This window comes from Camarhynchus parvulus, chromosome 7 (genome assembly GCF_901933205.1).
Source record: "Camarhynchus parvulus chromosome 7, STF_HiC, whole genome shotgun sequence".
In the NCBI taxonomy this organism is placed as follows: Eukaryota; Metazoa; Chordata; class Aves; order Passeriformes; family Thraupidae; genus Camarhynchus; species Camarhynchus parvulus.
The window spans coordinates 15,710,519-15,782,607 of record NC_044577.1 but is presented as its reverse complement, the minus strand read 5'-3'; the positions used below and the strand labels follow the sequence as shown (position 1 = coordinate 15,782,607).

The 72,089-nt window shown below is 39.5% G+C and overlaps 2 protein-coding genes across 9 annotated transcripts; one reads left to right on the top strand and one right to left on the bottom strand.

Moving 5' to 3' along the window:
• The first annotated feature begins 24,392 nt into the window (after positions 1-24,392).
• HNRNPA3 (heterogeneous nuclear ribonucleoprotein A3) lies at positions 24,393-37,758 on the top strand. Of its 7 annotated transcripts, none has more exons than XM_030952786.1 (13): positions 24,393-24,525; positions 28,272-28,383; positions 28,867-28,887; positions 32,595-32,717; positions 32,810-32,956; positions 33,038-33,248; positions 33,479-33,568; positions 33,629-33,736; positions 33,871-33,951; positions 34,537-34,683; positions 35,514-35,639; positions 35,725-35,796; positions 35,883-37,758. In XM_030952786.1, exons 2-12 carry the CDS (start codon positions 28,318-28,320, stop codon positions 35,775-35,777), a joined length of 1,173 nt encoding a protein of 390 aa, XP_030808646.1. In that variant the 5' UTR covers positions 24,393-24,525; positions 28,272-28,317; the 3' UTR covers positions 35,778-35,796; positions 35,883-37,758. The 7 variants fall into 7 exon arrangements, with proteins under 7 accessions (XP_030808646.1, XP_030808648.1, XP_030808645.1 ...); XM_030952788.1 differs by having other exon boundaries at positions 28,864-28,887; positions 33,644-33,736; XM_030952785.1 differs by having other exon boundaries at positions 28,864-28,887.
• Positions 37,759-42,418: 4,660 nt separating this feature from the next.
• On the bottom strand, positions 42,419-65,914 carry NFE2L2 (nuclear factor, erythroid 2 like 2). Of its 2 annotated transcripts, none has more exons than XM_030952783.1 (5): positions 65,820-65,914; positions 47,488-47,757; positions 47,234-47,329; positions 46,704-46,883; positions 42,419-44,823 (listed from the first exon to the last, which is right to left on the bottom strand). In XM_030952783.1, exons 1-5 carry the CDS (start codon positions 65,847-65,849, stop codon positions 43,615-43,617), a joined length of 1,785 nt encoding a protein of 594 aa, XP_030808643.1. In that variant the 5' UTR covers positions 65,850-65,914; the 3' UTR covers positions 42,419-43,614. The 2 variants fall into 2 exon arrangements, with proteins under 2 accessions (XP_030808643.1, XP_030808644.1); XM_030952784.1 differs by lacking the exon at positions 65,820-65,914 and adding an exon at positions 65,477-65,630.
• Between the last annotated feature and the right edge of the window lie 6,175 nt (positions 65,915-72,089).

The window sequence follows — 72,089 nt, the reverse complement described above, 5'->3', positions numbered from 1 at the left end:
ACACTAGGACATTCATTAAAATATGTGAGCAGGATAAATCTCCTATTCAGGCATCAAATCTGGCTGGTTGTTTTGTGGAACTTTCTAATTGGCCATGCCTGTGATTTTATTAACAATTTGTTTAGAAGTGAATGTAAGCTGACACATCCAATCTGTACATAGATGAAAGCTGATCTGGATACAGATCTACTGCAAAAGTACTGCAAAATACAGTACCTCATTTGTTTTCAGCTATGCTTCTGATTCTATTTTTACTCACTGTGATTTACCACCAGTATCCTCTGGGCGATAGTTAAGGAAACAGATGCTGGGAATCTCTGTCCCTTCAGTTCCTGAGAGGAGAGGTCTGACTCACACTTGTTCCTAGTCTCTCCTTTGTACTCACACATGCAAAGGGTGGTTGTGTGAAACTTAAATTACTGCTTGATTTCCAGTTTCTCATTGCCAGTTTCCTCAAAGTTTCCACTTACGTATTTTACAGCTTCACCAATTTCATTTGAACAGCATTTTATTACACATTTCCCTTTCCAAAACCTAAACTGCATGTTCCCAGGATAAAGTTAAATTCTTTTATTTTGAAGTGTTCTATTTATTAGGGATTTTCCAATGAAACTGGATAGAAAGAAAATGTACAAATCCGAGACAAAGTTGAAATTAATTTTTAACAGATGTTTTTGTCTGAATTTTTCCTCCACCAGTTTTAACAAATGCATATATAGAACATATATAGACCTACTGAACAGAAATAAATGCAGTCCATTCCTGTTTATGAGGCAATCATGGAACTTTCCATTGTCTGTGTGCAGATATGAAAAGGCTTGCTGCTTTCACTGATAGACTGCAGTGTTCAGCAGGGTGTAGGAAGAACTAGATTGAAGGTATGGGCAAGACAGCAGCAGTGTCCCCCCTGGCTGAGAAAGGGACATTTCATGACATAAAATGCAATTTTATTATTTTGGATTTTATTTTTATTATTTTGAAAATGTTCTAAACACATCTTATAGCAATGAAAGAGTTAATTGACACACTTGGTTTCATTCATAGAGAAATTTTATTTGACTAGAATTAAAATTATAGTTCAGAGAAGAGGTCCAGTGTCATTTAGCAATAAGTTACCCTGGCTGAGTTTCTAGGAGAAATAGTCACAATATAATTAATCTGGTGGAACAGCTGAATACACAGACTGCAATTAATTTTGCTCTGAATATTAAAGTTCTACAGTATTTGAAAAGAAATTGTATCGGTCAATAGATTTTTGAATTATGTAGATTGTGGGCAATAAAGCAAATCATTGTTGCTATTGTAAAACTTGTTTAAATCAACTGAATTATTACAGTCAATCCGCATACTTAATAAAAATCTGCACTAGTATTTATTTATATGAAAAAAAAAACAGATTCACATTTCAACTTCTAACTAAAGAGGCAAGAAAAGTTTTAAATAAACCATCAGACTACTCTCAGTAAACTGAACAAATGTGGAGCGTTTACTGTTTCCTTGTTCAGCATGTTAAAAGCATATGAGAACAGTGCATAACTAATATCCATATATCAGAAACTCTCTTCGTGATTATGCAGAGATATAGTCAGTATCTCTTTAACGGTTTCTTTCAGGAAATATTTCTCCAATAAGAGCTGGACATTTAAGCAGATGGTCATTGCACAAGAAACAGTTGAACAGTGGCACCCAGAGGTGAAAAGTGTACTGCTCCTGAAGAGATTCCATTTATTGTAACCTGTTTCTCATCTTTTCCTTCTGTCATTCCCATATTTTCTTTACCAAGTAACAAATGCCAAAAAAGAAATGCTGCAATTTGGATGAACATCCTCCAGAGTTTAAAAAGGAAAAAAAAAAGCCTCTGCTTTGTAGCAACTATCATAGTTGGGAACACATTTTAGAAACACATTTTTCCTACATATTTTCTCTAACAAAGAATGGGATAAAAATAACCATGGAAAAAACCATATTGTTAGATGCATCTCCTTAGATGGAATTCTGAAGCCATAGTCTTGTACTCTCCCTAAATTGACTAGCTGAAATTATTGTGCAGGATTATAACAAGAACCCAAGCATAAAGGTTGCTGGATTTTAGGAAAAAAACTTGGGATCATAGTAAAAATACAGCAATAGCTGACACAAACTGTCCAAACTATCTCAGATGCCTTGACTTCGAATGTTTAGTAAAACCTACTGTATCATTTTCATAAAAGCACCAGGCTGAGAGCAACACCCCTCAGTGAAAACCTCTCCGCACTCCTTTGCCAATATCTAGTTCTAGATAAATTAATACATGCATTATAAGCATGCCAGTTATTTATTTAACAAAAAACTTTAAATAAATATAAAGCTGCCCAGCATCAGTCCTAGGAAGGCCCAATAAAAGGAGCCCATTGATTTTTAATTAGAAAGGCCATACTTCAGCAATTTGCAGTGTGTGCCTGCACCTTTCAGTTAGAGCAGGACTCTGTACCTGGGCTGAGCTGCAGCGAACCACACCCACATTCTCTAAGGGTCCTCAAAACAGCAACTGAACAGACCATAATAGGCAAGTATCTGCTCAAATGAGACGACAGGAAGTGCACAAAATGTTTCTGATTATATTCCCTAGTAGCAAGACCTTTTGTCTGCTTTGCTCTTCATGCCAGTTGTTAAAAGTATTGTTATTGTTATCATCAGCGTTATAACAATCATCATTTATTATCATGTAAGGAGCAGCTGTAACGTGGTGGGCAAAACGTGAACTTAACCTTTCTGTCTGTGCATTTCCAGTCCAGACATAAGGAAGGAGTTTTCACAAACTGCAGACAGAGGCAAATGTTCCTAAAATTATATCTATAACCACTGAGTTTGGGATTGCAGTTAGATTCCAATCCATACAAAACCCAACTAAATTCAATTTATAACAGTTTATAGATGTGGACATTTCTCTGCATCTGTGTTTCAAGCAGGATTTTAAACAATTATTTGAAAGCAAATATGGAGGGGAATTATGGCCATGTTGCAAATTGATATTCTTCCTCTCCCCACCACTCCTTCATTTTCCTATCTCTTTATTAGCATATCAACTATTGGTAGGAAATGGTAGCTGCAAAGGCTGCAAGGCAGGCTCGCTGCCATGGAGCTACGTGCGGGATTGAAGAAGAGGCAGCAGCACGGCTCTCCGTACAGCGAACCCGTAATGATGGCCGGTAAACGATCATATAATAGGAATAGTAGGGAGTGACGCTAAGTTTATGGCACGCTTTATCCCAGATGAGCGCCTCTCGTCAATCCCGGCGCAGCCTCAGCTCCCGCCCTGCAGCCCGGGCGGGGCGGCGCCCCCTGGCGGCCGCGGCGCGCAGGGAAGGGCCGCGCCCCGGCGCGGTGCGCGGAGGGAGCGGGATCCCACCGGGAACCGCTCCGGGGCGGGCATCCACGGCACCGACCCGGGGCACCGACCCGGGGCACCGACCCGGGGCACCGACCCGGGGCACCGACCCGGGGCACCGACCCGGGGCACCGACCCGCACCGATCGCTAGGCACTCCGGGGGCTGTGTACAGTGTGCTGCTTGCGAGAAGGCCTAAATAAAGGCACCGTTCGAATTCCTCATGAGCATCAGCACTAGATCAGCTCAATGCTAACGCTTCATAGAGAATGGATTGTAGTTATTTTTCTGTGTTACATTCGTTTTTGTCTCAGACGTCCAGGAAATATTTCAGTGATCCTAATTACAATCATGTTTGGCTATTTCTTCTGATCAATTTATGGTTTTCTCATAGATACAGGGAAGGATTTGGCTACATCGGTTTTAGATTTTTAGTTCTAGTTCCCAGAAAACGTCATCTGAGACGAAATCTATTCCCTCTGAAACAAATGTCACTTAAACGCATGGCTAGAAATGTAAAACTTAATAACAATTTTTAGAGCACAGTTTCTCTTCCAAGATTATGCTGTAAAGAAGGTGTAAAAATAAATAACACTTACCAGCAGCCAATAAATAAAGGCAGCATTTTAATTCCATAAAAATACATTGAAAGAGGAGAAACTTTCTGGAAGCAGCAGAATAGAAAATCATTATGTACTTCCTTCAAAAAGTACAGAATTTTCTGTGTTCTATAGAAATTCAGGTGTGATATATGGGTAGGGGGGGAAAAGCAACACACAACAAAATAAAACAAGAAGAGCAAAATAAATCAAAACATCAGTTTACTCCTACTGATAACAGACAGAAACATTGAAACAGAAGTGAATATTCTTGTTTCAACATCTGCATGAAGGTAAGTACAGTGCAAGAGATGGAGAGGAGCATTCACCGTTCTTTTTAGACACCCCTTTATAATAGACTGCTTTTTTTAAAACTGTCAAAGAAAACAACATTGCTTTAACCATTCCTGCCATACCTGCAGCACCCAGGCTGACATTCTCACTCATCCCGTTCCCCAGATCCCACAATGGTAACACTGAAGAGACCTGCTCATATTTAACTGCATGTGTTATGCTTTCAGCCCAAACACACATTTTTTTCTGTTTTGTAAACACTGCAGCTTATTCTGCTTGGCTGAGGTGATCCAAGAACAAAACAGATCTATAGTTTTGCATTAGGGGGTTAAACACGAAAAATTACTCTTGCGAATTTTCCTTTCATAATTTTATCTGCTGCTTATGTGTGCAGCAGGAAGAAAATGTTCTCACTCTCTTTCACATAGACCCCAAAGGCCTTACCCATAGAGCAAATGAGCAGCTCAAACTTCTGCTCTTGTCAGTGAAAGACAGAAAGCATTCATGGGCTGCACAGGTAAACCTGGTACAGATTTTCATCATTTCTGGCAAACTAAACTGCCAAAAAATCTAATCAATGGTCTATTTATCTAATCTAATTTTCCACCATACTGGGGGCATATACAGGAGCTTCCATGAAGTACAGTTCTAGAGTAAGCTATCCAGCTTGGCACAGCAGTTGGCAAATCTCCCCCTAAGCATTACAGATTATACTCCCCTTAAAACACTGAATCAAATACACCTGTGAATGTCATTACTCCTATTGTTGGCCAATACCTTGTTTAAAAGTTAAAGGATGACATTTAGTTTTCCACTAAAAACTAAATATTTTTTCTGAGAAAACAGTTGATAAAATGGAACTTCACAAGAAGTTCACCCAGACAAAACATCTCACATTGTGTATGCAGGGCACAGAACAGACCTGGCCATGCCCAGCACATGTGAAGACAACATTTCAATTTCTAACTTCAGTGTCTCTGTGATTACAAGGTTTATAGTGCACTTTAAAAAAATTTATTTGACATAGTTAAACATCTATATACATGCATCTATAAACATGCAACATAGCAGCATCATATGCCCTAATTAAATGCTATGTTTGGATATATGTGAGTTTTACAGTAAGTAAGACAATTTCACACGTTTTGTTTCTATTTACAAAAACATATTAAGCAAAGATCATTACATAAACCCTACAATTGTAATTTGAATCTACATTGGTAAATTCTTAGACTATGCATTATGTAAATTCATATTATTTAGTAAAATTTAATTCATATTATTTAGTAAAATTAAATGATAGCAGTCAGTGTGCTGCCCATCTGATTTTAACTAACCAATACACTTATCAAAATGACAGTATTATTTTCATTGCTGCCTGAATGTAAAACTAAGTTCTGTTTGATATATTATAATGTTTATATTAATCCTTTTAGACATTTGCTGCCTTTTACCTCATGGGTGATCTCTGCAAAGTGAGTTGAGTGATTTATTAAGGTCTGAACCAGCAAAGTGCAGAGAAGGCTCACATCCCAATGACTTCAGGAATGAGCTTCTCCATGAACCTTCTAGGATCGAGCTCTGAGGATTAGGCAATTCTTTTGGGCTGTGGTTTTGTTCAGATTCTTCTGTGCTAACTTGCTTAATCATGCTTTCATTTTGTACTGAGGTCAAATAACAGCTCTATCCAAACCCCTGTTTCTGAGCAAAATTTTCAGTTAAGTCAATGTGAGTTCAAGTAGTAAAGGAATGCAGGCACAAGTAACAAATTTGTCACAACTAAATGCTACATGGCAAAGTTTACTTAAGGATTTTATGCTACACAGATTTCACAATCTAGACCTGAAAAAATACAGCCATCATAGTTAATAGTTAATAAAGAAAATATAGCCAAAATATTTCCACTGTAATGAGTAGTTTGTGCACTAAAACTAATATTCACCAATCCTATCTGCATTTCTTTCTTGAAAATTTTCCTCTACTACAAAGCAACATGTAAATAAATCAATGGAAAATTTAAATCAATAGTACTTATTTTACTAATAAAAAGAAAACCCATTGTTCTAATTTCTCTAGTACTGTTTGTCCTTATAGTCCAGAATTTTCTCTTCTTTCCTCGATATTTTGAAACCTGTCTGTTAAGTAACAGTGGTCAAGAAAATCCAAAAGGCATTTGAAAGGATCCAGAGGATTTATCTGCTTATGACTGAACTGATTGATTCAATAAAATGCTAATTTTTTTTTTAAATATACACTGCATTTTAGAACACAGTGTAAGAGCACTCAGTATTATAACAGGTAGCCTAATTTGAACACTAGTAAAAAGACAGCACAGCATTCTTAAATTCTGGAAAAAAAATGTGTTGTTCTTTCAGTTGTGTCTTTGCTAACAATTTGGAAGCATCCATTGTAGTACTACCGCAGTGTTATTGAGCTAGTTTTATTAAGGCAAATTTATAGCAATGTTAGAAATTAATACCACTCTTATTTCCTCCACTGCCTGGCTTTATTGAATGCCATGGGGCATATTAATCAGTAAAGCCAAGTAGTGCATGAAATAAAAGTATAAATTAACCTGTAACATGAATGTAAAAGGAGGCTTAATAAAATAGAAATAAATAACACTTAATGATAATCAACCCCGCCTGGCTTAACCAAGCACAGAGTGCAATAATGCTATCACCAAAAAAAGTATTTAAACAAAGTTTAAATCATGATGCAAACAACATCATTTACAAAGTAATACTTCACTGTATTCTTTAAACACACATAAGATTGTGTAAAGACCCCCACCTTTCTACCCTGACACCTCTTCATGTAAAATTCTTGCCAACTTTGGGAGTGGGCCTAAGGTACAATGACCACGAATGGGAGAAGATTTCCACACATTTTTGCATTTAGATGTAACTGAAAAAGAAGACTGTTTGAATACACTCAAAATGTATCTCCAAATATCAGCTGTAACCAGAACAGTCTTTTCAAGCCTATTTCACACAGGTGAACTGCACACAATGTGTATAGTGATTTATTAAGGGCTTGACCTTGCAAGTGTGTGAAGTCATTTTAACCTGTACTTAAATTTATGCTGTGGTTTTTCTAAAGGCAGCATCCTCTGAAGTATAACTGAAGGAGGTTTTTAAGGTAAAGTATCTTCTTTACAGGGTACAAAAACCCTCAGCATAAATAATTACTCACAGTACACAAAATGATCTATGCAAATCTTTGCAAAATCAAAGATAATTTTGTAATCATAAAACGGTTGACAGCTTAGCTTTTCCCCACAGTTACTGAACTTCCAGCACACAGACATCTGCCCACATTCTCATCTATAATGACCACATATATGAAAATATAGGCATTTGCAGAAACAATAGGGAAAAATGGCCAAAATCTGTCAGTACCATAAAACACCAGTGTGTCTGCTCCCTCTGCTGGCTCTGCCGCTAAGCGAACTGTGGAACACCTGCTGTGACTGCTCTGCTACAACGCACACAAAGGTGAAACAAGTCTGCTGGAAATACCCAGCAACACGGAGACAGGTAAGCTGAGAAATTGTGCATGAGTGACAGCACACATCACAATATCTACATGATACTAAAGAAAGGTTGTTGCAAATATAAGTGTGCTTGTATACTACACTGGCGTTCATCACATCCCAACTGTGACATCATTATGAAAAGGTACTTATATCAGATATAGCCAATATTTAACAGATACAGTGAGCTACACTTGAGACACTGTTTGGGTGGTGGAACCAGTCTTAATTTAATTATTTTACATATTCAAATTGAACAAAACAGAGCTGCAGACTGGTTACATCCAGGAGTATCCAGTCTCTAACAGAAATGGTTAAGGATCATATTTTGCAGAAAATGTAATGACACTGAACAGGAGGCAAGCTTAACATTTAGTCCAAGTGAGGTCCCCATACTCTCAGATGATGTTTGCTAGGAGTTCTGGCAGCTAATGAGTTGAACCATCTGTAGCAGTTTCCTGACAGATGTGGCCAACTCCCATACCAGGCACTCCATCTTCCCACACAGAGCTCTGTGGAGAGCTCCACTGCCAGCATTCCAAGGCAAGGCAGAAACGGCGCCCCAGGTACTCAAATGGGGGAGCTCTTTGGAAATAATAAAGCACCTGGAAGGTTGGTGCTTTTGTAGGGCTTTTGTTTGTTTCTTTGGGGTTTGAGTGGTTTTGTCTGTTTGTGGTTTTTATTGCCAAAGGGCTTTTGAAACACATTCCTCTTGATTTCAAAATTATTGTGATGCTTTTTTCCCACTTCATCAGCCATGGTATCATATTCTGCTCCAACAACTCCAACACAACATCAGTGGATTTAAAGGAATTATTTGACAGCTCAATTTAGACGGGTTTTATTTTTAAGTTTGGGGTTTTTTTTTTTATTAGGCTCCATGCTTAAACTCTGCTCTGGATTTTTCTAAGTCCACTGAACTTAATGTATCATACAGATTTTTGAATACAAAAGTTTCAGAGACTTTTATGAGATGCACAAGGGTATCTAGTGTAGAATCCACTAAATGTATATTGTTTCAGTGCTGTATTAACAAGACATGTTCTAGACCAATAAAGAATGCAAACTGCTAAATTTATATCTTATATCCAGTAAAAGTGTGAGAAATAAACTTTAAAATAACCTTAAAATTGTGTTTAAAATAATCTTTTTGTATAATTTTTGTCTTCCATATAAATTATTAGTTTAGGACAAGAAATAGATTTGGTGTCTAATACCATGATAGCTAGACTGTCAATCCAAAAGAATATATCAACATAATAAATACTGGTCCTTATGTTTATGTCACAGAACTCCACATTATTCTGTTTGGAAGTCAAATGCCTTGGTAATTTAATTTCAGTGCTGACATTACTTTAGGCATTATTTTCAATAAGCAGCTTTTTAAATTACAGTGGAGTTACAATAAAATAAAACAAAAATGGTGGTTTCGTTATGCACTGATACGATGTTTATAGGCACTTGTTTAACGTAAAGCACAACAAGAGAAAAATTAGCCTGTAGAATGCCATTTGTTGATCTTAAATTCAAAGCGTGTACCTAATCTGTGACTGTTGCAACTGAGCAACACACAACATTTTCTTTAAAAAACTAAAACCTTATTTATTGAATCCGAAGTTATGTAAATGTTAAAAGACTATAAATTTGCAGAATAAATTGAACAATAAAGTAATTAGTTAGGCAACAGCATTAAACACATATTATAAAACCCACAGTTAAGAAATCAATGAAAATTCATATTTACATTTTAATATTTTAAGGGATATAGGTTTTTTCCCACTGAAATAATCCCTGTAGTATTAAATTAATGCAACTGTGTTGCAACAGCACAGGAGAAAAAGGAGGAAGTACAGACATGTCACAAACACACTGGAAAGGAAAGAGAACCAGAAGGAAATGTATGATGAAACCATGACAGTATATTTCAAGTTAATATTCTAGGCACCGCTTTTAGATCAATTGCTTCTGTGCCTGAGTTGATTCCATCTCTTACAAAAATAATTCAGTTTTCTTCATTCCCTTGGATTAGAAACATCCCTGTATTTTTCCACCAATGTAGTCACATGTATTAGAGTGGAAGGAAGACTGTGGCAGCTCTGCTTGCTGCTGGCAGCTGTCACTAACACGAGATCTATCTTCACAAATATTATTACAAGTGTGTTCATCCTTATTCACAAGAGCTGACCTTCATGGCTATGTCTGACATTTAAAAAGAAAAGTTCTGCTTTACAACCTTCAGTGTGCCTTCAGGTATAAATTACTTGAAGAGTATTAGTAATAATAATTGATTTTAACAGTAAGTAATAGAGTTATAAACAGCTCCTACTATTTAATGAAAGAAATGCTTCATCTTCTGCTTTTATTTATTAGTATTCAGGAGCCTTCCACAACCTCACCAAGATTGGTTATTGCTTAATTAAACTGGAAAAGATGACCTGTCAATGACTCCTTGTTAGAAAGAAAAATAAGTTATTATTTACATTTCTTTACAAATGTTAAGGGTTGCTTATTTTTCTTTTCTGTTGTGAGCTTAGATGAACAGACAGCACATAATGAATAATGAGTTGTTTGAAATTTCCTATCATGTTATTATTTCATCTTAATAAGGTGTATCAGCTAAATAAATAGAATCAATTAAGAGTTTTGTCCTGCATTGGCCACACTAAAGCTTTCCTTAATTTGCACAAGTGAATCAATTGCAGAAACCTTCTAAGCATCTTTCTGCTGCTCGCAACTAAAGTCTACTGCATTTTTAAAGAAATTTCAGATTTCCAGCAAAGTAAAAGAGCACCTACAGGTTCATAATACATAAAAATGATGTTCACATGTGAAAAACTAAGGATTAAAAGGCTTCACTGGCAAATACACTGATGAATGATATAATTACTCCATCAATAATGGCAGGAAGGTTTCAAATAAACAGTACCCAACTAAACCCAACTGTACAATTATAGCAGTGGCTCATTTTATTTTACATTTTTTGGTCACAAGGTACTGATAACTGACAAATAAAACTTAATGTCACGATATCATGATGCAAATAAAAATATACTGTATCCTTAGATAAATGTCACACTTGAGACACTGTCTATCATCTCTCACCACTAGCTGGCACCATAGCTTTAAAAATGTAGTGATGTATCTGGTTTATATCTTACTAATTAACAAGCCAGCTACCCAATTTTTAACAGAAAACAATTACTCAAAGCAAACAAGAAATATTTGGGGCTATAAACTAAAATGAGTCTGAAAGCAATATTCTCAATGATGACTGGTACGATACATCCTGCAAAGGGAAATGGATAATAGTTAACAGACTCAGGGGGTGTTTTTATTACATGAAAATAAACGGTACTGTGCACAAATGGGAGAGTCTGATATTTTTGCTGCTGGCTGGGAGACCGTAGGGGTCAATATCTTGGGTTATGAAGAGGATGAACCCCAATAAACTGCCTCCCTTACTGGGCTTTTCATCCCAAATTAACTCAGAGGCCACTTCAGGTTCACTCCCAAAGAAGCAGCTTTATTGCACCAGCTAATAAATTTCACAGAGTCTGTCTCCTTCACTGGCTTCCCTTTTCTCATTAGAGCCTGCTGCTTTCATTGTCTGCTGGCTGGATACAGATGCCCTAAGAGGCAGGGCCCTGGTTTCCATTCTCTGACTGCAGTGGTTCTGACATTGCAATCAACTTCACTGCCACGTTCTGCTCCAATTCTTTCAGACCAGCTGCTGCAGGCTGACCTGACACATCCACTGCAACATGAACTCACACATCCAGGCCCTCACAAAGGTCAAAGCAGGGACTACAAGCCAAAAGCCAAAATAATTTCAGGCAACTGTTCCAAACTGTCTATGAAATTTACATTTATTTACAGGTTGGACAAAGAAACTGATAAATGGTCTCCTAATACCAATGACAGAGCATTGATAAATTACAAATATATCATTTTTATGGCAAATCTCTTAGCTTTGGTCCAAATAGAAGAAAAACTTCCATAATGTAAGAAAATCTTTCTTAAAAAGACAATGAAGCTTTCTCTACTATGGGACAGGTTCTGTGCAGCTGTTAATCAAATCAAAAGTCACTGTGAAAGTTAGGATATACTGGCAAGTGCATCAGTATCAGTAATGGCAGTCACCTGAAGAGAACCCTGCTATTCGGGCCTTGGCACCATTAAACAGGATAGGTCATAAAGTTACATGTATTCATTTTACAATCCTCCATAGGACCAGAGAGAAGAGAATGTACATTTTGAAGAAGAGTGCAATAATACATGTTACAAATCCTGCAGTCAGTTCAGTAAAACAGCTAGATGATAGCTCTTTCCCATCAACAACCACAAAAAAAACTATCACACATTAACTTATACTGTTAGCTAAGTAGGAAAAGAAGCATTCTAATTCCTACTCTAAAAAACTCTCCTCCTGTGTAATTCTATAATGACATTTTTGTCCTACCTAACAGAGAAATGCAGAACTTTGTCTATACCTTCATTATGACCTACAGTGGTCAGACTATGCCCTGAGCATACTGCAGCAGCACTGCCAGACCAGTCTGCAGCCTACTGTAAGCACTGCAGCTCCAGGCAGCTGAGAGAGGCAAGAGGCAGCTCCCACCCCAGAGCCGAGCAGAGCGCGATACAGATTGCACTCCTGTTTCCAGGGTAATCACTGACGTCAGGGCACTGCTGCTGTCTGAAGTGACACAATCAGTTCTAGCAGATTCACTTGGAAGAATATGCATGGATAGATTTGGGTTAATAAACACAATTACAACATACATTCGAACTGGTATGGCACAAATACTTATCTACCAAATGAAAAACAATCAAACAAAAGACTGAAAAGAAATAGAAGGAATCCACCTATAACAAATTCTTTCTAAATGGCATTTTAAATCTCTTCAAGTAGTTTCATATTTGCTAGTGAATTTCATTCTTCACTGATAGAGTTTTGTTTTTTTTTTGCAAAGACTTACTTCAAAACTGATTTTATCTTGGAAGAAAAAAAGAATATCATCTCATATTTCTGCCTTGGCAAGTAACACTTGCAAAGTTCCCTCTGTAGCCAAACATTTTGAGTCTTTGTATTGTGTAACAAAAACTGTCAATAAACAACAAATTAGTTCCTCCTATTTTTTTACAAAGTCATTGAAGTTGACACCTTTTCGCCGTTATGCTCCACAGGATAAATACTGCCAATATCAACTAATCATGATGTTAAGAATGTAAGGGGTTTGCCATTTTCCAAAGTTATTTTTAGTTCATTTTGGTAGCCTCGCAAATAGTCCACAGGGCAGCCCCTTGCAACTGAGTCAATTCCACAGAATTCAGGCCAGGAGGCACGGAGGATCATAAATTGGAGAAAAGCTCATCGTAGTGAATGCAGCAGCAGAGAAGCCTGTAACGGCTGCAGTATAATAAAGAAGTGTTAAGAGTTAATCCACTGCTATCTGTCTTTATTTTGCTAACCCAGCCGAGTGGACACCACAGCATTGAGACTACATTAATCAAAATTTGAAATGACCTGCTTTTCATTGCAAACTGCAGTTATCTTTCTTTTCTGATTGGCCTTGACCTGTCAGCTGCATTTGGTACTGCTGACCCTGGGGGTTCTCTCCAAGAGCCTGGAGTACTACGAAAGGTTGTCTGACTCTGTTCTTGCTCAGTTTAATTCATATTCTACTCAACATGCCCATTTTATTTCCAGTAGAAATTGTTCATTTAATTGCATTGTAAGTTTTATGGGGTATGCCCCAGGCTGCATTCTTTATGCCAAGCTGCTGAGTATTTATATGTGGAATGGTGGGGGGAGGGGGGAATGACTCACTCACAAAGCTAGACCAGGCTTCATATTAGCAGTAATTTTTGCTGCTTTAAATTCTCTACAAAGCTGTTTGGGGAAGAAAACAAAATGTATATGTCATCACCTGAGGTTGCTTTGACAAATGCATTGTTTTTAACTGAATACTTTCAAGACAGGGTCATCCTCCTTTTAGGAATTTAGCAACCTTTCTTAAATGGTAGTTTATATTATTCTGGTAAGAGAGCTATCTTACAACTTTGTACCTAACCAATCCCAAAGGTCATTGCATGACACCCTTAGTACTACAAATCCAAAGAGTTCTTACTCAAGAATGCAGAATTTTTTCAAATGACACTATTTTTGCAATGTCAAAAGTATTTACTGCCTTCTCTTCAAAAGGGGTTAAGGTTTGATATCCCCAATCCTGATTCTTCCCATAGAAATAAAGAAGTGGTATAGTATTGCATATATCTACCTTCCTTGGGGTGTCTGCCAAAACACAAGACTTTAAATCTGATACTGCTTAATCTATTCAATTACTTAATCTATGTATTAGGAAATGGTTTCAAATATTATGCCATACAAAATCCACCACTGTTATTAGTAAAAGGCAAATTGCACTCTTACAAGTAACATTAAAAGTGCCACTCCTCTTGGACACTGTCAAATTTAAGAGAAATATTATATGACTTAGCAATGTAATATCAAACTAACGACATACGGTAAATTAATTTTTTGTTCATCTTTAATAAAATGATTACTTCAACAAATAGGATTGAATTTATGCTTCAAAATGTTTTAATTTGCTATAGAAAAGATATACTAATCAGTAGCATCATTATTATGAAAATGAAAAATTTAGATCCATAATTCAGGAATAATCTGGACACTGGTAATCTAATCATTTTTTTAAAGAATTATTCTTCTCTCCAAAGGACCAACTACAGGGAAATGTGCAATTATAATCCTTACTTATTAATATTTAATTAAATTTACTTTGTATTATGTCAGCCATCTTATTTTAAAACAAAAATAGAGACTGAAGAAAAATACTAATTATAAACATAAAAATAAAATTATCATTAATTTAAATTTTACAACATATTTTTTCAGAACATGATTGCAATAAAAATGGAAGAGAATCAAAAATAGAAAAACAAAAGAAAGATAAAAAAAGAGCAAGGGTGCAGTTCATCCATGAGTAAAAGCAAGTAAAAGACAATGTCTATCAAGAGATCAGAAAACAAACCTGGAAACAAAACACCTCCAGATGGCGAAAAAATGCAGCTTGGAATTCAAATTTTGTGAACCTGGACATATCACTAGAAAAGTAAATGAAACCCTTGGTGGACATCTTTTAGCCTATAAATATAAATAGATCTGAGTAAACTCTAGATGGACTCTGCTGTTTATTCTGCTATTCTTTGATCGAATTTTTTACTAATTCTAACTGAATTAATATCAATGACTTTAGCTGTAAATCACAAAGAAGTCCGTAGTCTGAAATTCACCAAGCACTTATAGAGAAAGACAAAGGGGTTTATGTGTTTCCATAACTTGCCCCAATTAAGTTCATCAAGACCCTTCCTTCTGGTATCATTTTCCTCTGCTATATATTGTTTTTTAAGAACAGCAGAAGAATAAAGAAACAAAGTAACATATTCTTTGTGATTAACTAGGAGCCAATGACTTTCTTCCTTGCCATGCCTTACGTTGACTTTCTTTCCCTGAACAAATACTGTTGAGCAGTAATTGCCAGGGCAGTATTGCCAAACTAATAAAACAAACTGCATCAATAATATTGAGCTTAACTACAATTATAGCAAATATATTACAAGAAAAGGAAAAAAGTACACACTTTCCATTTTTGGTGAATGTCACAAACTACTCATAACAACACATGGCACCAGAATAGAAATGAGCTAACAGCTGCAGAGATTTAAGTCATTTGCACAATGCCTGTTGTCTGGTACCTCCCCTGCTGGAAGTTACCATCTTCAGAAAACAGTGGGGAGAGGGGAGTGTGGGCCTACACTTCAGCTGCTCCCATTCACAATCAAACATGTTAAATCATGGAGTGAAGGATTGAATTACAATAGAAGTCATAACCAATCTGCCAGTAGTAAAAACAAACTAACAAAACTTAAAAAACAAAACAAAACAAACAAAAACACCTCCCACAGCCAGAAAGTATTCAAATTCAGCACTATGAAAGCAGCATTTTGCCAGATTTTATTAGAAACACACAGATTCCAGCCACCAGAAGCAGCAATAAGTCATTATATATTAGTTGAATTTTTCAAAATACTCATAATCCTGTGTGTATACTGTGTGTGTTTATAACCCAATTCCTCACAGAATGGTTAAAACACAGGTAGTTCTCTTCCTAAGTCATCCCACCTAGACTGTGAACTTAGAAGGCTGCAGTCCTACAGCATTATGTAGCGAATTTCCTGTGCAGTCCTCAGTGGGAGCAGGAACATTCACAGAGCTGTCAGAAGAGAAGCTGTGACTAGGAGACTCTCAGGAAGGTTTGAGACAGTTTTGGCAAGTCTGAGGAGACCTTCAGCTCTGGTGGGTGCCATTCAGTAGTAAATAACTGGGTTCTGGCTAATACAATTTCTGTAAGGCAGGAACAAAGCAGCATGGCCCCTGCTACGAGGAACCAAAGCTTTGTCGGAGGTTATCAAGCTGAGATAATATTTAGCAGCAAATAGTGGGGACAAGTGTGTTCCAAAGAGACTCTATACCAAAATATTTCTTTCTCCTCAATACCTTCCACAGAGAAGTAATTCAACAACTGTTTTGGTCCAGTAATCATCTTTCATTAGAGAAAATAAGCTTGCTACTGCATGTATGTGTAGAAGTCTTTCTAGAACAGACTAAAGTTTATAATTTATTTTTACTGAAATACCACTAAAATAAAACCCTAATAATGGCATGAAACTTGCAAAGGCATTTTTCAGCTTACATACAGCCAATTCTCTCAGCATCCTAAGAATAAAATGCATGTAAACCACTTAGAAACATAAAACTTGGGACCTCAGATACTGACTTCAAAGGGGAAAAGAACAAACAAACAAAAAAAAGGAGTTAGGTTAAAAAACTGGACTGTAGGCAGATTTTAAAATCAATATTGACAAATTTAATCCAAAGGTCAAACAAGGAAAGTCTGCCTCTTGCCATTAAAGAGAACTAAACAGAAAAAGGAAGAGCTTTAGGCTGGTAGCTGATGTTTCAATAGCGCTGCAGTCATGTATAATTTAATACTCTATGACTGGCTAATAATACTCTTTGTGTTCCTATCACAAGTTTTGCAAGAATGGTCAAGATTTGTGGTTTCCAGCAGTCAGCCTGGAATATTGCGTTCCTGCTCGAGGCCTAACAGAGTAGTGTCACAGACATCCTTTTCACAAAAATCCTTTCTTTAGGATTTTTTCCTTCTGGGAAGCTGAGGCCCCAGAAACAAAAGGTAAACAATAGGTTATCTGCTTCTGTGGAATGCAACAGGTCAGTTCTGGATTGGCCCAGATTGAGTGTTTGGAAATAATGGCCAATCCAGAACTGAGCTCTCTCGGACACAGTCCGAGAGAGCAAGGTTTGTTGATCATTCTTTCTATTCTATTCTTAGGTAGTTAGCAGCTTCTGGAAACTCTCCTTTTCTTTTCTTTTTAGTATAGTATAATAGATGTATATATCATAACATAATAAATCAAGCCTTCTGATCATGGAGCCCATCTCGTCTCTTCCTTCACCCTGAAAATCTTGTGACCAACCGACGACAGAGTAGTCCTAATTTTCCACTGGGATGTGCTATATAATTGCATCAATCTGCTTTCTGAAACTTGCAAAGGTGTGAAGCTAAAAAAATAGGCAAGACAGAGGCTTTGTTTGGGATCAGAATGCAGAACAGAAATAAAAATAACTAATTAATTTAATCCCATAGCTAACTTCACAAGATGGAAGAAAAAGCAACAGGTACTGGAGGGTAAGCACATGTCTGTATGAGGGAATAAAAAAGCAATTAATTCTTGTTCAGATATAATGACAATTTTAACTTCCAGAAATAGCAAGCTGTGTGTTTTCTATATTTACATGTTATAAGCACATTTATTTTTAAATAAAATCCTGTATACTGATAGATGTAAAAGTTGGAGAAGTTCTGTGGCACAACTACAGCTGGTCTTCCAAGTAGTACAGCTCTTTTAGGTTGAACAGACTTAAACAGAAACTCTGATGTCACAGAGTCCCAGATGATACTTCTTCGAGGTGGCTGAAGTGAAGCAAACAGATCCAATTACCTGCATGTTTTTACTAATAAACCTTGGAAATGGCGCCCAGAAAGAAAACAGAAATGGACAATATCTGCAAATTGCTCATGTCTCCTCAGATTGCAGGCCTCATCCTCAGCCAGCATAAAGTACAGACATCAGACAAGAATCTGATTTCACAATTCTAAAACCTTTTTCCACAGTTTTTGTATACATTGCAGACAGTCCTAGACAGTTCATAAAATTCCTTGAGAACCACAGAATCAAACTACATTTTAACTATACCTGGTAGCAGATATTAAAATCAAGTCCTCTGACACCTGGATAATGTAGGCTGATGAAATACATGTTAAATGCATATGATAAGACTACAACAATGCTATAGCTGCAAACATTAAAAAGGTACTAGTTTTTAGATTACATTTCAGTGAGTGACAGGTTTCTGGGGAAACTGCACAAAAAATATTTTTCTGTCATTTTTCCAAAAGCAAATTATGAACATCTAAAATCTGAATTGTGTTTCCACCTATACAAACTACTTGTTTGAAAGTTAAACATTAATACATTCTTCTGAATTAGATAGTTGTCCTTATATTGGGATTCTCTTGCATAATCCATCTGCTTACATTATCATCCTCTTATTAACACACAGAAAATGATTAATAATGTGGCCAATGAATTCCAACCATGTTTGTCCTGAAGGCAGAAATGTAATCAGGTTATCTATTGCCATAAATTATTCCACTATTCGGCACCTTCAAATTGTGCTTATTGCTCGTGACCTGCAATATTTGGTAAACAAGCATGTATAGCCACTTCCCTGGTAAATATGACAGCATAACAGGCATTACAAGGCCTTTTTTAAACTAACAACACAATTTTCCATGGAATACATCAGCTCGTACACTTGAGGTCTCTGAATGTACAAATGACTTACTACCAGCTGCAGTTTCCTCACCTTTGGCTATATTCACTCAGCAGTTTCAATATATTTCTCTTAATTAAGAGATTTAATCAGCCATAATGAGTAGACTGGTTCTTGACATTTTCAGTAGCTTTATTCTACTTGCCCAGCATCTCCATTGGTATTGGTCAGTACAACCATTTTAAAGGTAAGGAGAAAGAATTTTAAGATACTTGACAGAAACAATTATTATCCTTATGATATGGGTTCAAATGACAATCTCTCATATTTCAGGGCTTAATATTTTGTATTTAGCAATACCTATTTCTAACTAAATACAAAATTTCTATGCCGGGGAAAAAAAGAAACTAAATCATTATAAAGACTTGATTTTTTTAAAACCAGATATGCCCTAATTCCAAATTCCTAATTCCTGCTGCAAATGCAAACATTAGCACATGTGGTAGTACCCTCTGGAATTTTAGATTTATTTTGACATCTTTTGAAAGGCATAACCTTACTCACATATGTTTCACTCTATATATAAAGAACTGTTCAGATTTCTTTATATCACAGTAATCCAAAAATCTCAAATAATTTTTAATAAAAGTATAATCTGTTTTTCAGCAGCAACAGACCAGAAAATAATTATACATAAAAATCAATTCAATGCGTTTTGAAATATCTGACTTGCAAGGGAGTGTGATACTTAAAAGTGAAGAACAATTTACAAACAGACTAAAGCATACCATGTTATCAAAAAGCCTGATCCGAGCAGCTTAGAGCATAGCATGGAGAGTAAGTACAGGAAAAGGAAAAGGATCATCTATGTAGCCGTGGTTTTGTTGGTTTGTTTGTTTTGGTTTTTTTTTTTTTAATTCTGTCTGTGACAGATGTTGGCAAACTAGCTGTTAGGGTAGCTACAGTGTGTATCAGATAAACAGTTATAACTTTGTTTGACATAAATCACCGTCTGCAGAATGTGTGCAAATTCAATTTAGGAGAGGAAAAAGAAGGGGAAAAAAGAAGTGAGAGGTTTTGCTGCTTAGCAGTCAGAGGCATTCTGAGCCACGCAAACCCAGTGCCAGATGTGCTGCTCCCGATTGGCTGAGCACTGACCATGTGTTTGAGCCGTGCGGAAATGGAAACCCCTCCCAGAGCCAGATCTGCATTGCAGTCAGGGGAAGAACAAGATTTATTTCCATGCTCTGCTCTCTTGCTCAGATACGTACACGAGCATGAAATCCACCTGCAGTTTTCTCTCCTTAATAAAATGGACCAAATAATACTAAATGTTTAGTTAGTTGTACAAGTACTTCTAATTACTGTTTTGAAAATCCTGGTAACAAAGAATGAACACTTAAGATCAAGCATAATTATATATTATTTTTTACAATTTTGATTTCAAGAATAGGAGATCTAACCTGCTACATCCTCCATTTTTCTTCTTTCATCTGCATCTCAAGGGGTTTCTTCATTCCTGTGTAGACAAGTGAATCTCAATTAAAAATCATTCTAAAAATCGTGCCATTTTTCCCACCTTTTCCCCTGCTGTGATGATTTTATTGCACAAATTTCAGAACAGCTGACTCTTCGTGCACTGGCATCTCAAATATACCATATTAAACTCCATTTTACCTGGAGCTTTCCACTGTAAATCACATTCTTTTTTCCGCTAGCAATACATAAACTCCTTTCTATTTAATCTACATTTAAAGAAAATGTATGCTTGCTAACAAAAAATTTATAGTATAAACAAAGAATATTGCTTTTAAGAAAGCCCTAAATTTACCCTAGAGTCTTTTGTAAATCAAACAGCTCAGGCTGTTCAGCATATGATTCCTTATTTCAAATAAGTTCCTTTAATACGATGGCATTTCAACATGTCACCTTTACACTCTGTCCACGGCATAATTTTGCCAGTAACAGAATTCCTCCTATCCTAAGACCTAGACAATAAATGTGGAATTCTTTGGAACAAGTTACAGAGCCAGCTCTGTTATAATGGCATCTCAGCAAGCTATTTTCTCCTCACTGCTAGTGGTTTTATTGTTTGGTTAGTCCGAGTATCATCCCTAATGCACACTTCTTTCTTTAATTTTTGTCAGAAGGGTTCAAGAAAATAAAATTTTGAAAATTCAGATAATAGACATAGCAGGTTATGGAATAAAATAAAATCTAATAGGTTGAGATTTAATTAACATACAAAGAAGAGCAAAACAAAAAGAGAAAAGATGTGTATAGGAAACTACTCCTATTTATAGCAATCCAAAATGCAGGATTATTTTCCATATTACCTATCTGGTACAAATATTGTAAAAATAAACATTTTAAATAGAGATACAATTTGTAGAAAGAAGCAACTGTGTCACCCTGAATGAACCCGAAATATACAAAGGAAAATTTACAAAGTTTTCTAGTATTTCTAATTGAGCTAGCTGCTAAAAATTGTTTGATCTCTCTCATTTCCTGCATTGCAGCTCTCAGACATAGCCCCTGAGGAACAGCAGTCACGGAAAATTGATCTAAGGTTTCTGACAGATGGAGTGGAATGGACACAGTCACAAGAGTTTGGTGCTATTTCCAAAATATTTGCTGGAGATTACTAAACCTGTACCAGGCTGGTATATACGTATGTATCCTTTCATTTCAAACTAGCTTATGGACAGACTGGTGTCTTACTTCAAGCACTCCTTTATCAATTATTAAAATGTAGGAGAGTGCAAATTGAAGCAGCTGATGTGTCTGCATGCATTCTGTAACCGCCACGGGAAAAGGCAGACAGAAAGCTTTCTCAAACCCCTGCAACCGTGTCCTGCAGAGACTGCCAGAGTTCTGGGGCACAAGACACTTGACTGGCACAGTCTGTAGTGGAAAAGGATTTGTTGTTTCTGGAGTGTGTTTGTATACAAGTATACAGATGTATATGTCTGTGTATATCTATTAAGAGTTATAACAATTACTGAAATAAAGCAAATATCGTAGCATAATCATACTACAAGTAATCAGTGTATTGGCTCTATGTATTTTTCAATTAATTAAGTAAAAGGTTTTCATGCACCCTGCACTTCATGCAAGAATTGCCAAAATGTTACCAGACCTTAGTATATTATCCTGTCTCTGTTCAGCAAAGCTCAGCAATTTCAATCAAATTCAGAGATGAAAACAATTGTTTCCAAATGAAGATAGCAGAAGCTGCAGTTGCTTGCACAATTGGCAAGTGTCTCCAGTAACACTTGTCCATGTTTAAATATACCACATTTCTACAACCCAAACAATAGAATTGAATGTTAAACAGCATTTTGGCCTGAAGCTCACATGAATGATTTGCTGTGTAGCACTCTGGACTTATCAAAATTGCAGTCTGCGTCCTTTTTAAAGTATGAAATGCAAATATGGCCAAGACAACTCCATGTTCAAAACTAGGACAGTACTAACATGTAATTAATAATGAGTCCATTTGTTTGTGCAATCTCAGAGTTTTATAGCAAGTATATTTAGTTCAGTGAAGTGGCTCCATTAACATTACTATTCTGGAGACTAGAGTTCAAGATCAATTTCATATTTGCATCTTAAACTTTGTATAATACTAAAAAATACTTTGGACAGTTTTACCAGCAATATATACCTACTTTAAGATTCACTTCACAAACAAATGCTGTATAAGAATCGAACAATAAAACTTTCAACAAACCCACAACAACAACAAAAAAAGGATAATGAAGTGAAACTGACATTCCAACCACATAAATATATAAAAGCTAAAAGCCTTTCTCACCATTTTTGTTTGTTTTTTTTTTAAATAGACACACGCTGTTGTTCACTTGGCTTACAAAGAGGAGAGTACATGTTTGCAAACATTGCTAGCAAAAAGAAAAGCATGTTAGCCATCTGCATAAATGACCAATACTGCATCTGCTACATAATGTGAAAGTTCATCTGACTATGAAACTACATGAGCCAGGACAGATATGAGTGTTTCAAATGCTATGTTTTCACCTAAGGAAATGGGTGACCCAAACCAGGGAGCAATATTTTACTAGACAACCTGAAAACACTTCACTAACAGGAAACTGTTTGCCTGAAATCAAAATTACAATTTCATCTAAGCCCTCAAACTTGTGTATCATTTTCATCTGCAACAGTGAATCTTAGTAAAATGTGCATCTCCCTCAGTTACTGGTTTGTCTTTTATTTCAGTGCAGTAAGCACAGTATTATAAGATTATTACATTCTGTACCGTTGATTACACATAGGGGAGGGTGATCATGAACTGAAACTGTTGAATTCAAATCTGATCTGCCTGTGGCTGTGCAACCAAATGAACTGCAAGACAATCAGCCCCCATGAGTAACAGTTAGATGTGAAATGAATGACAATCAAACTAATTAAGGAATTCTTCAAATGTGGTAGGGCAGCTCCTGTGTAAACTACAAAACCTCTGAAACTAAGAGACATATTTAGTACCATTGACAGTCTCTGAGTACTGTCACCTGAGAGTAACAGAGGCAAGAGGACAAACTACAGGAAGAATTTTATTTTAAATATAAAGTTAAATCGTGTGGTTTACTTTATTGACAAAAGGAAGATGAGAAATTCTTGGCTTTGGCCTCAGTGCAAAGAATAGCTGATGTTTTGTGGGATTTTTAGTGAGTTTTACTTTCTGCGTAGACATCTACCTACTAAAAGATATAGAAATGATCTAAAAACTTGTTTCAATCCTTGTACATGATAGCAGTGAGCATTTCTAGATCTGTTGGGAATTTCTCTATGCAGTAGGAAAATTATGTTTAGTTAATCGAACAGGTTTGGAAACTTTTGCATGGATGATGATATATTTTTATTTAGAAACATCAGGATAAAATAAAGAAATTAAAGTAACAGCTAATACTAAATTTCCAGCAATTCAGTAAAACCTCATCAACTGTCTTACTCCTTTATATAGGATGAAGATATTTTTAAAGGAGTAAGTGCCCGCTCCTGTTAAGGTTAGGTCGTCATACTAAAATAGGTACTGGTACTAATGAAAGGATAACCAAGACTGAAGAAACCTTGATGTGGTGGGTTACTTTAATAGTAAATTTTTATAACACTGCTTTTTCTGATGCCATTACTCCGGTAAGGAGACATTTTAAATATATGTGCTTAACTATGCTACTTTCTATACGAAATTGTCGCAGAATACCCTTTCTCCTGAACTCTCTACGCTAGTTTAAGATGACAAGCGCCATTCAAAGCTAGAGGCAATGCCTCTGAATGGGAAAGTGTGTGAAACGCACTGCTTGGACTTGTTTTGGCATTTATCCGGAAACTAACTAAGCTACGCTCAGTTCTGAGGGCGAGCGCTGAAGGAGCTCTGGAGAGCCAATCTTCAACTACCTCCTTGCAGCACCTCCAGCGTAAAACAATACGCAAAGACAAATAACCTCTCTTAGAAGGCCCTGTGCACCTCGGGCACACCCTGCTACTGCCGCAGCTGTGCCCTGTAGGTAGGGCATTTCCTCCTTTCGTTCTCTCTCCTACCAAGCACCCGATGCCGCCCTGCGCAGCCCGCGCACAGCGCTCCCTCGCAGGGCCCCTCGCGCTCGGGGGCGGGGCGGGGGCGGCCCCGCCTCTGGGGCCGCCCCACGCGCCCGTCGCGGCTGCGCCGGCGCCGCCACCCCCACAGCAGGCGGCGGTTTGTGCGCGGGGCCGGCGGTCGGCGTGGGACCGACGAGGGCGGGAAGGCGCTGTCGCTGAACGCCAGCACGGTGATATCTTCTCTTTCCTCCCCTCCCTACCCTTCCCCGCACCTTCCCTCTCCCCACCTTCCCTCGCTCCCGATCCTTTTCTGTCCTGGCGGGGAAGGCGCCGCGCGGACGGGGGGGAGAGGAGAAGGAGGGGGGGGGGAGAGGGGGGGGGATGGGCGGCGGGCCCTGAGAAGAAAAGCGGTAACGGCCGCAGCGCGCGCGCCGCCCCGAGCCCGCCTTGCCGCCACGTGACCCCCCCGCGCCCGCCCCCTCCTCTCCCGCCCGGCTCCATATTGGCGCTGCGCTGGCCGAGCCCGGGCACAAAATGGAGGTAACTGCGCGCGGGGCTCGCCGCCATCGGCCGAGGCAGGAGCGAGGCGGCTCCTGCCGCGCGGAGCTGGAGCGGCTTGAATTCCGTCCGAGCCCGCGGGCGGGAAAGCGCGGCGGGAAGGGGGCGGTTGGCGGCAATATGTCATGGAGCCCCTTGTAGTTCCCGCGGCCGCCGCCTCGTTGTGGCGTTCCCGCCGCGCTCCAGACCCGCTTTCGCCTGCGACACGCCGCGTTTGTCCGCAATGGCGGCGGGGGCAGGAAGAGACAGGGAGCGGGAGAGGCGGCGCTTCCGCCGCGCGGCCCCGCGGGCTGCGGCCGCCATTTCGCAGCGCCCCGGTGCGTGGGTGAGGGTCCCGACCCTCGGCCCGGGGCAGGGCTGGGGGCGGCAGAGCCCTTCGCAGCCATCCTGGGGGCACCAAAACACATGGGTGTGTGTTCAGGCTGCTGTAGGGCAAGGCGAGCCCTACACGTGCGTGCGTCATTGTTCTGCCCTCTCTGTGTTCCTTTCCCCCCTTCCCTCCCCGGCCCACCCTCCTCCAGCGTAAGCCACCCGGAGTAGTGCTGCAGGCATATTCTTTAACACATTTTTACATGCTCAGTTTTCTCGAAACAAATTTTAGAAGCGTTAAAGTAGTTCACTGCAGTACGCTGCATTTCGCAGAGGAATGCTGCAACACGTTGTAGCACCTCCCTGGTATCTTTTACCCTGCCCGGAGGGAGGTAAAACGTGCCTGGGACCTTCACTGCCCGGGGAGGTGGGGGAAGGAAAACTATATATAGAGTTCCTTTTCTCCACTCCCACAATTACACGTGCAGAAGACCCAGGACATTCGGTGGCATTCTGCCATGATCCTGGTGGGCAGCATGAAGCAGTCTGCACAAACCTAGTGAAATCATCCCTACCTGGAGGGAAATCGTAATGATATTCTGCCCTTGCTTTTCTTTCCTCAAAACCTAAGGTTCTTTGCTAAAGTGTTTGAGAGTATGGCAAGCAAAAAAAAAAAGGGGGTTTTTGTGTATTTTTTTATCTTTGCTCCTTTCACTGAACGCTGAAACCTTAGAAATTAAGATCTGAGAAACCAAGAGCTCACACTAGTTTGTGTTCCTGTATTAAAAACAGAAGAAAGTGGATCCCTTAACCAAAGCAGCTAAAAACAACTTTTCTTGTAAGCAATTGTTTAGCTGCTTCGGGGTTTAATAACTAAGAGGGGTGATGCGTTCAAAGCATTGGAAAGTGGTTCAGTAAAGCTTGGGAACCTATCACATCAGGTTTTAAGCTCGTACCTTGGGGTTTTCTCAAGCACATGTTCCTGTTGGTGTTGGGGATACACTACCAACACACTTAAAAATGGGAATCAGTTTTTTCCTGCCTTAACTTTTAGGTTTGGTAAAATACCTTTCTGTATGCACTTTTTAAGTCCACCTTCACCTGCTTATAGAACAGACCAGTGCATTTCCATAGTATTCTCTGATTGGATGGGTGAACTTCCATCTTCATAATGTCTGGTTTGTCTCTGTTAGCTTCTTTTCTCCTGTAAGAGACAAAGCAGTGTTGTGAGTAATGAGACAAGTGCTGGTGACTTCTTTATCGTTATAATTTAAAGCTTTTTTCCGAGACTGCTTTAAATTCTCTCGTTAAATTGCAGTATATGATTGCTACAATCCTAGTTTAACTAGCATTTAGTAGTAAAGGTATTCTGAGTATTCAGAGTTGAATAGAGTATTTTGTTGGTGATAAGAGTTTAAAAATACGGTGCTGTCAGCCTTAACGTTCTGTGAGGCAAAATAGGAATAGGACTGAGCAGGGCTGTGTTCCACATGAGCTGGTGGTGTGTATTTCAAGAAGACAACTCCTTGTTAACCCTTAAGGCCTTCAGAGGCCATTGGGGCAGAGACCATGCCCAGGAGCTTTATGTTGGCCGGTGTGGAGCCTCGCTGGGGACAGTAGCTTCAGAAAGGGATTCATACTTTCCATTACTTTGAAAAGGTATTTAAATAAGCTTATTCCTTTACTCCCTGACAATTTCTAAAGCTTTATTTTGCTGTATAGTGAGTTTGTAGAAAGCCCTTGAAGTGGTAATGTTCTGTTTCATACCTCCCCTACATGACTTTAAAAAATTGACAGCTCAGTTGAAGTACTTAATATCCTAATACCTCTTAAGTCAAAGTGATGTTTGATTTAAAGGATTTCAAGAGCAGCTCCAACATTGTGTAGCAGGAACTGAAGATAATACAAACATTTTGACATTGCTTAATAAAACCTTTTAAAGTGTTAATGCATTAAATTGCGATACTCATGATTTCACAGTTGAGTTTAATTTGAAGCCGAATTTTAACATGAAATTACGTTTAAGAATTTGCACTTAGAACAATAGCGTATATTGCTCATTAGTAGAGACCTACCTGCCTTTCCACATGCAGGAATAAAATTTGCAGGAAGAAAACTTTAAAAAAGACCCCACAACCCAAACAAACAAACCCATCACAGAAGTACACCTAATCTTGTAAATATCTATGCTTTTAAATGCAGCACAAGTATAGTTTTACTGAAGTATGTTATGTACTTGACTGCATTGCATTTTGGCCACTGTAATAAAGCTTCAAGAAACATCCAAAGTAGTAGTGAATATTGGCCAGAGATAAATGAATACATTAATACTAGAACCAACTGAATGTTCCTAGAAAGTTTTCTAGAAAAAGGCCAAAGGGAGCATGATTTTTTTGGCTGGATGTGTATTTATGGGTTCATTCACTGAGCTTATCTTGTAAAAGATTTCGTATTTGTAATGGGACATATGTCACATAGTACAGGGCAGTAATCAAATATGTAATAGGGGAGCAAAAGTAATGCAGATGCCTAGTGCTAGAGACTCCTGAGGATCAGCAGTTCTTGATGTTGCAAGTCAGCATCAGTAAGGGCTTCTTGCACTACTCCTAGTGGAAAGTATTTTTTAATACAGGAACTATATAAGACATCCTCTAGTGTTGCACACTGCTGGATAGCTGACTACAATAGGTAGTCATCAGAAAGTTCTAATAAGCAGTGTTTACCAAATGTTACATGTTTTGGGGGTTAAAAATCCAGAGAAGCAGAATTTACGTAGTGGATTTGGGTATTGAAGTGGAATTTGCTTGCTGTATCAGTTGTACTCACAATAGTTTTGTCAGACAGTAATAGATAAAGGTTTGCTACAGATTTTAGCATTAGTTTGTATAGTGAGCTTGACTGGGATAGCAGATGTTTCTTTTACATCTCTTTCCAGTTGTTAGCTGAGTAGCCTGAGGCTTTTTATCCCACCCTTTTAAATACTTCTGAGATTTTTTTTTTCTACTTTAACCTGTTTCTTCCTGCAAAGCTACACCTGTGCATTGCAGCAGAGAGGGCCCTGTGTCACAGGAACTGGGGTAAGTACTGACTTATCCAACCTGTTTTCTAGGTTTCCTAGATCTAAAAGAAAGGCCGAGTTAGAGTACCCTTCCAAAATGGCTGCTATTAAGGAAGAGAGAGAAGTGGAAGACTACAAGAGGAAAGGAAGACGATCCTCACAGGTGAGAGGATGGGTTTTTTTATTAAATATAAAGTAGTTTTAAGGGGGAAAAGATGAAAAAAAACCCCAAGTAACCATTTCTATCTGATATAGTAATATCTTTTTTTCTGCCTTCTTCATCCCCGTATTAGTGGAGTAACTTTAAATTGCAGTTTATTACATGCAGTTGTAAGGGGTGGGGTGTTAAGCATAATGGGGAAATTTTGCTTGTCTAGTTTTCTGTTACAACAGAATTGATTAAATACATGTTTCTGATTAAAGCAAGGTGGAATTATTAAATTAATGTATCTTCTGAGTATCAGCAGGAACTTGATTACTTCTACCTTCAAAAGTCCTGTTTTTAGTGGGAATGAAGACAGGTTCCTATTTGCTTTTCTTTTTTTTTTCTTTTTTTTTTTTAAGTAAAAATGGTTGCCTGATAGTCACTGCAAATGAAAGCGAGCTGTACTAAGTAAAAATAACTGTTTTCTTTTGCTTCTAGCAGAAATACCGTAGACTGAATAAGGTGCGTAGTATAGAGAAGACGTTGGGGCTGTTTTTGGGAGGATGGGAGCTAGTTACTTTTGGGGCAGGGTGTGGAAGTGGGAGGGGGGAAAGTTCTTAATACCTTTCAGAAAATAATTTTAAGGTCAGCAAAAAGGGTATTGAAAGTGCTTATATAGCTTATAACGGAGGCATTTTATCTTCATTTAATTGGATTTGTTTGCTTTCTAACATTATTTTTTCAGGTTGCCTGAATATTTTAGCTAGTTCAAACCAACTTTTTTCTGGAATGATACACTACTGCAATGTGGGAGGGCCTATACACTTGAATTATGAACAAACCTTGTCCCAGTTGCATGTGTCTGGTAGTGTATGGTTATTTTGTATTGAAGTACAGTGTGTAAAGTCCTTTTGGAAGGAATGTTGAAAATCTCTCACTGATTTGGACTTTGAATTGAGTGTAATGGGGTGGATCAGCTGCATACTAAATAACCTCTTGTAGTTCAGAAAAGTATCTTGCCCTGCAATGATCTTAAAACTTGAGTTTCTAGAGAACAAGTTTCTCGGGGAACCTTGCTGAGGCCCCAGTGGCCTGTAAGCTTTCCAGTTTCAGAAGGCAGTCTGGGATTGTACTGCCTGGGGGGACAGGGTGGTCTCAGGTTCAGCCACAGCTGAGCCTAGCCTTGGTGGCCAGCATTTTGTGGGCACTTGCTGCTGCTCAGAGGTAGAATGCATGGGAGAGCTCCACCCGAAAACTGCCTTTACACAGAAATACTGCAACTCCAAAAGGCTGATCATTCAAAACCCCTGCTGTAGGAAATTTCACTTGATGGCAACCTCAGCATAGAAGCAGTATGTATCTGCAGTAGCTTTGTCTTAAAGGTTGTCAGGATTTCTGCAAAGAGGAGGATTTTTGCAGGAATCTCAGGGGGTTCTAGCTGCCATCTTTCCCTCCCCGCCTTAGGCGAGAGGTACACTTACAGTGCGCCGGGTGCCGGGGGTTCGGTAGGGCCTGGAGGCCGCGCTGCGGTTCTGCGGGAGGCGAACAGAGGGGCCCGCGGCTCCCGCAGCGCCGGCCCCGCCTTGGGCCCCGCGGGCCGGGCCCCGCCCATGGCGCCACTGCGGCGCCGGCCGCGCGCCCCGCCCTCGCCTCCATATTGCCGCGGCGGCCGAGGCTGAGCACAAAATGGAGGCGGCCGGGCCCGCGGCGCGCTCGGGCTTTAGTGGGGGAGGGCCACAGTCGGGGCAGACGGAAAGTTCTCCGCCTCTGCAGAGCCGTGTAATGTGTCTGGAAGCCCCTCTGACAGCTTAGGAGGAGAAACAGTGTCTTGCCGACTAAGGGCAGGCTGGACGGTCTTGCAGCTGCTCTCCCGACTCCTGCCAGAGGAGTTCTTCAAAATGGCGTGCTCTCCTGGCGTGTCAGCTGAGCAGGAGGCAGCCTGGTTCCAATAGAGCAGGGTGGAGACGTGCTCTGCAGGATTTTCTGTGCAGGAAGGACTGCTGTTAGAACTAACTTCAGGCAGAACAGCTGAGAAAGGGTCTTGTCTGATAGAGGACAGCACCTGAAAACCCCAGTGAGAACAAACTGCCTAAAAAACTGATTCCCTAATTCTCTTAAGAAAATACTGCCTTCTATTTTTTGCACATAATTCCTATTACATGTATGTGTCCTAAGGATAATTCTTATCCAGTAGAACAGAGAAGCTATAACAGCGGGTGTTCTTCCTGCTGTATGAGAACAGCAGTTCTCATGCGCATAATAACAATAAGTAGGAAAGAGCTTCACTTTTTCCTTACCTGAAAAAGTCAGTGGTTATTCTTTTAAGGTAAAAGCACTCTGAGTTGTTAGCTGGAAACTTTAATAGCCTTGAATAATATCAGAACTGTGAATAGTCTGTCCAGTTTTTCCTTAGATCCATTTCTGATTTTGAAGGAGTCTGATCTTCACAGCTTCATATAATAAATGTCTTTCAGTATACGTAGAAGAGTTTTGAAATGCTTAGTGTTCAGCATAACCCAACTAAAAATTGTCAGTCGATTTTAAAAATTGGAATTAGCAACAGATAGCACTTAACCTAAAGCAGTTTCTATATGCAGTAGGTGTGTAATCCTATAAAATTTAAAGTTTCGATGTAGTGAGAAGGGAGTTTGTTTTTTCTTTAATGCTTTTGTAGTCTGGACTGCTTGGAAGACACTAGAAGCTTTACTTTGTAGTCAAAGGACCATTGACTGTTACTGATTTATATGATGATCCTGAGGTAACAAAGCCTTAATTAGTAGGCTGCTATCAAAAATGCTGGGGTTATTTCTAACAAAATTCAGCAGGTATAAAGGCAGATATTTAATTCCCAGACAGTTTTTCATAATCTTAGTTACTGTTTGCTGTAGTACAACCTAAGTATTATAAGCCAGCGGTTTGCTGAAGCACTGTATAATACAAAAACTCTCACTCAGAGGGGCTTAAGCCTTCCTGGCCAACCCTAGCAATGTGGCAGAGGTTAAAGACTTCAGATTTGAAGCAGAATGTCTGCAGATAGAAGTCTGTGGCTGTTTTTATGTAGTTCACATCAGGATAATGCTGCATCTAGTCTGGTTTAATGGACTGCAGCAGAAACAGTGAGGCCTGTTGAACATTGATGCTGCAGAACTGAAGCCATACACAGCATAGCTGGCCAGCCCCTTGTGGAGTGTGTGACATGCACAGAAGTACCCACTTGCTAAATGAGACTTTAATCTGGTTGCTTCTAAACAGAGAGGTCCGGTAAGACTTCTCTGACAGTGGCAGTTGTGAAACAATTTTTTGTGAACTCCTCGTCAAATGTGTGGGGAAATTCCCCATCTAGTAAAGTGCAGCGCTGAAACAGAGCAGAAACACAATTGTGCTCTTAAACCCATTTCAGTCATTTGACAGAAGACTGGGATCTACAAAATGTGGCTAGTCATACATAGGCAGTGTTACCAAGAGCTATTAAACTTCCTTGTTCTGTGATACTTGCTAAGTTACCAATCTTACTCCGGTAGTTGTACCCACTACTGGTCATTGATGAGTTGTTAGGGCATTTTTTTTGTCTGTAAGACATAGGTCCATGTTGTCTCACATTTGAGAGGTATTTCCCATAACACTAAAATCCACATAAATATTTACATTATCTTCCTTGCGTGTACTCGAGTAATAGAATTATCAAAGTACAGAATTTCTATTTAAAATAATTTAGTATTGATATGTTTCGTGAAATTGTATAAAGATAACCTTTCAAAATGGACATCCCCAAAGAGTAGACACTCAGCCTGAACGTTTTTTCCTTGTGTACTGCATCCTTAAATTTTTTGTAGATCGACATATTTATGCTTCATAAAGTGTTAGAACTTCCCTTTATCCAGCAGTGCTTCATTCCCAGTCCCTACAGTGTGAACTGCAGCTCAAAGATAGCCACAGAATGAATGCACTTTTGGGTGGTGGGGAGCAACTAAATTACCTAATATATTGAAATTCCTTTACTGTTTGCATTTTAGCACTCTTTTAAGTTGTTAAAGTGTTTTAATTAAAGTCACACCTCATTAAGTGTTTACAATTTTGCTGTCTAAACCCATTAGAAGTCATTGTTTTGATGTAAATGTATTTCACCTATTTGTAGTTATAATGTGCACAAATAATTTCTAGTAATTCACTGAAATTTTAATTCTGTAATTTGTATTCAAAGTATGTTTTTGATTTTTTTCATTTTGTAGGGCCATGAGCCAAAGGAGCCAGAGCAGTTGAGAAAGCTGTTCATTGGAGGTCTGAGCTTTGAAACAACAGATGACAGCTTGAGAGAGCACTTCGAGAAATGGGGCACGCTCACCGACTGTGTGGTAAAGTCTCTTGTTATTAGTTTGTGCTTTTGAAAGGGTTAGGTAGTTAAAGGTAGCACAGAAATACAGAGTGCCTCCTTGTGTGTTTGCAGGTGATGAGAGACCCACAAACAAAACGTTCCAGAGGCTTCGGTTTTGTGACTTACTCCTGTGTGGAGGAGGTGGATGCTGCCATGAGTGCTCGACCACATAAGGTTGATGGACGCGTGGTTGAACCAAAGAGAGCAGTTTCCAGGGAGGTGAGTTAGTGTTCCAGTTAACCACATATCCTGATCTTTACCTACTACTTTAAACACTGAATTTCATTTTTGGCATTGCAGGATTCTGTAAAGCCTGGGGCACACCTCACCGTAAAGAAAATATTTGTTGGTGGAATTAAGGAAGATACAGAAGAATATAATTTGAGGGAGTACTTTGAAAAATACGGAAAAATTGAAACCATAGAGGTCATGGAAGACAGGCAGAGTGGAAAGAAGAGAGGCTTCGCTTTTGTTACTTTTGATGATCATGATACAGTTGATAAAATTGTTGGTACGTAAGCTCTTCAGTGACAAATGACTTAGGGGATAAAGTGTTAAGATTTCAGAAAAGTGTGTGGAATGAGATGATTGCTTAATCAGCTGCTTTACTGTTGTAAAGGATGCGGTTGATTTCGTGTTACTTTTCAGTGTGCACATGACTTGTAGTAACTTTATGTGAGAGTTTTACAGCATATTGCAACAATGTGATTTCTAACTTTCATTTTTCACTATTTTCTGTAGTTCAGAAATACCATACTATAAATGGACACAACTGTGAAGTGAAAAAAGCACTCTCAAAACAGGAGATGCAGACTGCTAGCTCTCAGAGAGGTGAGTTGTAGTTGTGCATAGCTATTTTGTGTAACAGGTTTTCAATTAATGTAATTCAAGTGAAATATTTTGTAGGTCGTGGGGGTGGCTCAGGCAACTTCATGGGCCGTGGAAACTTCGGAGGCGGTGGAGGGAATTTTGGCCGAGGAGGAAACTTTGGTGGGAGAGGTAAATGGCTGGATTATTATTATAGAATGTGATGTACATTTTGGTTTTGTTTTTGTTTTTATTTCCTCTGTCAGTTGGCTTAAACACTTAACATGTTTGTTCAGGAAAACATTCTCATCTGTTTTGTGTTCTAGGAGGCTATGGGGGTGGTGGTGGCGGTGGTGGGAGCAGAGGAAGCTTTGGGGGTGGTGACGGATACAATGGATTTGGTGATGGTAAGTGTATTGTTCACTTCTTTTCCCCCAATGTTAGAAACAGCTGTAAGTCTTGCCTTCACCTTGGAAGCAAAGTCTGTTTTGGTGATAATATGATAATGTCAGTGATGAAAATGAAATGTCTGCATTGTAGAGCTGTGAAGAGTTAACTTTTTTTTTGTTCTCCCCACAAAATGATGGGTGGAAAAAATACTCGTCTGTATTTACCCTTTAAAAAATATATCATAAGGTCATGAGGGAGCTGCTTATTATTAAGACTTGAGTGGAGATTCTTAGTTGAGATGACTAAAACTGAATAAAGCAGTAAACAGCTGTTTTCAGTAAACTCTTAAGACTTCTTGTGGTTCAGTGGTATCTTTTTAGTGATGCAGTTAGGATGAGTATCCAAAATGCATCTGAAGAGAAATACTGTAATTGCCAAAAGGCTAAAAAAAGTAATTACCAGAATGCAAAAAGGGATGAGGGAAGCAGCATGAAATTAATTACTTGCACAAGTGTCTTGGTTTGGGTTTGTTTGTTAAATGGATCTTTCCTTACCAGTATTTAGCTTTGGTGTGTTAAGTTTGACTTTGCTTTTATCCAAAGGTGGCAACTATGGAGGTGGTCCTGGCTATGGCAGCAGAGGAGGTTATGGTGGTGGTGGAGGACCAGGATATGGAAACCCAGGTGGTGGATATGGAGGTGGAGGAGGAGGATATGATGGCTATAATGAAGGAGGAAATTTTGGTGGTGGTAAGATTACAGCTTTAATTCTACATCCATGGTTCTTAGGTTTCATTTCACAATGCCTGAAATATGGTAATTCATAAAATGAGTTGTATGTCTAGGTTTTAATGTAGAAGGCCATGTTGCATAAGGAAAATTCTTTTTCATGGGGATCCGCTTTGATAAACTACAACTTTGTTTTCCATGGGTCTGTTTTTCAAAAGGCTTTGGCTATAAATCAGTGTGTGGAGGCAGAGTACAGGAGTTTCAGTAGTTTTGAGAATTTCAAGTATGTTGTCCTTGGATACCAGTTCACAACATGTAGATCACATCCTCCTGTGTGAGGACTACAAACACAAATTTTTATAAGCTTTTTTATTGTTTGCCCCGAATTTGGGGAGTTAAGCTGCAAAAACTGCTGTATATCTTACTATACTTTCTGATCCATGTATGCAGCATGTCCATTACAGTTCTCTCATTTTTTCTATGCAAATAAATGGTAGTTTACGTTACTGTCATCCATGCAGAGTTGTGCAGTAGAAGAATAATGGTGGAACTCATGGTTTTCTGATTTTGGAGGCCTTAATTTGGCCTGTTGGGTTAATATCAAATTGCCTACTCAAATGTGCTTTTAATGTGATGTGTTTCATCTTCAATAAAATACCAATTTCTAATCACAGAAATACCAAGGGTCTTCTGTTACGTGTGCATTTGCATAGAGGTGGCATCAAATACAGGAATTTAATTTTAAATTGTTCTAAACTACTACAATTTATTTTCACATTGGATATTGGAATTTGGTGAGTTTTGTGTCCTAAATGTTAAACAAACACGGCTTTATGAATTACTTGTTTTAGGTAATTATGGTGGAAGTGGAAACTACAATGATTTTGGCAATTACAGCGGACAACAGCAGTCTAACTATGGTCCCATGAAAGGTGGTGGCAGCTTTGGTGGCAGAAGTTCAGGCAGTCCCTATGGTGGTAAGTATGATTTTGTACAGAAAGTATTTTTTAGTTAAAATCCATTGTTGTTCATGTACTTCAATATATACATTGATTTTTTTAGGTGGTTATGGATCTGGAAGTGGAAGTGGGGGCTATGGTGGTAGAAGATTCTAAAAATGCTACCAGAAAAAGGGTAGGTGTAATGCATATTTATAATGATGATTAATAATGTACAACTGTTCACTGAGAGTAATAATTTTCTTATCCTGTATTCAACAGGCTACAGTTCTTAGCAGGAGAGAGAGCGAGGAGTTGTCAGGAAAGCTGCAGGTTACTTTGAGACAGTCGTCCCAAATGAATTAGAGGAACTGTAAAATCTGCCACAGAAGGAACGATGATCCATAGTCAGAAAAGTTACTGCAGCTTAAACAGGAAACCCTTCTTGATCAGGACTGTCATAGCCACAGTTTGCAAAAAGTGCAGCTATTGATTCATGCAATGTAGTGTCGATTAGATGTACATTCCTGAGGTCTTTCTCTGTTGTAGCTTTGTCTTTCTTTTTTCTTTTTATTTTCCCATTACATCAGGTATATTGCCCTGTAAATTGTGGTAGTGGTACCAGGAATAAACAAATCAATGAATTTTTAACTTTTCAATATTTGTGTAGTTCAGTTTTTCCACATTTAGTACAGAGAACTCTATAACAGAATTGAAATGTAGTTTAGGGTGTTTCCTTGTTAGTTAATAGAGAAGATAAATGCATTTCTCAATTACTATTTTGTATTAATTTAAAGTTAACAATAGAAACACCTATTGATTTGCAGTCTTAAGGGGTCTAGTCTCAGTGTATATACGTAACTGTCATTGACATGAGTTACATAGGCATACAGAGGGAAAACATCTGTATGTTGCATTATAGTTTGTTTAGATGTATAACTAGGATTTGAGTTACTCAAACTAGTGTTTGTGAATCATAGAACTAAGCTTTATCTTAATGAAAACTTCAAATCACTTTTTGGTTTGTGCATATTTTTTTAATTTGTAGTTCTGTATTAGTACTAGCGCTTCAAGAAAATAAGGCATGATAAATATTTTAACAAGACCAACTTTAGACACATGAAAGCTGTCTCCCGTCTCATTTGAGATGCATAAGGGATAACTGAAGTTGTTTAAGTCTTGGGTGGAGAGAAAAATTTGCTTTTTACCTTTATATTTATTGTAATTCCAGAGAAGTTAAGGTGGGGGGAATCAAGTGCCTGTTTCCTTGGGATATACAATGATTCTGTTTCAATAAAACTATACTTTGGGGAGGGTGGCTTGGAATTTTCATCCCCTTTGTCCCCATTTCCTTCTCCCTTGCACCAGACTGCACTGTTTCAATTAAATGAGGTGTCATAGTGAGAGTAATAGGTATGTTCCTCAATAATTTAATGGCTATATACTTTCTTGCATGCACCCTAGGCAATTTTCTGGACACATGCTTCTGACTGGGAGCCAAGGTAGCACAGGTGTAATCACTGACAGTCCCAGGTAATGTGCTCCAAAAGCCCATTCCCCATGGGCTCTTTAATAATAGAGTCCTTGAGCTGTTTCCCTGGCAGACGTGTGTGCTCAGCTGAGAGCTCAAAGATCAAACACGATATAGTTGTATTTTACTGACCAGAAGCACTCCCACAATGTAGAGGGCTACAGTCCCCAGTTCCCACAGGTAGAATGATAAGTGTGCTACAACTGGATTTGGTGCAGTGGAGTAGAAAATCTGACCAGTACATGTGGCTAGAAATTGTACTTCATTCTCACTTCTAACCTCCAAATTAAGGCACTGCAGTCTGTGCTGTCCTCATCTGATATGAATTCTCTTGACTATTGCCAGGCCAGTGCTTGCTGTCAATTCAGACTCAGAAGAGTAGGGACCCAGTCAATAAAAGAAATACTCAGACACTTGGCAATATGTATTGGAATTACTCACACCTGTTTCACTTCTGGGTCAATGTGCAGTATAAGGTAAATGCAATTCCAGTGTAGGAATGAATCTGCAAAGATGTATGAAATGGCTTAAGGCATAATCAGTCATATTAATGAATTATAATTTTTAAGAAGTGGTAGAAAAATAAGTGTGTTGTTTGAAAAAAATTAAACATGTTATTTAAATGCTGTCATTGGAGTGTATTTAGACTGCAGTACGCTAAAACAAGGAACCAGTGTCAAGATGGTAGCCTCCAAAATGGATTTCAAAGTCTGCTTATTCTTGTCTGTGGAGTTCTGAAAGATCTCAAAAGTTAAAGCAAGAATTGGTGGTTTAGTGAACGCTTCTGTTGTTGTACATGTTCGTTTGGGCTTGGGGTGGGGGGGAGGCTGTACTTCAATAAAGGCATTTTTTAAACAACCCATTTGGAGTTTGAAAACATGGGAAACTAAACCACAACTCACTAGGGAGTGAGACACCCGACTTCTGACTTGCTTTGTACATTACTATGCTAGAAGATGTGTAGAGTTGCACCTGGGGCCTGCATCTGATTGCAGGGACAACTGGAGGATGGGGTTGATGTCCCTTCTGACAATTGATCTGGTATTTCTAAATTTTTTAGAATGTATTGACAGTGTTCTTTTTAACAGGGCCTCTTGTAGCTGTACTGTGACTACAATGTTAACTTTGAAAAATAGTGTCATAATAAACTTTATGAACAAGATCTGTATGCAACCTTTTAAGAGATGGATGTAAGTGACCGCTTTTTAGGTGGGTGGGGTAGCTTAGCTGTTGTTTGTGACGTGGAAAAGTGTAAGCCATGAGGACAGTGATCCGCCAGCTTTACAGAACCTAGGATGTACTTCTTTGATCCATACATTGCTAAGGAGACTCGTAAGACAGGACTTCAGCAGCCTATTGAGTATGGAGAAGTCAGCCTAATTAAAGAATGACAAGGCAGCAGGAGCAACAGCTTCAACTTCCAGAAAAGTGAAGGAATAAGATACTGTGCTGATAGTGAGCAGCTTTCCCAAGGCTAGTTAAATCTGCTTATCACAGCTGAAATATCGAAGAAAGTCTAGCAAGAGTTCTTCACCTTTTGGAGCCTCCTTGAGTGATAGCTACTTGAGTTGACTCAAAATCAATAGGTCTAGCATTTAGACCTGAAAGGAAGGGCAATGAGCATAGGTAAGGTTTGCCTTTAAAATTTTTCATGAATTATAAAGAGTGGTGGGAGGTTTTTTAACAAGGTAAGAGTAATTTCTTTAATTTTCAGGTTGAATGAGAAGCTGCTGCTTGACAAAATGGGGAATGTCTTGCACATCCTCTTCAAATGAAGGTTTCTGACTGGGTAAGATTTGTTGTGTATAGTAAAATGTGTTTAACCCCTATTTCCTTCTAGGCTTTCCTTTGACAGTCAATATCAGGGGAAGCCATAAGTGCTAAGCAGCAAATATTCCAGCATATGTCATCCAGTGTTTCCTGTTCTGGATGAGTGCTGCTTGCTGGCACATTTCTTATTCAAGAATCTTCTGTTCCTGGCAGATACAAAATTGCTTCATGTCTGAGGTCAACAAGACAAGTTGATGTTTTGAAATAATGTGTTTAGGTTACTGGGGAGTATGCTGGGGTGGGGGGAATTGCTCTGTGCCTTGTCATGGAAAGGGGTGCTGCAGAGAAGCCCAGGAAGGCAGTGACACTGAAGTGGTTCTTTGGTTCTCAGCAGCTGTGACCTGCTGCCGCTGCTTGCACCCGTTCTGGGAGAGAGCTTGGTATTGGTGCAAGCTGGGATTTCCCTCCTAGGTAGTGGATCCTGGTTTACCTGTACAAATCAAAGAGCTCTCTTTCCGATTCTGGGTGCTTTCAGGCAGGGTAATTGAGGCTAATAGTCTCATGATACCCAGCTGAAATCACAATGGCATTTGTACAGGCAAATGGAATGGCAATAAAAACTTCTCATGCAATCGTGATTTTACACAGACTGCAACATGTATTAAGTCTTGGAACGCGTATTACTTCCTTTTCTGCATCTTTGATTGTTACAGGTTCTTTTATAAAGTACGTCAGCATTTGTTTAAACTTCCCAATATATTTCTGAGCCTGTGCATTCTTAGGAAGTCAATTTCTGTTTTAGTGTTGGTTATACTTCAGTTGCTCTGAAAGTAGTCAAATGGAACCTGCCTTATCAGAGGCAGAGACATGTTCACAAGCTGTTTTAAGTACTTAGACTTTCTACCTGCTGCCTGTAGGCTCCCAGAAAGTAATTCCTGACTTTGTAATACAGAGTTAACTAATTTGTAAGTAACATACAGAGACTTTCATAAAATCAGAAGCTACTTAATTGAAAATTTCACGATAACTGCATGTACTTCTTAAAAAACACTGAGACAAGTTTGTGCTTAGCCAAGGTTGAGCCTAAGTCTGAAACTGCAGTACAGTCACGTTGCCTTAGTGTAATGTGCCAGCTTGTTGCTGAGGTGATGAGCTTGCTTTCTTAAGCCTAAAAGTGGGAAATAAGTGCTCTGCTTGGCAGAGCTCCCGCAGGCATCTGTGCAGCAACAGGTAATGGGGAACAGCATTGCCCCTCAGGTACAAACGCTCTTGCAGCTGCAGTGGTCTTTGGATTTTTTTAACAGTAGAATTTTGAAAATGTAACAAAATTAATTTTTAACAAAAACTTTGTCGTTTGCCTTGGTATTAGGCCTGTGTATAGAGTAAAGCTCTACCTTTCTTTAATATGAGAGGATTCCACATTGCTGCAGACTTGTGTGCTCTGGGTGGGTCTTTTTGCACCACATACAGAAATAAATAATCACTGTTAGAATTATTTTTACAGTTTGATTCATAACACTCTTGTTAAGATTAATTTGCTTAAATTCAGTTATTTATAGCCAAATCTGTTCAGAAATAACTTTTACCAAAATTAACACTTTCTTATGGGAGTACTAGGTCAATTGTATCTCTGTCCAAGAGGCACTTTTAAGAGTTAAGAACTTTATTTCATGGCCATCTGGCTTCTGTTGAAAATAGCAGCTTTAAATGGAGATGGGGATGTAAAGATGCAAAACTAACAAAGTATTGGTCCCTAAGCTACAGTTGTACAGAAGTTTACTTGATAGCATAAATGATATTTCCAGGAAGAGAAGGGAGTTTCCCCAAAAGAAACCCAGATTGATAGGAGGTAACTATGTTATTACAAAAGACCAAAATTAAACACAGCATCTTAACTTTTATATCTTTTCAATACTTAAGGTTCCTAATTTTTCAAGCATGAATTGTGTGATGTTCTGACGTGCTGTCTTTGGTTCCTTGTTTAAGACATTAACGTGGTTTTCGTGTACTGTCTACACTGAGGTGGAATATTCATAAATTAGTCTGTGGTCTCTGACAAGTGTGTGTATCTTAAAATTGTGTGGAGCATGTAAGATCTTGAGTATCATTGAAATTCACATATCTGATGGATGATTCTTTTTCTGCTGTGGATGCTGCAGGTTGACATCTCTCTCTATTAGCTTTTCCTGAACTTAAGTAATACAAGTATCTCCACAGAAGAAAAAATGGCCTTCATGTAGAAGATAATACCGCAAGATGGGAAACAGAATAAAATGGTATAACTGGCAAAGACTTCGAGAGCAATGGTGCTAGTGTGCTCACATCTTGAAACTTGTGGTTAAACAAGTTAAAATAGCATGGAAATTTAAAATTTCAGTATAGTCCATAATGGATTAAAATTTGTTAAAATAATTCAATTTTGTATCAGAATAAAGTGTATATTGTCAAATGACTTACAATCTAAAATGCGTTGGCATCACCTTTTTTTAGTGCTGTGAAGAACACTAAGTGGTCTAGAATTATTGCAACACATTTTCTTACAGGATCATCTTTCCAACTTGAGACTGCAAGCTAAAAACCCTTGGTTCAGGCCAGCTTTTCAGCTTTATTCTTAATAGTTTTAAAATGGGATGTTTTGATCAAGAAACAAATGGTCTCCACATGGCAGCTTGTCAGTGTATGAGGTCAGCAGTGTTAGGCTTTTGACTTGGCCATGTCACTAGTCACTCAGATTTGGGAGCATACTCTGTACCTCAGTAATAATAGTAACAAAATGAAGGTTATAATTTGCAATCTGATGTTTTCATATATATGAGTAATGAGTAATTTTTTCCTCAGTGCTAGTGGGGGGTTCAATGGAAGAGCAGCATACACTGTGATGATAATGTGAAGAACACTGGTTTAAACTGAATACAAGTTGTCACAAACCAAGTTACTTTAGACTGATTCTTCACCTGATGAAATTCAAACAAGGCTGCTGCATTAACTGCAGGTTTTTTGTTGTTGCACTTTTATTTTGGTAATGGAAGAAGTATCTTTGTATTGTTTTAGACAAATGGATGGTACAAATGCAGCAGTGCCTGCAAAGGCTGTAAGGGTGCTATTTGCCTTTGGCTTTCACATTAGTGAAATTAAGGAACAAATGGGAGTGCAGGGCAGGAGTTTACTGAGATGTCTGTTTTATAGCCAATTTGTATAGAGGTATTTATAGTGCAGCTGTGGAGAGAATTTTCTCTGACAGACATTTGATAGCCTGGTTAATGGCAAGGAGAACCCAAGGGTGTTTTAGGTGCTCTGTGCTTTGCCATCAGCCCCTGCCCATGTTCAAGAGTTACTGTGTATCAGTGTTGACTGTGCGGGGCCATGGCTGGGTGTGCTTCTTGATGCCTATACTCCAAAATTGCCATCTTCAAATAGAGATTAGTCCTCTTGCTTTAAGTGGCAGCAGTGTCTTGCATTCCCCTAGTGCCCACCCATCAATGGCAAGAAAAAAATCACTTCAGATCGAGCATGCCTTTTAGAACTTACACAGGGATGAAGATAGTTTTTAATGTTCAGATCAAGATGTCTTACAAATTATACATTTTATGTATTGAAAAAATCCAAAACAATCAAGTGCAATGAGTTCTTTTGAGTAGTTAACAAAACCATGCTATTTATTTGCCCATTTTTTACTCTTTTATAACTCATAATTTAAACTCCACAAAGCTTTTCAATTCACCGAGCAGAGATTCCAAACGGGGCAGGTGGATGGCTGCTAGTATGCAGTTTTCCATAGGCACCAAAGTAACAGCAGGGAGAGGTGATGCTCATTGACTTAAGTCAGAGGCACAGTAGTGTATGTCTAGGAGAATTGCTCAAAAGCCTGCAGAAATTTTAGCTGGAAAAAGGCATAATGATGGCAATGTTTTAACAGATTTTAAGTGCCTTTGGAAAAAAGATCTCATGAATTTACATAGTGTTCAAGGAGGAAAACAAAAAATGTGAGCTTAGCATAGACTTGAAACTTTGTGTTACGTGGTCTTTCCAAAGGTTATTAAAATGAAGCTGAATGAAGCATTGGTAATGCTGACACTGCTGTGTGATTGATAATTATGCTACAGGAAGACTTAGCCTTGGAAAACTAGCAAGGATTTCTCTCCTTTAAGGAAATAAATGTGTATGAAGTAGAGTTTACAAAGTTTAATGAGCTGATAAGGCAAAATCAAACACTGAGTGTCAGCTTTTATACTAAATTAATATATTAAATATAAAGCAAGTATAAATTTGTAAGAAAAATGGGGAACACTATTGCATATTTATAAAACATATAAGACGCCATCCTGGTTGTCTTGCAAGAAATTATATTCAGAAGGCTAAAATAATTTTTATATATATATATCAAATCTATGAATATAACAATAGATAGGAACAGTATATAAATATGGTATATTTAAATATTTACATATATATGGAAACTAGTCAAGTTTCCATATATAAGTAGGAAATGTCTGTTATAAAGTCAGATTAAAAATTTTGTATATGCCCATCTGCATTATCTGATTAATTTTCAACTTGCATTTTCCATAAACTAATCAACAACTTTAAAATTATTGTTGCATAGACTAACTTGACAAATATTACTTAATTCTGCATTCCACCTCACAGTAAAAACTGCCATGATAAGGATACAAAACTAGTAACTCAGAGAACAGGAACCAGCTGTACTGCCCTTCAAAGTTTAGTCCCCGACTGCCTGCTCTTAGGAACAAGAAAGACATTGCCATCTCTAGTTTGCTGCAGTGAATATTCACTAGGAGAGTAAGGCTTTCCATCTTCATCACGTAGCATGCTGAAGACCTCAAGGTATAAGGTGGTGAATTGCTTTTTCATTTGATGAAGGCTTCTGTCATGCTCTCCTTTTTCCTTAAGCAGTTTTTCTTTCTCATCTTTTAGGTTACTCAAATCATGCTCCAGTTCTACTATATTTTCCAGTTTTCTTTTACGGCAATTCTGAGCAGCCACTTTGTTCTTGCCTCTCCTGCGTATATCTCGAATAAGCGTAAGCTGGGCTTCACTGAACTGCTCCTTCGACATCATTTCACTGAAGTCCGCAACAGGGAGATTGATGATTTTTTCAACAGGAAAAGGGATCTGCAGAGCTCTGGCTCTTTGCTCATCTCTCGTGAGATGAGCATCAAGGCGGCCTGGAGGTTTATCTTTTGTGAAGGGAACTCTGGGTTGGCCAGGAGCAGGAGGGGGTTCTTTCTTTGGTGTGGCTGTACGTGGCAAACTTGTTGTTTGAGTGCTTGGCCCTAAGGAAGAAAACACTTGATCCTGGAGGTGCAAAGAGTAAACATCAGCACTGCTCTGCAGCATACTTGCAGGAGCACTATCTGTGTCTTCCATTTCAGAATCGCTGCAACCCAAGATCTTATCTGCATAGGCAGATGATTCCACAGAGTGCTCCGGTGATGCTACGCTGGAGCTTGCATTCAGTGAAATACCAGAGTCAGAATCATTACATTCTGCTCTGGTCCCTGAGTGGTTGCCATTGAAAGCTTTACACAGTGCAAAGTCAGAAAGATCAATAGGTTCACTTAGAATCTCTGCCAGGGACTGACTGATAGTGTTCGTTGCTGCTGCATCACCATTCACCTTTGTATCAATAAACGTGGTGTAGAAATCCTCACAGAAATCAGGGTTTGAAGGGGATGTGTCATTTAAAGAGTTCACACTCAGCTGGCTGGTGTCTTCTGGTGGCAAAATGCCCGAGAATGGGCCCTCTATACCATCCAGGAAATCTGGACTGCAGTTAACATCTTTTTTCAGCATGGGTAGTGAGCTGCAGTAACTGTAGCTGTTGTGCATCTCTGCTGGCTTGGTTTCAGGGCTCGTCATTGTGCTCACCTCAGCCAGGTTATCATTTTCAATGTTCAGGCACTAGATGGGGAATGCAAGGGAGAAGCTGAGCAACACATCTGTAATTGATAAAATCCTTTTCTACAACCCAAAGCATTAAGTAGCAATCAACATGGACATAAAGGGGTTTTATAACACTGTACAGCACCCTTGTGCTATGAAGAGGCAATCGAGGAAGATGACAGATACCAAAGCGAGAGCACAACACAACTTGTTCTGGACAAAGCATTTTAGAGTAAGAGAGCAGAGCCTCTCAGGCTCAGAGCAAGACGCTGAAGACACTCATTCCAATGTGTTATAGAAACTGCGTGGAGCCCTCCCGTTCTGGTAATTGCTAGTGGGGGACCTGGAGCTGCCAGGTCTGAACTTCTCACAAGCACCACTGCTAGGAATAGCATGAGTACAGAAATGTAAAATTCCTGAATGAGCATGTACAGCAAACAATGACTTCTAGAACTATTACTTTTATGTCACAGTTCCTCAAAACAAAGATTCTTCTAGGATTTAATGAATGAAGGAGCTTTCAGGACAGAGCAGTGTAATTCTTGGTGAAGTAAGAAGAGTGTTAACATGGCTAACATGGAGCCAGGCAAGCACACATTAGTTCAGCTGACTAACACCAGTGTGAGTGTCAGACTGGTCCACTGATGGGCTTTCACTGGCTACAAGAGCAGCTTTGTAATGAGCTGGCAGTTGCTTAACTGAAGCTGAAATAAACAGGCCTGCTATCCCCCAGGAATTACTTAACTAGAGGTTGTTCAAGGCTTAAGCTAAGATTTTCAATGTGAGAGCTCTATTTTTCCATTTCTCTAAACATAATTTGTAAAAGGCAGTGCCCGTATTTTAATTATCTTTTTTTTTTCAAGAAAATGATTCAATTACTATTCAGAATTACTGAAATGTATTACTTTGGTTTGGTTTCTTAATGTATTTTCACCATCACTGCTGCCTCTTCACAGCCAATTGCCCTTGTTACTTATGTGGGCTCTTTAAGCCTAACACAGTAATCAGGTTAGAAAACTAGAAGAATATAAAAAATATAAAAAGATGAAGGGAAGAGGGAGAGTGGCAGGAAAAATTCAGCTTCTGCAAATTTTCACTTTAGTTTTTTGAAATATGATTCAGATTTATGGGCACTCCACCAAGCAATCATCTCTTGTATTAACAGCATAAAGTAGAGCAGCAGCATGCTGGAAAGCATGACAACATTCTACAATAATATATTTGAAAATAAATTTGTTCCATTTTATAATCAAATATAAGGAAAACAGAAATATAAATATAGGATAAAAATCGCTACATACTCTCTGTATTAGCAAAGTGACTCTTTTGTTCCTTTGAAATATCCAGTTCACGTACATTACACAAGTTGTTCTTACTGAGTATGTATGAACAGCATTCATATAAATATACCTGACTCTTCTGTGTACCTAAATATATATTCTATTATCACCTTTAAAAAACCTTTTCCTTAGATAAAACTTGAATGCAAAAGTAATCATATTCACACAAGTGGACACTGCCAAAAAGCCCCCAACATTTACAGTAACACTTGTGAAAACAATTCCTGTTGTAGATCCATAACTCAGAACTGAGCAGCTGCATTTTAAGCATGGTCACGCTGTATCACAAACAGTGACTTGCCAAACATGAGGAAGTTCTGACTGACAAGTGTTTCATTAAGGTTTATCCATAAACAACTCCTTTTATACTTTCTACATGTTTTTCAATATATTCTTTTTGAAAAAAATTAAAGCTTATATTGACGTATAAACATCCTACAGGTGTAGAAACCAAGTCATAGTCAGCATCTCTTCGGATGCTATTGTACTGCCTTCTCCAAAGTACTATAGTCCTCCAAAAAGAACATGCTTTGTTTTTCAGGCACTTGTTATACTAACCTGTAACTCTGAAAGGGACAGTAATTCTTCCCAAACTTGCTCTATGTTCTGCATATTCTCTGCATCAGTGGGTTGTACTAGATCAGGGGATTCAGGTGGCTGAGTTTGATCAGAGGAAACAAAGGCTGGGTTGCTATTGACCTGAGCAGGAACCAGTGACTGAAATGCAGCTGAAGAAGCCTGAAGGGTTTAAACAAATAATTAAAAACCTGAACAAAACAATGATAACTAAAAAACACACTCAAAAAAACAGATGTACATTTTCCAAAGCAAAAACCTCATTTTTGGAGTTCTGCATCATTTCTGCAGAACAAACAGGTGTTTCTTAAGGAAAGCATTTTTTTAATATAATGGAGTATTATAAAAATAGGCTCAAGCCTACTCAGTGCTTTATGTCAGCTAGAGCCAGCTTGAGGAGAAAACTCAGACCACAAATTAGTCTTATGGTAAAGACAAATCTTAGTCAGAGAAGACATGAGACTGACCCTGTGGAAAAGCACCCATGAAACCACTGAACTGTGCATTTTTACCTCATGCTCATCTATAAATGGGAATGCTTCTGCCAAGAGCTGCATGCAGTCATCAAAGGACAAGGCCTCTGCTTCTGGTTTTGAAGGCTCTGTGGTCTAAATAAGAAAGTTATGAAAAAAGGTTACTGCATGTTTGAGTAACAGAAGATATTCCATTACAGCAACACATGCAAATTCATTTTAGGCAGCCACTAGCATTATGCCTTCTTGTGAATGGAAAAAGGGTTACATGCACTCACATCACTGGAGTTTACCTGTGAGAAAGCAACGGGTGGCTCAGTATTTTCTGACTGAATGCACTGAGCTGGCTGCACAGGAATGAATTCACCTGTCTCTTCGTCTAACTCCAGCTGAGCCAGCAAGGCTTCCTCCTGCTCTTTTTGGAGCTGCTCTTGTCTTTCCTTTTCAAGTTTCTTCTGCTTCTCGAGTTCATACTCCTTCTGCCGCTGCTGAGAATCAAACACTTCACGTCTTGCCCCAAGGTCTATATCTTGCCTCCAAAGGATGTCAATCAGGTTCATGTCCTGCAACAGAAATGCTTTTTTTAAGCTAAATCCTTCCAGGAAGAACTGGTTTAGAACAACAGCAAAGCTTTAAATCTCTGTGTCAAATGGGTAGACTCATGTAACTGAAGCTAGTTCTCGTAATCCTACAAAATTACCAAAATAAAACACAGTTCTATGTGACCTTTCTGAAGTGTGAGATCTGGTGGCTGCCTTCTGTGGCCCACACAGAGGCTCACAGAAACCAAGAATTTATTACAACTGGTAAGGTAATACAGGAACTAGCCAGAGGATAAATATATTCTTTTTTGACTTGTCTCATAGAAAACATGAAGATACAGAATGAATTTGTCACAAAGAAAGTAATTTTTAGGAGAAAAGAGAGAAATTGAGAAGTTTGACCATGTAAATTTTTTTTCACGTGTTCTTGTAAAACTGCAAAAACTGACTAAAAACATAATGGAGGCTTCCTGAAGTAACTCTGAAGTAACTATAATAGCCATGCAAAATGTATTTTGGACTAGTAATGTTGCATTCTGGTATTAATCTTAAAGATCACCAGAACAGAGCTTCAGAGCTGCAAGAGAATATGGTTTCAAAGACATCAAATGACATAACATCACTAGCACTAAAGACAATTATTAAGACTCTTAGTAAGAAATTGTAATTTAAAGCTTAGTCTGTGTTGATGTTCTAAATGTGGCTGGTTTGGAGCAGCTGAGTATAAACAGTGGTTGCAGGGTCTCAAATACGTTTAATGAGTTGGCCCCTGGCTCATCACAGAGTCCAAATGGAATTCTGCTATTTAGGAAAGAGCAATTGCTTAATACTATTTGCTATGGCTACAATTACTTTTAATTTATTGCATCAAGGCTTTTAATTGGGGGGGCAAGGGGGTTAGTAGATTCTTTTGTTTTAGTTTTTTACTGTTCAAATAGTCAATATTCTTAGGGCTGAAGTCTAGAGTATTTTCTTCTATGAAGAAAACACTCAAACACTCAAAATGTATCAATTTGTATGCCTGCTGATACAGAATTTTAATATTTGCTAGCTGCATTTCTCAGATGGGTAAATGCCAACCGTTTAGCTGGCACCTGGAAATTTTTGATTTTATTATGCTAAAAATTACCCTTTAGGGCAGCATGTGAAAATAATGTTCAATGTTGGGCATCCTCATCAGATTAACACTGTACAAGTAATACACCAAACACTGCATTTCATTTAAACAGAACCTTCCTGATTCACTCAGCAGCTCTACACCCAAGACAGATTTTTTTGCCATCATATCAAATTAAAACATTCCCTTCCTTCTGAAGGTTATTTTCAAATAGAGAAACAAAGTAACCTGAATGCCAGCTCATGCTGCCATTCAAAATGATCACGTCTGTACAACAGCTATGGCAAAAAGCTTCAGGCCAAGTCCACATCTGAACAAACCAATTTAGTGTCTGCATTCCACATGGCATAAATGACTTCTACTCATAACTAAAAAAATGTATTTTTACTAAAATTGAGTAATTATGTAAAATATATTTGTGTACCACAATGCAGGCACTTCCAAATCTAAAACATATTTAATATACCTTGCTGGGAGAGACCAAACTCAGCTTTAATGGCCAGCAATGAAGAAGCTGAAATTATTACAGTGGCTGCCCAAGACAATGTTTGGTCTTTCCAGATTGGCAGGGTAAAATGAACTAATTAAGTTCTGCAGTAATTGCAGATACTGCAATATGGTATAGCTTCATTAAGGGCCAGTAGTTTACCAGCTGCTCAGTGTCTCCTTCTGCAGCAGATCCAAAAGTGTTTCCTAGTCTCTGAGCATTTGCAATATGTTCTGGATAAAACTGCAGGATCTGGATTTTAGGGCTCACTTCTGAATTATTCATTTATAAAGCACCATTAAAAATGTGACTCAAAAGATTTTTTGTGCATGTGTGTGTATAATCTACAAAAATATCAGAACTGGTGCTCAGTTTCAGGTTAAACCATGAAAAACAATTTTTTTTTTCTGAAGCTACAGAAGGCAAAACACATTTTCCTTAAGAAGAAAATCCATATAGCCTTAGTACAAAAACTTAAGACCCAGCCATTACCTTTTTCAGCCCTTCTAATGGCAACATTCACTATCAAAGTAAGTAGCTTTGGGTGCTGCCTCCTTTGTGGGATGAGATGTCTCCAAAGACACCAGCTGACCAAAGAAAATGCTGTGGCTGTACACCACTTTGTGTGTGCAGCAGTCAGTTCAGGATTCTTTTTTGAATGAATATGCTTGCATACTTACCAAGATTGTCAGGATCTTCAGCTGTTGTCTGACAAATATGACAGCACTGATTGGCTCCTGTCACTATTTTTCAAGTGACCATATTTAGGTCAGTGTCTTATCTCTAGCAGACAGTTGAGCTTTGCCAAACAGTGTCATGCTCTACCCCTGGAGGGCACTGCTTGTCAGGCACACTTTTAAATTTTATTTAGTTGTGCTACTGACACTTAAAAGCAAAAGGATGGGTTATTTTGTTTTTGTTACCACCATGTAACTGGTAAAAAAGCCCTCCTATTTTCAGTTTGAAAAGCTGTACATAAATACAGCAATATTAGTCTTAACTTTGAATAACAATTTAACTAATTACTCCTAACATAAATGGACTATATGGAGGAAGTGTTCTTCTGGTCAATATGCTGATATGTAGTATCTAACAGCACACTGATTTAAATATTAACCTGCCACTTAACACTTACCTATAATTTCAACCAATGCTTTTAGTAATATCCTTTTCAAGAAAAAAAAGTATTCTGGTCATTAGTCCAAAGCCTCAGGTTAAAGTTAAAGGAGTCAACGTTGACAAGTGATTCACTGAGGAATGAATCACAACCACAAGCATGCAGTAATGGCAAAGAACTCTTAAAAATCCCTTGCAGTCTAAAGCAAACATTTTGCAATTTTGTTCCTTTAGCCTCCCCACAGTCTTCCTCTTTATTTCCCCACCCTGTCCAACACCAGCACACACATACACAGAGGTACCCACACAGGCAGGCAATCTACCTTAGGTTCACCACTGAAGCAATTTTCCCCTTCTACTGTGAAAGTATCCCAGAAGTAACTGTGTACTTGATGCCTAGAGTGTAAAACTAAAGCTATTAAAACGTGCTCTCCTCTCCTGTGCAAGAGCAACCTGCTGGTTTTTAGGTGCCTCAGCATGATGTGCTGGTCTCAGAAAGACTCATTTGGAGGGACAAATAAGCACAGACTGGCCTCTAAACTGGAACACGTGCTCCAAGAGTCCTGTGAAAGATTCATCTGATCCAGAGTTGGCTGCTGCCCTTCAGAGCCAGGCTGACCACTTCCCTGAATATCAGACACATTTACAGCAAAGGCACAGCCTCATGTGACAGCCTCCACAAGCACCCACTTGTTCTTTCCTCCGTTGTGCAACTTCTTGGATTGCATCAGAGGAAATGATGGGCTTGGCAGAGCCAAGGGGCCGCAGGAAGAGCCCAGCCTGTGCCCAGGAGGGATTGCAGCCTCTCCTGCAGCTCAGCTCCTTCCCCCTCTGAGCACCAACGCCTCGGCCAAGGGCAAGTGCACTATGGGATTCAACTTGGGGATTACCATCATCCAACATTCCTAACTTTGGAGAAAATGATATGGGTTTAAGACTTTTCCCAAGCTGACAAACAGTGATTTGATTTTGGTTGATTTTGGTTTGATTTTCTTCACAATTTTGAAGACAGAGAAACAACTTCTCTCAAGAGAAGACATGTTTGCTTTCCCATGATCCATGTAAGCAGGAGGTGCCTTGTACTGAGGGTTTGATTTTTCTGTTCATTTAGTGATATGCTCTTCCAACCACATTGATAGCTTAGTTTGGACATATAAAGGCACTTTTAATAAGATAAACATAAATGTTAAACAATTCACATTAAGCCACCATCTGGCCCTCAATGGAAATTTTCATGTTTTAGATTTACATATCAGCATTTGCCATCTGGGCAGAGTCTGTTATACATTTTATGAGAAAATCTCTGACTACATTGTAAAGTTTGACAATTAACTCTTATTGCTCCTAAGCAAATGTTTGCAGAAGGGTAAACAAAGGAAAGAGACCCTGTTTTCATGTTACTTTCATGGACTGACTTCCATGCTTTAAACAAAATGCTAATCTTTTGTTTCATCCCTGTCTGGTTTATCTGACTGGTTTTGGTGCTGTTTGGAATAGAGCCATTTACAGGTAGCCTTGCTAGAATGGAAACATCCAGCAGCCCAACTATAAGCAGAGAAACAAATCTCAGCACCTTCAACCCATTGTAAGCTATTCCCTGGATACAGAGTACATTGTGAGGTTTGTGCATTTACTTCTCCACTCATGCCTTTTGCATCATAAATTGAGATAACACAAGCAGAATCTCCCACCAGACAAGGATTTGTTTTCCTTTCCCATGATGTGTTAGCACCTAACCCCATGAAGACAGATGATTTCCCATGCCAGCAGGAGCCAACAGAAGAGCAACAGAAATGGCTACTGCATCCAGCAGGGAGCTCAGGCCAGCACTGCATGAGGAACGGGGAAGCATTCCTGCAGCTTACCCACAGAAACAGGGCAAAGTATCCCTCACTTCTTATCACTTATGTTTTCCAGAAAGTGAAGGGAATAAAGAAAAAAAGCACCTTACATTTCTGCTTTAATTAAAAAAAAAAAAATGTGTTGGAAGTGAGACAGGCTCAAGGACCTGAGACACTTCAAGGCAAGAATGAAAAGGAGGCCATCAAGTAATAAGGCAAGTACAAGAGGAGCTTGTACTGGCAGCATCTTATCACTTAAGAAAAGCTCGGTGGAAGCAACAGCTGAAGGTTTTCACCTCACTGTTCTCTGGAGGAACTGATTTTGTTCAAGTCATTTTAAAGAATTATTTATAAATAATTTAATGTTTTCAGATAATCTCTGGCATCTCCATAACTACTGTTTTGTTTTCTAAATATTTTTCAAGGTAAGTTTCTTAATTAGCTTACAATTACAGAAGAAAATTCTGGACACATAAGCCTTATGTTTAAGAGAGCGCAGAAAGCAGATAAAGTTAGCCCAAACCCCTAACTTTTTAAAAACAATCAAGAGGAATGGGGGAAAGGGAATGACAGAAGTTACTTACACTGGTGGGCAGAGGGGTACAACAGCAATTTCAGTTGTCTGAATTCAGGGTTTGGAAGTGTGACAGAACAGACAGCTGTCAAACAAAGCCACATGACAAAGCAACCTGAGATTTGTTAATACACAAGGTCAAATCCCTGACTGCCCTGCAGAGCTGTCTGCTATCCCATATTTTTTACCAAGACCTTCTGAGAAATCTGGAAGGAAACAATGTGCTTGGATGGATGGAAGGGGATGGAAAGGTCTTTTATACCTGTGCCACCTAACACTGGTGTGACTGTACTGACACTAAACCAGTATGTTTTGACACTACACCAGCCTGCTTCTCTCTCTTTACGCCCACTTCCTCTTCCTGGTCCTAAAGTCGTTGGATACCAGAGCCACAAAACACTCTTTAAAGCCCTGGCAGGCCAACTTACACCTATGAAAGGACTCAAAATGGGTTGAAAACCACTAGCTTTAAAGAAGTGATATTGCAAGAGAATTGTCACTCCCTGTCTGTATAAATAAATCTGTTAATGCTGTCCATGCATATTGTGAGGTTTGTGCATTTACTTCTCCAGTCATGCCTTCTGCAGCATAAATTCATTCTTCAACATTCATCAACACACATTCTTCTGCCCCATCAGAGCCAGATAAGATCAGTTCCTGAAATGTTAAATCTATGTATGCAAATTTCTATTTTCTCCTAACACACATCTCATTCCAGACTATACCTCCCACTGTATTACACCAAGCTATCTTACTAAATGTCAAGTTGTCAGGATCTACACTTGTAAGTTAGATTAGTTGAAAATTTCTTGGGTGGATTCTCCAGCATTCTTAAGAAAGCTTCACAAGTCTCGTCTAAGGGCATTACTCTGACAAACACTGCGAGAAGTTCTGCCTGGCTGCAAGTACAATTCTGGATACTACTCACCCATTCTCCCAACCCTCACTCCAGAAACAACTCCTCTGAGAGGTGGATTATTTGTGTTTTACCTGAAATGTCATCTTGCAGGAATGGTATAAACAAAGGCTAAGTCTATAAGTGATATATACAGCTCTCAACAGGATGGTTTTCTTGAAGGCATTCCACAGCAAGCAAGCTTTCCAAACTGCCAGGGAGAAAATATACCTTGCGTAAAAAACAAGGTATATATGTCTTTTCACCCTGTGTAGTGAAAACACAAGCTTCTTCAAGCCTGAAGAACGTAAAATGAGCAAGAATGTAACTGCAATAAAAAATAGCTGTTGAAGGCTGTTTATGGTCATTAAGGCACTACCTTTACTTCAATTCCAAAACCTGCAAATCCTAAAGCCAACAGTAAAGCAAGACCAAAGTAGGCAAAGGAAAACATCTACATCAGAAATACAGCAAAGAAGAGGAACAGGAAGGACACACATAGCTTACTTCTTCACTCTGGCAAGCCTTCCCTTATTCTGCAAAATCAATCAGTCCCCACCTCCCTGACACTCCTTAAAATACTGGGCATGTGCAAGTGCCTCCCAGCACTCCCAGCCTGGGGCACAGCAGCAGGAGGAACACTCTCCTCTCTGGCTCAGTCTCATCACTAACAGTCAGAAACACGAATCTATGTCCTTTTCCCACCACATCTGGTCTGCTCTGAGGTGACCATTTATGGTACAACAGATCAGGGGACTCTTCAGTGCTGCCAATCTTCCTGGAGAAGACTGTTTCATGATCTATCTCAGACACTCCAGAAGCAGCTGTGCTTTTCTAAATTGTTTAATCAATACATATTTGAGATGATAGGTTTAAAACAGTAGTTTAGTAGGAGTTTAATATAGAGCGTTGGTTTCAAGAGGCTGAATGGGATCTGGACTGATCCCACCTCAACGTACTTTTAAAAAAAATTGAAATCCCAAATCCACAGTCTCATTTGCATGGCTTACAGAAAGCAAAATCTTTAGTTTGACATTGGTACATATATTCTTTGTCCAGTACCTGATTTTTCCAAAGTTATCCTCTAGCACTGAGGAACAGATCTATCATGCATTGTTATCTGCTCCTAATTCCCTTATTTCTGCCTTAGTCATAAAAAAAACACAGAGTAAGGTCTAACATGGTGAACTGATTACAATGAATTTTTCTTGATTAAACTGAATTATGCCCATATTTACAAGTGCTACCATGGCTGCTCAGAACAAGCTAAAAATGGTCATGGTTGTCATCCCACTTCTTCAAACTTAGTCCTAACACTCTTGACATCCCAGAGTGCTTTCTGAAGCATTTGTATCTAAAGCAGTGAGTCATGCATGTTTTCAGAACTTTGCTGTTTTAGTTAAATGGGTTCTGCTTTTCCCTTTTAAGTCTTAATTATATTGTATTAATCCAATTTTCCCTTTTCCACAGTATATCTGGCTAGTAGTATTGCAGTCCCTTACATTCCAATTCTGAATCCCTCTTTCAGTTTAACAGAGTTATTGACTTACTACTTCTTTATCTTGCATCAGCAGCATTACAAAATTAAGTCAATAAGCACAAAAAAGTTAATATGTATTCAAGTTACAATCTATTACACAAGTTGCATCATGAACTTGGGAGGCTGGCAAAAATACGAGATTGTTTACCAAGAGTGGGTTAGTCTGTCTGATTTTGTTTGATACATCAACAAAATTCTCCTGTGCTGCCCCAACAAGTAAAGAGAGTGATTCTGCTGTGGCTGACTTTCTAGCTGCTGTCCAATCACCATGTACTGCACCACATAACTCCATTTTGAAAGGTATTCAAACAGCAGCCATCTCAGACAGACCAGCTCTTCCTGAAACAAAATACGGCTTTAATGCCCTCATTTGTGTTTGGAGGGTTTTTTCCTTCCCAAGTTAAAAGAGCATCATAATGAAACGGGCATTTATTGAATTTTGTCATTTATACAACAACACCACCACCGCCCTATAAGTAAACAAATAATATGAGAAAAATATTACTGATCTTTTAACCACAGGAATACAAAAGCCTTTGCATCCCACTTTAATTTAACAGGTAGCTGTTTCTCAAATACTGTAGGTTCAATATAGAAAATATTATCTTTAAGCTATTCTGCTGTACCCAGCCAAATACGTACTCTGCAGACATTGCCACAGGATACTCACTAGTTTATACACAGAGGATTTGTTTATAATAATGGCTCAGTCATCTGGGAAACATGATCCAGTCAAATGATAGAATATGCTTTTGTCCAATCAAACAAGTCAGGAAGCAAAATGAACATAGAAACAGAGACAAGAACCAAAAACCACTGCAAATAACATTACGTTGTATAAATCTTGGATTACCTATTAGCCACTATTTTGATTTCACATCTTTTGGAAAAGCAAGTTTCAAACCAAACATGAAAACTGTGTGTTTGAGGGTCCATATATTCTCCAGGATTATATCTTTCTTGTATGACACGTTTTCACTGCATTGGCATCTCAGTTTAAAATCCCCATTTCCAGCTGCCATTTTGCTGATGGCTGGGCAAGTCACAGGGACAGCACCAGCTGGGTCATTGCAGCTGCAGCACGGCCTGGATGTGGACACTGCACACTCTAACACCACGGGAGGCACATCTTGTCAACCTCCACCCCTTTCATCTCACAAGCAACTTACTTTGTTCTTCTTGTTTGTGCACCAAACTACAGTGGCAAGCAACTGAAGTGCCTGGTGAGTTGGAAAGCAATGAGGTTCACCCAGTGTCCTGGCAGCACACACCCAGCAGCCCTCTTTCAGAAACACAGACAGCTACTGTGGCTGCATCAAGGAAATTCCACACAAACACCTCATCAGCCAGGAGTACTATCTTAAGACTAAAAGCTTAAGAATAGGGTTATACTGCAGGGAACAGTGTTTGCTCCAGATGTGCCTACATCTGCCAGAGTACACAGGTACACGGTCCCCACTGAAGTCTCTTGGGCACAGGTGTTAAATAGTGAGTCAGTCCTGCAATTAACATGCCCTTTTCACATACAGAATCCACACAGACAGTGCTGGGAATTCAGTCAGTGCACAGTTCTCACTAAAGCAGGGTGGGAGTTGAGTGTTCAACCTCTAATACACTTCTTATTTAGTTTCTGCAAGGGGAAAAGAAATCAAACCCAGAAAAGAGGCCAAAATTACATTGCTATTCAACTGCTTACCACTGGGCAGTACAAAATCATAATAGATTTGAGAAAGGGATACCTAGAGGGGCACATTTTAGCTGTGCTGGCAATATTTTTCCAAAAGAGTAATTCATGGTTAAATGGCACTGTGAACTTAATTTGACACTGTGAACAGCCTTTATTAGTGATATATTTCAGTCAAGAATAACACCATTCAACCGTGCACTATTGACCAAGGAGACTCTGCCTCAATTTACACAAAGCATCATAGAAATCATTATTTAATTTGCATGAAAAGAGTTCATATAGCTTTTCCCTTTTCTCTAGCCACACCAAGATACTTGAGTTATCCTTCTTTCCAAAAAATGAAGCCAGGGTAGATTTTACTAATTTTCTTAAGCACTTGTAATCCACACATTTATCTACAAAAAGCAAGCCTCCAGAAATCATCAGCCCACACAAAGGCTTCAGCAATCTCTTTCACATGAAGGTCCTGCAAAGTTAAACAACTGAATCAGAAAGCTCAGTAAGGGCCAACAAGTCAGGCATCTACATGTCAATTTATCATTTCTGTCCACAGTGACAGCTTTTGCTTAAAAAAGGTAAACCCGCTGAGGAAATGAACAAAAACTGGGCAGATAACAAAAGCTTTGTCTGGGTGCTGCATTCCAACCCTCACTTTTCAATTTATAAATCCTGAAAGCCAAAGGATCTAATTCATCTTCCAAGGCATAAACCAGAGTAGGTAAATGGTTTTACAGCTCTTGCCAAAGTAATGCTCAATGTCTTCAAAAGAGCAACAAAACTGCAAAACTCAACTATAAGTAACTGTCCTTCTGTCCAAATCAAGAGTTTCCACCGCCCACCACTTTCCTTGGGGCTTTTTCCATGTCTGTCCCCTTGGAGTATACAGGAGAACTCATAGTCCATTTTATCAAAAACTCTCACCCCAAGCTTCATTTTGAATTTAAGATAAATCTGTGGGTCTGACCTTAGTGACAGTTTCAGAATAATCTGAAGCACTCCATTAACAGTTTTACTATTTAAGTGGCTTCCATTCTTCACTTTGCTGACAAAAATACACTTTGAGAGATGAAAGATGTCTAGAGCTGTATGCACTAGCTGTCAGCTGAGTAAAGACTCCCAAGAGTGGTCAACACAGACTACACTCCTGAAGTGATTGATGATAAAGGATTACAAATCAAGCCAGAAAAGATTACATGGCACTACAACATTTCACTGAGTCACAACAATTCATACTAGTTGAAGAACTAACCTGGTAACATTCTAGTTCAAATACAAAAACCAAAATAGAAAGCACAGTATCAGAAGTCACTGTGCTGTAATTCTCTGTTACAACCTGTTACAGCTGTTACCCAGCTATAAGGCACATTAATACAATGTGCATTTCCATAGCCAAATAATTAAATTTAAATAATTTGGAAGACCAGCTATCAGAAATCATAATTTAGATTCAAATATAAGAATATAAGTTCTGATTTTCATATTATGCATTTTACTAGCACCATTTTTGTTAGGGACTTACTTTTATTTTCATCCTTTGGCATCTTAAATCCTACTTGTTTCAAAAGTTTACTCAGGTTTATTTGATTTCTTTTACAAATATTAGTGGGACAATCTTGCAGAAATTCCTCAGATGACACAGATCTCAAGACCCATCTACAGCAGAAACGCAGCCAAGTGTGAATATAATTCTGTGTCATAAATCAGAAGACATGTCCATGCATCTCATGTCAAGTAATTCACAGTAGATTGCACCAGGGTCTACAGTACACTTGTACCAAGAACGTGACTATATTATCTGCACTGGTGCAGACACATCAGTGACTCCTCCTGCAAAGTCAAGCATGAGTGTCACAAAATGGGGTGGAATGCCCTACTGACAGGTCTTGGATGACCTCTGCTGATACAGTCTCCATGTTCTCCTTCCAGCCATGAAGCATCCAAAAATCTTACCCTTCTGAGCTGAGCTGCACCAGCCTTCAGAGCCACCCACTCATCCCTGTCAGCCTCTCTTGTCCATTGTTCTGTTACCCAGCTGACTGTGGAACACGTCATCTGGTCACATAACTGCATGCAATCCAACTGGAAATACCCTGATTTAGAACAAAATTCAGTCCTCTTACGCAAGAGCACGTAACTCAAGCAAGCAGCTCCTGAAGGCAGCAAGAGGAAATGATGAAGTGTCCCTACCCAGGTGGCTGGCTGCAGAGCAGACATTAAAACTGGCCCTCTCACACAGGGGGAGCAGGCAGCATTCCCAGGGGCAGACCTGCACCAACCACATGCTGCCTGGGAATTCTGAATGGGGATCTCCCAATGGGAAGCCCAAGCAGCACAGGAAGCTTTCCACTCTAGTTACAGAAATAAGTAGGAAGATACTCATTTTACCACAAGGTTTCAAACAAACAAAAACCCCCATAATCTTTTTATCATAGCTCTTTACAGCGAAACGGTGATGATGACCTGAGCAGGAAGGAAATCGAAGTCACAGCAACTTTTCACATAACTCAGCTGTTGAAAAGTCACTGCTTTAACATTTTGTAGGTATTAATTTTCAAACATAGCAAATAGACACACCCTTAATCATAAAACAAACCTCCTCTTACAGGCACACTATCAACCAAGCTCCTTCTGAGTCAATTTCCCAAGTATGCAAACTTTGTTTCGCAAGCTGTCTCCAGGAGTGGAATTTTTGTTATACTTACAAGAGACAGCATGTAAAATCAATACAGCAAACAGCAATAAAACTTTGAAACTGCAAGACAGAAGTGGGGGTATGGAGGGAAAAGGTGATATCTTTACATTTTATAGCAATACAGAAGATAATTCCTTAAAAGGTTTTAAAGAGATGGTTTCAAACTGACCTTACATAACTTTGTTGCTGCAACTTCAATCTTAAAGGAACTTTCTTTCCCTTTCTCTTCTCTTTTTTAACTAGATTGCTAATAATAATACAGCAGAAGTCAGGCTAAAAGTCTAACTGCAAGACATGTACAACGTTTAGCAGTTTCAACTCCGTCAGTACTGCAACAGCATCCACAACTAAGACATACCTTATGAAATGGTTTAGGTTTAGTTTGCATTTCAAGATAGAAAACAATAATAATCATCTACACTACCTTCCAAATAACTTGGCTAAACCAACACTGTTTTGTATTCCCTCTTCCCAGTATAAAAATCAGGCAGCTAATCAGGCCAAAATCACAAATCTGAACTGACATAATAAAAAACTTAAACTGTATCTATAGTGCATAAATAGCAGCCACGTAAGTACTATATCCAAGCTATACCCATTCTACTAGAGCTGTGCTAATTAGTACTTGTGCAAGAGTTTAGTAATATGCTGCTGAGCAGCAATTATACTCTGCTGGTAGGACAATGCTAACTTAACCTCAAGCTATTAACAGTCTTATTATTTCCTAATAGCCTTCCATGATCTCCAGAACAATATGTCAAAAATCTAAGTATTTCAAAGTGAATATTAAAGTGAATATTAACATATAAATTAAGATACAAAACCAATTTATTGACATGTAACATTGAAAAATCAATGTGTCACTGAAAGAAAACAGAGAAAATATTTCACTGAGAATTCAAAACAGCAAAAGACAGAAAACAGAAGATCCTTCATAAGATCAAGACAAATGCTCCTCTCCAAAGCAGTCAAATAATTAACCACTTTTATCTGTACTAGATGTTGTTACAGATTGCTTGGTTACCCAAATTAATATTTAATTTAAACGTATGGTGCCAAATTAATACTTAATTTAAATGTATGGTTCTGAGAGACTTTGCTTCCATTTGAAATGGCCACTGTTGGCATACACATGTCAAAGTAAAACTAAAGGAACATTAAAACAAGATAATATAATGGGGAATATTTTTTAGTTTCCTTATTTTAAAGAATAGTAAAGAAAAATTAAGAGATATGTATCTAGAAATCAGAGATACAGAAAAACAGGTGTTGCTGATTGTTTCACTACTGTGTTGCACAGAGCAATATCATTAAACTTTTCTAAAGTAAGAGCAAAGTGCTATAAGATCATTAAATTCTTGCTACTGCCAATTAATACATGACTGTCACTACCTTTGCTTTTCCCACACAGAAAGCAGTTACTGGGTAGGAAAGCTAAAGTGCACAATGCCTATCTTGAATTGAAGGCATTTTCCAGTATCTGTTCCAGATAAGCCTTCCACTGTTTTCAGCAGTTTTATACACCACAGACAGCATTGCTGCCTTCAGTTCTTACCGCTGGTTTAATTGTTTACCTTAATGAAACAAATATGCCATAAAAGAATTGCAGTTGAGCAACCCTGAGAGGCACTGTGGTTCACTGTATATCAGTCATCCTCAGATAACACAAATTCAAAGTCATGACTTCCAGATCCTCCTCCACGACTTCTCACTGGTCATATTGAAAGACTTGCAGAGGTAGCAAATGAAGTGTTTTCAAAACCTATTAAATCAGTTTATTGCTGAGAAAGGACTAAGCCAACCAAGGTGTCATTCTTTGCCTTTCACCTAAAGTGGCATTCTGTGGCACAAAGTCCAACTTTGGTATAATAAACTGGATCAGAAAACTGAACAGACTTCAAACCCTTTCAAGTCTTCTAGGAATGTGCTACATTAAAATAATAGGTTACTTAGAGTTGGAATGAGATGGAGGCCAAAGCAAACTTTAACCAGGTGATTAACCTGGAGACTTTGCAGGACTTCTTGCTGGCTGCAACTCAATCAGCAGGGGATTAATATTTAATTCATGCCAATGGGTTACTGCCTGAACTTGTACTGCACCGGCTTCAGCCAAGACAATCATTGGAAATACATCACACTTGCACAAATTGGCCTAAATTTAGTGAATGGTTTAGTAATTTTAAAGCTTATCTTTACAAATGCAAAGAGAAAAAAAAAGAAGGAGTGCTCAAGATACAAAAATCAAACTAATTTCTTCTTCACAATGAGTCACACACCCGGTGTTACAGGTATGGGTACATGTGACATCATTTGCTGGCATCTTCATCTGGACTTTCCATATTTTCTCCTTCTCCCTCAAGTTCACCCTTTTCTGAGGCTGCAATTGACTCTTATCATTCTCCTTATAAAGTCTGCTGCATTCCAAAAACTTTCAGAGACAAACTCCAACAGCTTTCACCATTTTGAATTTTTGTAATTCTACTGAAGGAGCAAATACAACAAAATTTTACAACCATGTTTGAAAAACTCTAGAAAGGAATAGCATGAATTGATTTTACTCAGAACAAATACTTCACTTGGGTCCTTCCACTTCTAGTGTTCCTCAACATCACCTCACAAAGCCCAGCATACTCCACAAAGGTATCTGACATTTTTTTAACAAAATAAATTCAAGATGCTATTGCTACATTCATTTCAGTCAGGATCATGGAAGTAGCAGTACCAATCAAACAGGTATTTTTCTGCTTTGTAAATTTAAGAGGTAAAGAAAGCAAAAGAAATGAAACCAGTATTCAGGTGCACAATAGATACAATAATAATTTTCAACCATCTCCTTGTCTTTCAAGGTTATACATAACCTACAGCATTCTTATTCAGGATGAGTAACATCTCTATTTTTTCAATTAAAAAAGAAAAAGAATAAAGTAAGAGACAGAAAGCCAAAATTCATTCTTGCCCATGAACATTAGCGGGAAGTGAACACAAACCTTTCTAACCACCCACACAGTCCTATAAAAACATCTCAACTTCTTTAAAGCACACAAGAACAGCCAGCTGCCTTCTGCTTACAATGGATGTTCTTTTTTATTCCAGTTTGGTCTCTTTCAAACATTTCCCAATAAACTTTTATAGCCAATCTCTTCTCTAACTTTAAGTGCTAAATATTAATTTCTACAAGTCAGATAGTCAGGTTTTCTGAGACAACGAACTTGCACTTCCCCCGAGTTTCCAGTACAACTCCAATTTCTCAGCACATTTTAAAGACATGCTACAGAACACGATTCATATGATGGATATTTACTACACTAATATATATAAAATATCCAATTAGGTGTTCTCTTGAATGTATTGACAAGATCAGCTCCTGTTAGGCTGCATTCATTTCAGCCAAACATGCTACACTGCATTATACCTAACACTGGCTTCACTGAAAGATATTCTTTGATGAGTTTTGATACCAATGCAGCTCAATACCAAAGTGAGCACAAAACTACTGGAAATGTCAAAATAAATGTATTTTTACTTAAGGAAGTGCTTGTGATACTCTCTCATGTACTTCCTCCAAACTTGTCCTACATTTTAGTAGATAACAATATATTCAGAAATATGGGCATTTCTGAATTTAATCCACAGAGATACATTAATAGATGTATCTACAGATATATTGAGCAGACATTCGTATTCAATAATGTTATTAAATCTCATTATCAAGAAACTAAAAAAAAAAACCAACCCAACAGCCAAAAAGCAAAGACTTGCTGCCAGCCCTGAGCGGGGTACCTGTTCGACTTCCCCACAAAATGTACCCTCATGTAGAAATGAGAGGCTATCAGAGAATAAAAATAAACCCACTCACTTGACAAATTAATGCAGCAGGTCAAGAAAAAGAAAAGTATCTGTAATTCCTCATTAAAGCCCTCTATACTGAAGAGATCACACTGATTGAGCTGGAGACTCTTCGGGACAGCTCTTTAGGTAGAAAACCCTAACAGATACACTTGCATGCACACTCAATTATTTGTCCACTTGGCTTTGCCAATTGTTGCAATTGGTCTTACTTCCAATCTAGTGCAACTCACAGTTTCATTGTGTTGGAAAGGGAATTCTTTTTGCCCCCTTGTTGTGAGGCTCAAAATGTAATAACTAAGTAGCTTGTTTTTACAAGGTTACAGAAAACCGTTTCAAAAACTTCACATTTACTGAAAAGTTACTAAGTCCTGCCTTCTCAAGCGTTCTTTGAAACATCCAGACCACTTGTTCCACTGCAATCTTTTTTTCTTAGATGGTTTGGGGTCCATGTAGGCAACATTCCATTTCACCTCTGTGCACGGAAGTGCATCCTCCTTCCAGGCAGAAAGGTACAACAAGGGAATACTTTCTACAGGAATATTGCAGGCAATAGTTCTGCTAACTCCCCCAGAAGTACATAGCTGAGAGTGGAGGTTTTATATTCTGGTTAAGGAGTTTGATCACACTTGATCACACTCATCTTCACTGCTATGACTGTTGCTGCCAGGCACATAGACACTAAGAACACCCTTCCCATCTGCTGGCTTGCAAAATCTAAGGGGCTAAATGCAGATTGCATCCCTCCTTGTTTATTTTGAGTGAACACTTTATGGTACAGGGAATGTGAATTTTCCATTTAATGTATACACTTAGGACTATATATGTCAAAGATGATGATAAGTTGCTATCTAAAAAACACACTGCCTTTTCAGGCCAGGTCTGCAAGAGAAGCAATCAGCAGCTGCCGAGCTCAGATAGGAAAAGTGCAACAGGAGGCTTAGTAAAGAGGGTTTGACAAAAGCACATGAGTAACAAAAGCGAGGTTTCTGGAAAAGAAGTCACAGTGGATTGGGGAAGAAGGTACAGAATCATATACTCAGGAATTGGTCTGTTAAGAGTACCTCAGGAATGAGGCAGAAAGTGCCTGGATAATACAGGCAAAACCAAATTCACAGGGTGCTTACGTAGCACCGGCCAAGACAGTGATTTCTGTTGTAGTATTTGCCAACAAACCGAGGAGGCAAGGTGGAGGTCATGGCTGTGCTACCCAGGGCTAGAAAAACAGATGGCCAAGCAGTGTTACAAGCAGCCCAAAAATCTAAAGGAACTATCCAACGAACAGAAAAAGGTATATCCAATACTGCTGAAGTCATAGCACCTCTAGGAAGTACCCACTTACATATCCTAAAGCACGGACAACGTTAGAAGAAACTCTACTGCATGGCATATGCATACCAACACACACTAGAAAAGCATCACAATACTTGAGACTTAATTTTGCAGTAGGAAAATAATTAAAGCAGTTCCAGAACAAGTTTTAAGTATTACTTCTTTAAACCTAGCATTTTGTTGATGAGGATACGCTTCTATTTCAAATGCCCAAGAAAAGCACAATTATATAAATTTATAATGGAGTTCAATTATGTTTTCAGCTATTTACACCGCTCGTGTGCGACTAGTTTGTAACACAACAGTACTGAACTCCCTCAGGCTTCCAGAGAAGAGGCTCCACAGCAGGCGAGTACAAACTACAAACACGTCTGAGCCTCCAGGACACTCGCTCTGGCAGAGGCCACTCCGGCTCCGCCTGCCCTGTGCCCAAAGCCCCGCCGGGGGTTTCCAGCAGGCGGAGGTGCCGGGGCACCCCCGGGCCGGGCTCCGCGGGCTGCGTGTGCCAGGCTGATCCGGAGCCCAAGACGAACCCGCGCCGGGACAGCCCGCGGTTGTGCAACAGCCCAGGAGCGGGCCCGGGCCGCAGCAGCGGGAAGCGGCGGTAACTCACCCGAGTGCGAAGCCGGAGCGCTCGGGCCCGCCGGGGGCAGCGACTCGAGGCTGTACCCGGCTCGGGCAGCCCCTCCAGCGCCGGCGCCTCCCCAGCCGCTCCCTCGGGGGCGGCCCCGGCCCCTGGCCCTGCCCGCGCTGCCGAGGCTGCGGCCGGCGGCTGCGGCCGGCCCCCGCTGACCCCGGCCCGGCCCGGCCCCCGCGGGCAGCGCGGAACCGCCCCTACCGTGACTCAGCACGTTCCGGGGGCGGGCCCGCGCCACGTGCTCCGCGGGCTCGTGACGGGCGCCCCGCCCCTCGCCCTCACCGGCCGGACCCGCCCGCGGCCGCGGCGCCGCTCTCACCTGCGCGGCGGCGGCCGCCTCGGTCTCCATGGCGCGGGTTTGGGTCAGCGAGGGCCCGCACGGCGCGGCGGCTGCTGGCCCGGCACCTCCCTCCGCTCCCCTCAGCGCTGTTTGGGGACGGGGCCGCGCCGGGACGGCGGCCGCCCCCCGCGCTCCGCCCCGGCCCGGCCTCGCAGCCACTCAGCGGCCGCGGGACCCGCGGAGGCGGCGGCTTTCCCGGCAGCGGCGGCCGTGCGGGGCGTCTCATCCGTGCTCACCGCACCCGTGGCCTAGTGGTTGAGCCCTGCGGCCCCGCGCCCCCTGGGCAGCCCCTGCTCCGGGTGTCCTCCGTGAGGGGAGAAGCGGCCCCGCTCCGGGCGAGGCCGGTGAGTTCGGCGATGGAGCAGGAGCACTGCCGGCAACCCGGCGGGCAGCCCCGGGAACAGCCCTTTGTGCGCCGGCTGCCGGGCAGGGGATCCCGAAGGAGCCATCCAACCAGCCGAAACAGAGATGGGCAGATTCGGGCTTGGCGCGCACCAAGTATTTGGAATTGGTAGCTCCAGGCGAAGTTCCCCTCGGAGTGACAATGGTACTAGTCCTGATACCATTTTATCAACTTTTTCCGGCTATTTAATATGCAACACACATTAAAACAACACATCACAGCCCCCAACACATCTACTTCTCAGCGGTAACAAAGCACGTACCAGAGCGTGCCCAAAAGTAAGGAGGGATGCTTCAGAGCAGACAGGCCACAGGCTGCCATCCTTACACGTGTCAGAGCTACCAAATTATTGCAGTGTCTTATCTTAAAGCACCTGTCGTTATATGGTTAATTATATTACTCAGAGAGCAAGCTGAACTCCCCTTGAAAGTCAAACAGTTCATCAATTCAATGCACTGAATACCACTTTGAAAAGGCTCTGCTGCCATTGCTTGTGTAAGCTGGCTGAGAGTATATGACAGTATGTACCTTTCACGTGATCCTTTGATCACTACTTGAGCCCATTTCCGAGGCTACTTGCAATGACTAATTGAACCAAATAGTGTGGAATTAGGACTCTCATACTAAACCTGATAAATCTCCCTATTCCCTTGTGGGTGTTAATTTCTGTGCTTTGCAGCCAGAGCGCTGTGCTGAGTTTCTCTCAGACCCTGCTTTGGGTATGCACAGCTGCTAGGTTGTTGGTGCCATTTAAACAGAACTAGGGTGAAGATCTCATTTTCAGGTTTGCCCTTCAAGGTACAAGACTGTGACTTTACAACTTAAAAAATAGCACAAGTGTATAAATTCAATACATCTGTAGTAATTTAAAAGTTCTTTGCACCTTCATGTTGCAGCTGTGTGTCTACCCAAAGATACTGCTTGCTGTAATTATATGAAATTTATATATCCCTTGGAAGGAAGAAGAACCTACAATTTAAGTAGATTTCTTAGATGTATATTTGAGAACTGTACAAGATGTAGTGGAAGCACTTCCCTTACAATGGAAGTTTAGTTAAAGCACATCCCTGGTGCCACTGAACACATTGTGGAGGTCTAAGCAGGAGATGTGCTGAATGAATTAGGTACATTGAAGCAGCTCATATGATGCTATGGCTTTGATTCCATGGAGGTGGAATGCAAGGTGATGATGAATCACTTGTAATGGAAAACAAAGAGCAAAATATATATTCCTGGATATTATTTTTGTAGTGCCACTTTATTCTGAGGTCTGAAAGTGAACCCAAGTGAATCCAACAAGAAGGGCTCTTGTTGAAGATTCTGGAGAAACTGAAGCAGGCTGTTGCAAGTTTAAAACCCTTTCGAATGCAGCTGCTGCCAGATCCTTGCAAATTGTATTTTATTAAGTACCAGCTTTTGACTTTTTCAGTATTAGAAAAGAAACAGTACGCAGACCAAAAGGAGTAATACACAATGTCAATTCATGAAAAAAATGCTGTGAAGCTATAAAAGTGTCTCTTCTGCATGTTTTATTTAATAGAAAACAAAATAAAATAGTGTGAATCTTAGGCATTGGCATAGGTTGTATCATACTGCAGAAATGTGTGCAAAGCCAAGCAGCTTGCTTGGAGCCTGGGGTGAAAAAAAAATGGCAAGGACACTTTCTGGTCAGGCAGATAAAAGAGCATTGACTATATATTTCATTTGTTCCTTACTTAATTTCTTTTCTCCTTTCCTTATCTTCACACCTTGTGCTCAGGCAGACCAGCACTTCATTTCTAATGAGAAGGCAGTCATCCAAAACCCAGCTTAATGAAAATGCTGCATTGCACTGGATTATTCCTGCTGTACACTGCTGAGGAATGAGGTGTATGGCTTTGGGAGCTTCTGAAACAAAGTACCTGCAGTGCTTTTGTGATACTGCTATTTTGTGTCATCAGACAATCTGGAATACCTGGAAACACAGATTTGTTTGTGAGTTGCCCTTTACTGATTTTTATATAGTAAGGTTTTGAAGAAAATGTTTTCAATTAACATTTCATCTTTTTAATCCTGGAGTTTATTTGGGATATAGTAATATCCCCTTATAGTATACATGGAGGAATCTGGCCCTACATGTACTGCTCTAGTCTCTGCTTGCTAAGTATAAACTTTTCACCACAAAAGAAAAATCCAAATGTTTTTTCCATTTGCCATATTCCTGTTTGTATACATTAATTTACCTTATTAAAAGTACATAGCTTATTCTAGATGTATTGACACTCACTATTGAAGTATTACATTTTATAGGCAAATAAGATACATATAATTTCTAGGAAATTCAAAGTAGCTGAAGTAGTATATTCAAGATCAACTCAAGGTGGTACTTTACAAAGAGGATAGAGAACTTTCTATGACACATATTTTAAATGTTACATGTTGCCTGTTTTGATATTAGACATTTTCATTCCTATTCTTGCATTAGACTTTTTCTCAATTGTAATATTTAGAAAAATATTTATTTTATGATAAGAATTTATTCTGCGATATTTTCATGTTCTTTTAAAAATAATTTGTGTGCATATAATTTTATGATAATTTATATTACAATATTTGGGAAACTTGATAGTGCCACCTACTGCTGAAAAACAAACTTTTTAAAAACTCGCTAGTTTGGGTACCTTCAGATTAAAGGGCAATGTAAGAAAATATCTGTTGAAATAGCAACTTTCAAACTTCTGAAAAATGTTGGAGACAAGTCCTGACTTGCCAAGTCAGCTTCAGTCACTGAATTTCTGACCTTTCAACCAGTTAGTATTTTGACCGAAACTGTAATGAGAAGTGACTCTGAGGATCTGAGATTTTGAGGTTTTTTGATGTTACATTTTAAATAAAGAATTTTAGTTTAAAATCAGTCCCTGTAATATCCCTAAAAATCCACTGGTGAACGGAATCAGTGAAGCAACATCTATTTTTCACTCAGTGGTAGGAAGACATCCTCTGTTTTACGAGGTCTCTGCATGAAATGTAAATCAAGCAGCCTGGAATTAGCATCACATGTGACACAAGTTCTGTTCCCTTCTTACATCACAGAGTCATGAGATGGACCATAGATCCCTGCTTGCTAATTGGCAAAAGATGGCATGTTTTCAGCCACCATGGCTGGAATTCATCCTCCCTAACCCCTACCATCTAGAAGCTAGATGAAGTTAACATGCAATCTGAAGTACAGTACTGGTTCTTTTGTGTCCTCATGGAGAAGACCCTGACTCTAGGACTAGTGGAATAGTTACCATATGCCCACAACCTTTGCCCACATCCCAGACATTAAGTATTGGTTATGATTTCGTTCCCAGGAACTGTGGAAATACAGGAAGTGGTAAGACTTTGTACATGAATATGAGTAAGTAGAATATACACCCTTAATCTTCCTGAGGAAAGTTCAGCTTTAAATTTGACTCAGAGGAGTCAGGAGCAGTTGATCTTCTGCTGGTACTTGTCTCATCCTGTAGAGTAAGCTGGCATTGATATGGTTTGAATGTGTGATTGTCAGAGTTGCTGTCTTGTTACAGCTTGATGAATTAACCTTAGAAATCAACTTCCTTTCAATTTGAAAAATTCTTGAGAACAATGAGATAAAAGAGATAAAAGATAACACAGGGATGTTTTAGCTATTGCTGAGCAGTGCTTGCACAGTGGCAGGGCCTTCTCTGTTTTTTGGGCTGCCCCAACAGGGAGCTGCCTGGGGGTGCACAAGGAGCTGAGAGGGGACACAGCTGAGACAGCTGACCCCAGCTGCCCACAGGGATATTCCAGACCATATGATGTTGTGCTCAGCATGTAAAGCTGGGAGAAGAAGGAGGGAAAGGGTGATGTTTGGACTGGGGGTGTTTCTCTTCCCAAGTCACCAACACCTGTAGTGAAGCCCTGCTTTCCTGGAGATGGCTGAATACCTGCCTGTTGATAGGAAGTGAATAAATTTCTTCTTCTTCTTTGTTTGCATGCATGGCTTTTGCTTTCCCTATTGAACTGTCTTTATCTCAGCCCACAAATTTTCCCACTTTTACCATTCTAATTACCTCCCCCATCCCACTGGGGTAAGTGAGCATGAGGATGTGTGGGGCTGAGCTTCCCACTGGGGTTAAACCATGACAGTCCTGTTTTGGTGACCAACTTGGGGCTCAAATGCTTTGAGGTAATGACAGGTTTGGTCAGAGTTTGCAAGACTGAATTTATAGCTTATAGTGCTATTTAGCTATTAATTGACGGGTGCTGTACTTGCCATAAGTCTTGCTTGCCCTGCTGCACATTAGTCTAGGGCTTGTTAGTGGCTTCTTTTCACTCTGGCTGTTTGCTGTAGGGCTTATCGTCCTACCCAGCTGTGCCTGGGAGCATTTTGATAACAGCCCTGGCAGTGTGCCTGGGCTGGCCCATGGCCTGGGCATCGCTGCTGGCCCAGACAGGCTGCAGCTCCAGTGTCAGCTTGAATTGAAGGGACCTGACCTGTGGATAAGTCTCTGCAGGAGAGGACAACCTGAAGTGTCTGTGGCTGTGGATAAGACCTTGTTGGACCAGCAGTGTCTGCGGCCATGGATATGACTATAGCACAGCAGGTACACTCCTGGAAGGACTGTGCCCTTGGATAAGGCTGTGCTAGAGGAGGTGCACTCCAAAGTGACTGTGGCTGTGCCTAAGGCCAGGCCACACCACCTGTACCCTGCAGGGACTGTGCCCCATGAGTACACACACTGGAGCAGGTCCACCCCTAAGGGACTGGAGTCTCTGGATAAGTCCACACTGCAGCAGAGGCAAGGGCAGGAGTCAAAAGAGAGATGGAAACTATAATGGATCCACTTTAAAATTGTTGTAAACTATGATCTGAGTTGCATGTTATAGGATTGCTGTAGCATGAACCACTGCCTGTAGAGAACATGTCATGCAAGAAGTGGGGCACGTGCAGCAGTGACCCAACCTGAGCTGGCTTTGGTGCCCAATAACCCCACACAACACAGCAGCTCTCTGGTCCTGAGTGACAGCCAGAACAGAGAGAGCCTAATGTCCTGGACTAAGTGAATTCAATGGACATTCACAGGTGTTTTATGGACATTTTACAGGGAATGATACCTGTGAAGATATCAAAGGATGGGAAAGAGGAAGGTGGCTAATGAGGCTCTATTGGATAGTATGGGACCTGAGCATAAATAGTAGGGAATAAGGTGTGGAGATTGTACTGGCTATGACTGGGATAGAGTTAATTTTCTTCATAGTGCCTTGTATGATGCTACGCTTTGGATTTGTAATGAAAACAGTGTTGATAAAACACTAATGTTTGTGCTTCTCATATGATACAGGGAGCACCTGCACTGTGACCAAGGAGGAAGGATGAGCACTCTCACGCTTGGATAGGTATTTTCCTCATATGCAAAGTGCACGAGTTACAAGTTAATGAATTGCATGTTATGAATTAGAGAACTTGTGAGTTAGAAACCTCATGACTGATGTGATGAATTAGTGAATTCATGAGATAGATTAGTTTGTACAAAGGGGATTGAGCTCTTCTTCATCATGTTTGCTTTCTTTCCTAATGAGCTTATAAAATAAAGTTTAATTTGCAAAGTACATTATCCTGTAAATTTGAGAGATCCAAACAGACCATGACAGACTGAGTGGTCTGTGGACCTTCTCCCTACTGCCTGTCCAAATATTTTAAAACAGAGGCAAACAGGCAATGACTAGGGATCCTACTCTGAAAGGAGTAGGGGAAATCCTTCGTAACGCTTAAGTTCTATGTGCCTTGTCTGCCCCACATTTTGTTTTCCTTTAAGGGCTTTGCCAAAGACTTCTGGGTGGCTGCTTTTATTTTTCAG

Excerpts from the sequence above, each read along its gene's own strand:
- HNRNPA3 (XM_030952785.1), top strand. The coding sequence starts at position 28,318 with ATGGCTGCTATTAAGGAAGAGAGAGAAGTGGAAGACTACAAGAGGAAA. Across the intron at positions 28,888-32,594 it reads AATACCGTAGACTGAATAAG|GGCCATGAGCCAAAGGAGCC; the intron begins GTGCGTAGTATA and ends TTCATTTTGTAG. Across the intron at positions 33,737-33,870 it reads AGGAAACTTTGGTGGGAGAG|GAGGCTATGGGGGTGGTGGT; the intron begins GTAAATGGCTGG and ends TTTGTGTTCTAG.
- NFE2L2 (XM_030952783.1), bottom strand. The coding sequence starts at position 65,849 with ATGGAGACCGAGGCGGCCGCCGCCGCGCAG. Across the intron at positions 46,884-47,233 it reads CATTTATAGATGAGCATGAG|GCTTCTTCAGCTGCATTTCA; the intron begins GTAAAAATGCAC and ends TAAACCCTTCAG. Across the intron at positions 44,824-46,703 it reads TGTCCCTTTCAGAGTTACAG|TGCCTGAACATTGAAAATGA; the intron begins GTTAGTATAACA and ends TTCCCCATCTAG.